This window comes from Liolophura sinensis, chromosome 8 (assembly GCF_032854445.1).
Source record: "Liolophura sinensis isolate JHLJ2023 chromosome 8, CUHK_Ljap_v2, whole genome shotgun sequence".
NCBI lineage: Eukaryota > Metazoa > Mollusca > Polyplacophora > Chitonida > Chitonidae > Liolophura > Liolophura sinensis.
In genome coordinates, this window is record NC_088302.1 from 34,408,857 (window position 1) to 34,480,945 (window position 72,089).

The 72,089-nt window shown below is 40.0% G+C and overlaps 2 protein-coding genes and 1 pseudogene across 2 annotated transcripts in view; 2 read left to right on the top strand and 1 right to left on the bottom strand.

The window, feature by feature from the left end:
- Positions 1–13,501: 13,501 nt before the first annotated feature.
- On the top strand, positions 13,502–18,443 carry LOC135474077 (collagen alpha-1(XII) chain-like). Its single transcript, XM_064754080.1, has 7 exons — positions 13,502–13,556; positions 13,913–13,943; positions 14,288–14,866; positions 15,261–15,491; positions 15,853–16,416; positions 16,829–16,876; positions 17,222–18,443. The coding sequence occupies exons 1-7, from the start codon at positions 13,524–13,526 to the stop codon at positions 17,791–17,793; spliced, it is 2,058 nt and encodes a 685-aa protein (XP_064610150.1). The 5' UTR covers positions 13,502–13,523; the 3' UTR covers positions 17,794–18,443.
- Positions 18,444–22,148: 3,705 nt separating this feature from the next.
- On the bottom strand, positions 22,149–45,810 carry LOC135473450 (collagen alpha-4(VI) chain-like; annotated as a pseudogene).
- Positions 45,811–65,309: 19,499 nt separating this feature from the next.
- LOC135473451 (cartilage matrix protein-like) overlaps positions 65,310–72,089 on the top strand; it is an 11,020-nt gene continuing 4,240 nt past the window's right edge. The window contains exons 1-5 of the mRNA XM_064753301.1: positions 65,310–65,357; positions 67,417–67,441; positions 68,760–69,335; positions 70,489–70,575; positions 71,567–72,089. The exon at positions 71,567–72,089 is cut by the window's right edge and continues 41 nt beyond it. Of these exons, the coding sequence (XP_064609371.1) occupies positions 65,310–65,357; positions 67,417–67,441; positions 68,760–69,335; positions 70,489–70,575; positions 71,567–72,089 (1,259 nt within the window). The remainder of the gene's footprint in view (positions 65,358–67,416; positions 67,442–68,759; positions 69,336–70,488; positions 70,576–71,566) is intronic.

Sequence of the window (72,089 nt, forward strand, 5' to 3'; positions counted from 1 at the left end):
GGGTTTGCAGGGCCTGATCAGGGCCAATTTAAGAACCACATACAAAATTTGAGCACCCTTATAAGGAAAATGTAAAGCCCATAAGAAAATGATGTCTTGTCCAAAATTCTAGGTTTTCTACCTTGGTTTGTATGAAAGGCTTCTTAGGCTTGTCTTTGTAACCATTCTGTTTTATATTGCCTCTAACAGACTTATCAAATTCTCTTGTGAAACCAGCTTAGAACTAGAACATCTGGTACAGCCGTCCAAACTTTTGTCTTTGATCAGGCCTTGGTTTGTAAACCTCTATAAAATAAGTATGTAAATCAGCAGTGGTGGTTGTGGGCAAGGGGAGTGGTGTGAAGATAAGACAGGGATTGAGGATTATCATATTGTTCCAAAACTGGACAGCTGTCGTCACAGATACATGTTTGTACAGATTTGCATTACCACAATATATACATGTTCAGATAATGATGAAGTATAGCGTGACAGATCAGCAGGTTATTTGGATATATCTGTGTTCTATGTTGCTGTTGCCACTTTACCACAAAGTGAACAGATAAATCACCACAAATGTTCCTGTTGCATCAACAACTGTGATAGGAGGACATACACATGAATCTTGTTTGGAATTTTAAGCAATCTTGACTCAGTGTTATGCAGAGTTATGCCCCTTCTCAAAGTTGTTCTTCCACCAAGGCTCAGTAACCTTATTTCATGGTGAGGGAAAAGAAATTGTGGGGATGTGGTTGTTGTTGGTGTGGCATTTTTACAGTATGTATTATAATTTATTCTCACCCTGTCCTCGTGCCATATGTCAGTGGGATTCATGTTACACAGTATGTTGTCTTGATGCCTGTTTGCCCATAAAGTTTCTGTCCATATGAACAGTGTGATTAAAGTCAAACGGCTTCAGATAAGGATATCATACATGTATAATTGCTATGCAGGGTTATGCTGAAGTGACATACACCTAGGTACCAATTCAGATGTAGGCTGTTCAAGTTTACGATTTGGTTTCTATGCTAGATGGAAATAGCCAACTTCAGTAAGTTAACATGACCACAGTAAAATTCATACAGGGACTGTAAAGACACACGCACAGTCAGTGTCACACTGAATTATGGATAAAACTTCCATTCAGTGTAATAAAAGTCATCTGACCTGGAAACACTGATAGGCGAATATGGGCATCTGAAAGATATTAATGAAGAAATGTAGTTATATTTGTGAAGAAACATAAAATTGACCTTTTTTGTGCCTTATGTGCACTATTGTTAAATAAAGTGTAATCATTCTCATCAGAGAAAGCAACAGTTTAGGAGATACACTGCTACAAAAATTAAGTTCAGACTTATGGAAGTCCACAGTTTGTAGCTGGATCAAAACACGACCTTTTTTCTTTTCTTGCAGATTCCTTATTTTTAAACATTATGTCACCAGATGGAGATCTTGGAACAGCTGTATCTGAAGACCTGTATTTGAGTGTGGATCAGACAACATGTCAGTCGTGATCAAAAGACTTTCTTTTTCATTCACTGAATTTGTGTGACAGTGAAGAGAATCTGTTGAGCACTTAGCATGCATGGTAATAAATTATTACGAATGGATATTTAGACTGGTGTTTTCATGTTTAGTATTGATTTACACAGAGTGAGACCTAATCTTACCACGGTTACAGCCCAAGGTCAACCTTATACCTGTACATATCTTAAACCCTAACTCCTGAACCATTTCACATGTGAAACAGCAACTTTGAGTACAATTTGTGGATATTTATAATTTGTTTTTGGTGACAAACTACATTGGTTGAATGGGCCATTTCCAGGAAAAATATAATTTTACCAGTCAACACAAAATAATACCTTCAGAATATGCTTGAATAAACACCTTGCAAACATGTGAAAAGATGGAAAAACTACAGTACATATCGAGTCGTAAAAGCAATTAAAATACAACTAAAAAAAAGCTTCATGAATTTTCTTGAATCATCAAGCTTTTAACAAATATGCCTTATTATGGGCCATCTGGTGAAGTTTAGAACAAAAGACTTCAGATACTCACGAATTTTTCATTTACACTTACACAAATGACTGTCAGTTTTATGTCTGGAGGAAACGGAGCAATGCAAAATGGAAGTCTGGTAACAATAATATCTAAAGTACTAACTGACACTGTAAACAAGAAATACCCAAATGTATGCATAGATGTGACAGATTTAAATCTTGAACCATGAGTCTCCTACCATAACTGCAGTGGGACTGATTTAAATGTACTGTACCCGTGTCAGTCTCATAGCGATCGTTCTGACATTTCTCATGCTGCCTCAATGGAATGGCATGTCCAAGACAGCCCACAGGACACCCAGTCACAGTAACGATTTTGTCCACAACCCGGCTCTGCTTTAAAGGAATATGGTCATTTCTGATTGGCTGGTGTGAGAGATTGGCAAGCCTGGGTCATGCCAAGACTAAGCTGAATTGTAGGTATGGCAGATTTATTCAAATATGATTGAGGCTGCAGAGATCAACTCGACTGTCAAGCATTCGATGTCAATTCTGTATCCTGTTTAAAGGAAGACACTTGAACCACTCACTCACTGATGTGTGGTCAGATGACCATTTTATAAGATCTTAAAGGCATTTGATTTTAGCCACGCAATAACAAACATGCAGTTTTAGTTTATATCAATAGCAAGAAGCATCCAATTAACCACAACCCAGACAACTAGGTGAACTGTATGGACCAAGGATAATACTTCAGGATCATAACCTGCATTGAATGTCAAATAGAAATCTTAAAGATGTTTATTTATTGATTGAAGGTTTATGCTGTACTCAAGAATATTTGACTTATATGACGATGGCCAGAACGGGCAAAACCACAACCATCTGAAGGTTACTGCCAGTCCTTCTCAAGTACATGTACAACTGGAGAAAAGACGGCCAGCATGCTTGATATGCCACAGGCTAGCTAACCGGTGTGCGCTCCTTCTCACTTCGCCGTGGCAAAATCGCTTTTTACGGAAAGTAATGTAAAACTTGAGCGGATGGCACATGCCAAATCTGCCGCTTAACATTACTTGTTTCATGGCAGGTGGTCACCTGACTGGTGCATCAGACCCGAGAAAAATCAAGCAGACCCGCTCAGCTAGACCTGAACTCGGCGATCGCACTGGTGAAAGGACCCTGGTGATTCCTAACCACTAGACCAAGGAGGCCACTCAAATCTTGCAGATATGCTTGAAAACTAATGCTGCATATTATGCACAGTTAAATGGAAATTCAAGGTGTGATAAATGAACAACTTTTATTTATAAAAGAGAATGATTCATGGGACCAAGGTACATAACTCTTCAGATTACCTCCCCTTCTACAGCAGCGGGGAAAGTGGAAATTTTTCAACTGGAAACTCATATACTCACTCCAAAAACATGTTACCCTAATTACTGATCCTTTCTCCTGATGAAAGATCAACTTTCAGTGCAATTTATGCACATTTTTAATTTGATTTTGGAGACAAAACTACATTAAATGGATTGGTCAGTTTCAGGGCTTCACAAAAAGTAGTTTTATCAAAAAAGAATAATGCCTTCAGAACATGCATCAATACACACCTTGCAAACATGTGAAAAGGCCAAAGGATTGCAGTACTTAATACTTAATGACTATAATTGTAAAAGTCATAATCATTGTCCATGAAATAGTTCCACTATATTAACCAAATTTTAAGGTCATTAGTATTACCCAAGTCCATTACCTAGAGGTATGCAACTTCCCTATAGCTAGTCTCCACGGCACATTACACTTGTTACATCATCTGTAAAAGCTCACGCCAACTGATAGAGAAATATGCCAACCGCTTGGGTTGAAATTGTGAACTGAATCGGGGGAAATCTAATGTAAATGGCTCTTAAATGAACTGTAATATCTCTGATCATTGTTGCTATGCAGTTAAGAACCCATTGACCATGTTTATATTTCCATGCAACTCTAAAACAATTACTATCAAAGACATTGTGGTCCTGTGACAAACCTCTGTTGTCGTAATGTCTTTTACGTCTATTTCAACACGAACACATTTGGAACTGTTTTTCCCACCAAGCATCAGCTGTTCCTCAAACGTTTGCTGCACAATAGAGAGAAAAAAGTAAATGGCTGTGCAGATACATCACAATGTGTTGGAGATGGAAGAGTGGCATGGAGACTATAGGAAATGGGCACACTTCTCAGTAATGGACTTCTGGTATTACTGATTACAAATAAACATGCCTTTTCTTGCATTGTCATTACACACTTTTCAGAAAGGTATTTTTAGTTATCATCGTTAAACGTCACTAACCAGTACTTTTGTAAAATGCATATTCACATATGATTGCATGGAAATCATTAACACAAGATTAGGCTGTGTTTACTCTGCGCAACAAAAAATAAATATTAAGAATCAATTGATTCAACTCATGGATTCTCATGATTTGCTTAATTCAATGAAAACAGGTTCAGAAAAACCAACAAGTCACTTGTGAGGAGAATTCTTTTTGTAGTCAAAGTCATCAGTTTGGTTTGCTTTATGCTCTTTCTCCGCCCTAAGCTGTATCAACCTCATTGCTTCCTTTTCCTGTATGCGCATTTGACGACTTTGGAGATAGTCACGGCCATAGAGCATGAAGCTTGCAGCACTAATCACTGAGACCAAGATAGCACCCAACACTTTGCCGTCAACCATTTTCTTTCTGTCTTCCTTTCCTTTCCTTTCCCTGACAACAGTTGAGAGATACCCTTTTGATTAATGTCTGTGTAACTATTTAGCGCCTTATTAGTATTTGATTCGATCATGAATCTGATAACACCGGCTCTAAAAACTTGCTTTTACAGTATGTAGGCACTTGACTATCCAATATTTCTTCGACTTTGGACTTGTCTTGGTGTTAGGACTGGCTTGTTGGAGTGTTGGTGAGGGATGCTTTCTCAAGGTTATCAATCTTGCTTTCGGCGGCCTGTTTCTCGCGCAGCTGATCAAAGAACGGTTTCCAAATGTAGATACCACCTAAAACACCAACAACCGACACAACAAGAAGGTGCTGGGTTGGCATTCGCTTTCTCAACAACTTTCGCATTTTCTGACAGCAGCTGAACACATGAACTCTATGTCACTCCATGTGCTTTGGCTTAGTTGCAGTTGTTGTTGTTGCGTAAAGCGCCCCCTCGAGGACACTGGTGGTCCGTCCGAGATATATTGATAGTCCTATATAATGTATAAATTATGTGAACTGTTGGTTTATTCCTGCTCGTAAAACGTTATAAAAAATATAAATACACAAAATCGCATCCAAACGTTTGATAGCGTATATATCTTAGTGGACTAAGAAGGACCACTCTAGACACAACAAAATGAAAGACAGAGGCATAATGCCACACTCTGTGACGTACCTGGACCAATGTTACCTCACCTGATCTAACACATAGGCCAACATATTAACCTTCATGATAATCGCGCAAAACGCCTGGAATGTTACTGTTGAACGTGTAGGCTATATGTTACACCAGCGCATTGATTTTCCTTAGTATTTATGTAGTAAATTTGTCAACTTCAACCTCAAAAATATATATCCCCTAACTTTTGCTTGGTAACCATGCCATACCTACACGCGCAGCTTGCACTTTTCTCTACAACATATAGGAAAACCTATCAGTATGTAGAATGACCTTTTTTTTTTAGCTGTGCTTGCTGGAAGTGAAGTCATTACATTTTGTTACCGTAATAACCTCCAGGAGGTGGGTGATAACACTAAGCAAAAAGTTTTCAGTTCTTTGCAAAACAAACAAAATTCTGATATATTTCAATTTAGATGCCAGATAATAGTGTATCAACAACCTAAAATGTCCCTGTGGCAGTATTATCTAATCAGTGCTCCTTCACATTTCGGAGGCAAACCTTGCGAGAGTTGCGCATGTATAACCTACAGACCAGTGACCAAAAGGTTGAGAAATGTTTGGATACCAGGGTCAACCGCCATTATCATGGCTGCTCAAGCTCAAGAGGTTGCCCATAGGCCCCCTACTCCTTACAGCACATGCGTCGCCCTCTGCCTTTCGCTTTACATCACTGCCATCAGTAGACGCACTTGACACCTGGAGCCTGTGAGATGCAAGTAGGCTTGTTTAGGCATAGCCTGGTCATTTGTCTCCTCCCGCGGAACTCTTTAATCAGCATATATTAATAAAATCTACAATTTCCTCTCAAAGACTGCTTTTGAACCCGAGCCTCGTGCTTTTCGGCTGTGATTAATATAGACCTAGGTCATATGCGAACCATTTCAATAAACACTATGTAAGTACGATTTTATTATACTTTTATTTATTCTCTATGAGAAAGAGCGAGTGAGGGCGGTTGGGTAGTAATGGATGGGTGGATAAAGTAATTTCGAATGTACTAGTATTAGTTAAAAATCATAATTATGTTGCAGTACCCGTTGCATAAGAAGCTTTCCTGTGATAAGTCAACATTTAAATTTGTGACAATATTGTCGCTCTGGGGTTTTCTTTATAACCACTAGACTGCATGCACATATAAATACGTAACATCTTTCTTAGCACTGCTGACGATTTTTATGTTTAATGTAACCGGGAAAACAATATAGGCCTAATCCATTAGACATGCATGTTGTATCAACACTTAAGAAAATAATTTCAGTACAGAAAGAAATCTATTAATTTCAGCAGACTGTATATTGGCGCCAATTAAGGATGCAGCGAGTTTATTTGTATCGTTGATCTAAGGTTACCTGGTGCAGCATTAGTGCATATGCAGGCTACCTGTGCAACTCTCTGTCTGCAGTAGAATGACCGAAGCAATTACCGGTCGTGTTTCAGATCAAAGATACAATATGAACATTCAAGAGCCCTCGCCCTCGTACATCCTGGACGAGGAAACTGTGACGTATAAACTCAGTGGACAGGGATAAGCTCCTCAGAACACCACATGTAGTTAATATCACCGTGTACTCTTTAACACGGGGGTCGCCTTCCGGAGAACGTTCGAAGCGACGACACCCGGATACCCATAGCGCCAAGTAAATGTGTGCGTCCTTGGACGAGTAAGCATAGCTGTATTTGACCTGTGAGAATTTTGGCCTATGTTTATGCGTAATAGAAATGAAAATTTATACTGTATGCTAATTTATTTATTTACTCATTGATGTATCGCTTGGTGTTTTATTTACACCCGGCGATGATATTTTGTCATTTATTCTTTTCTTAATACGCTAACTGGTTCATTTCAAATCATTAATTCACGTAGGCTTCAGCCCTCTATATTGGAAATCCACAGATATACATATAACTGAAAAAATTTATATTCCGTGTTTGTCTCCGGGGGAGGTGTCTCCACTGTTAGCATTGTATGCCTGTCACAGAATTGCTCCTATGTACACTCAAAAATTATACTAAAAAAAGTCTGTTGTCTGGGTGATGTTAGAATGTATTCTGGTATTATGAGATAATACCATTACATATTCAACATAATATCATGTTAGTCCAATAGAACCTTTGTGTTGAATTAATAGAATATGTGTGTTATATTGAACAGAATAATCTGCTGCAATAACAGAATACATTCTGGCATCACTCAGACAACAGATTTTCTGTGAAACCTAACAGATTCATTTTTTGAGTGTACCATGTACAGCTTGCAGCAGAACCTAATGCCGTGGAAAGCATACATGATATAAATAATTAAAGCTTCTTGTAACATGCACAAAACGCGTATGTTAAACACGCTGATCTTGTCCGGTTTATTTTATCATCACCACACTACGGTCTACGCGGTCTATATACGGTGACCAAGTATTAAGGACATCTTGAATCGCGTGTGAGCTACTAGGCATTAATGAGCCCTCAATTGCGACATGCTCGAGACATTAAAATTTATGAGCTATACCACTATAACTGATTTAGCGTTTCAAATGAATCTGCTATACATGTCCCAAATGTAATCCCCCGTTATGTCTACTTTAATTCTGTATTAATCCTCAATCAGGTTATGCTCAAGAGGTTAAAGTTGATGAGGGATACCACTGTACAAATTGATGAGTTGTCCTACATGTACTATAAATTGATTGCTATACCGCTACGACTTTATGAGCTATCCACCTCAGCAAGTCGATGAGCTATATACTACTACAGCTGATGAGCTATGCCATTACAAATTGATGAGCAAGTCACTTCAAATTTGTAAACTGTGTCACTACAAATTGATTAACAGTGTCACTACAAATTGGTGAACTGCACCACCGCAGATTAATTAAGAATGTCCCCGCAAACTGGTGAATTGCACCTCCACAAATTGATTAAGAATGTCCCCGCAAACTGGTGAATTGCACCTCCACAAATTGATTAAGAATGTCCCCGCAAACTGGTGAATTGCACCTCCACAAATTGATTAAGAATGTCCCCGAAAATTGCTGAACTGCACCTCCATAAATTGATTAAGAATGTCCCCGCAAATTGCTGAACTGCACCACCTCAAATTGATGAGCAATTTCTTTGCAAAGTGGTGAACTGGACCACCACAAATTGATGAATTGCACCCCCACAAATTGATGAGCAATTTCTCTGTAAATTTGTGAACTGCACCGCCACAAATTGTTGAACTGTACCACTACTAATCGACGAGTAATGTCGCTGCAAATTGATGAGCTGTGTCACTAAAAATTGATGACCTATACAACTGCATCCTGGTACATGGGCTGTACAACCACAAATTGACGAGCCATGCTACTACAAATTGATAAGTTATACCACTGTATACCACAGGTTGTGCTCGCCCACAAATGTCATTCCTTGCCATTATGCTTTATATCCACTGTGTTGGCCGTGGAAGCAAGCAGGTAAATTATGTATGTAAACAATTTACCTGTAGAAAATTTATACTATAGCTATATCTTTAGATGAATCTTCTTGTCCGACACTGGGCATGTCAGTTTGTCCGTCCGTCATAGCTTTCTTTCGTCTGCCACACTTCGTTTTTACGTGCAGTAACGGGTGGAAAAGTTAACTGATACGGCGCTTAGCTGCTAATACACTTTTAAACAACTGGGCGTAGTCTGCAGGTTCACCTTGTGGAACCTCAGATGAAGTTTGAAAACCAGCCTACCGTGTATAAGTTTGCATGTTTAATGTACTACGGGATATCCATTCCTCATTTGATTCTGTGCAATATATCTGCTTCAAATATTGTGTGATTTTGGTAAACACCGTGTGCACGTTCATTTCGTAGTCTATCAGATCAAGCTTTTGAATATTTACTCCGGAATATTAATTATCTGAATTTCATCGTTTCTATCTATTTGGTACTTAACGTTGAACTCAAGGATATTTTACTATGAGACGACGGTCCCGGTTCTGCGCACTGTCCCAGGTTTTTCTGGGTATTAAGTGAACCTGCTTACGGCCAAATGAAGCCCCGGGAAAAAACCCTTAATATATATATATACATGTATAGTGCTTCAAGTACTTAATCAGAAGCAGAATCCAAGGCTTTTATCGCCATCATCATAGTATATTCTCCATACTCCACAGGTCAACCGAATGCATCCAATCAAAGTTGTATGACGGTATAGGCTATATATATATATATGTACATGTATATAGGCTCGCTTTTCTTCTTCTGGAAGACTGGTAAAATTTTATTTATGGGGCAGTGGGGGTGGGCCGGGAGGAGGTATAGAATGTAGGAGGGGGTAAACATTTTTTGACTATACCAACTATAGTGTTTGAAATATTTATCTAAGTCGAGAATGTTCCATTAAATAAAAAACCTCACACGCCCACACCGCCAGGTGACCGCATACATGTATATGTCTGCTTTGTCTCTAGGGAAACGGATATGGGAATCCGCTTCCTTCCTGAAAGTGGTCATCCCAAACATCCTGCTACACCGATACATGCGTGGTTGGTATATTTCTGTATCTTTATTATCATCCTGACTGATTAAATAACATTTTTCATAACTCTGCGCATAACTTGTAGAATCTTAAGAATGCAAACAAAAATGTTCACATGCGTGGACTGCGGTTTTCGGCATATTTTAATTCAGTTCAGCTCATAACTTAAGCATTCACCACTGATTTATTATTAAGGTTGTAGAAAGCCTTATCAGGCAGTAGGCTAACTGTTACTCAGGTAAGCCTGGCTGTCGAAGTAAGGTGGTTTTATACAACTGGATTCCTCCTAGCACAAACCCGAATGCTTCGTATCTCAGCTCCCATCACCAACCCCTGAAATAATGGTAATTTTTTTTCTTATTCGGAAAATAAAGTCAGCAGAATAGCTTAGCAAACCTGGATCAGCTGTCTGACTTACCAGGTACTCACCAGACATTTATGTAACCCAAAACAACTAGAATGAATATTATTACAACAGTGTCAGGGCCCCTCCACCCTTTATTATGGCGGGTACATTAATAATCTACCGCTGCTTTAGCAACTCATGATGCTTCGCCGAAAGAATATAGTTTATCCTGGTTTAATTCCTATCATTATTTTAGTTAACTTAAGAAAAATCGCCTAAAACTCGTCCCCGGTCGGCTAAGGACGTAGGCGGCCAATGGACCCTCGGCATTATCCCCGGAATATTATGCAGTTCCACTACTTAAGCACCCAAAAACTGCATGACGCTCGGCCGAAATGGTCCTTTTTCCGTCCTTTTAGTTAACAGAACTGTTTATCGTGGATTAATTTCTGTAGTATATAGTTCCATTGCTTCAGAACCTGAAAATTATTTGAGGCTAATTTTAGCATCTCCGGCTTTCTACAGGACGAGAGCTTCCGCGACCTAGGCGACCCCTTGACCCTGGCCTGTTGAGTCAGGAGAGTAATCCCCCCCCCCCCCCCTCCATCACCACCACCAAAGAAAAAAGAAGTCCATGTCTTTCAACTGGCCCTAAAGGAAAGTTTACTAGCCGTCAAACATCCACGTACAAATATATTCGTTCTTTAGAATGTTGGCAAACAAAACAATATTTTCTAGAACCACGCCTATTTAATACACCGATTCATCATGGCATAATGTATGCACAGATTTTCTGATCATTTAATCGTTAAAGTAAAAGAAAACTAAAATATGAAGTAAGGTTCAATATAGACAACTGAAAACTATGCGTAAAAATACTTTCGTTTATTTTTTAAAGAGTTTTTTTAAAGAGTGTTAAAAGGCATTCAAATATTTGAATACTATGTTGGGCTTTATGTGCCATACTGACGGTGTCTAGGAACTATGAGGTCACATCACCTTTTTTCCTTATGGTCAGCAGAAGGAAGGAATTTTTGGGAACATTATTTCAGTCTTTTACTCACAGGTAAAAAGAGTTATCCCAACATTCAGTGTCGTGATTAGAGTGGGATAAACTTCCTGTGACGTCAGCCCTAACTATCAGTTCCTAACCTCTGATAGTATGGTCTATAAAGTCCACCTTAGAATTCAAAAGTTTGAACGCCTTTGACTCTTTTCAAAAAAATCTGAAAAAAATAAATGAAACTATATTTGTGCATAGTTTGAAGTGGTCTATTTAGTGATTTTTAGAAGACTTTTCCTTCAAGGATATTTGCTTTCTTTGAAGGTGTATATCTTTTTTATTTATTTATTTGATTGGTGTTTTACGCCGTACTCAGGAATATTTCACTTATACGACGGCGGCCAGCATTATGGTGGGAGGAAACCGGGCAGAGCCAGGGGGAAACCCGGCGACCATCCGCAGGTTGCTGGTAGACCTTCCCACGTACGGCCGGAGAGGAAGCCAGCATGAGCTGGACTTGAACTCACAGCGACCGCATTGGTGAGTTGTATATCTCTATAAACTGTCAGGAAGCTCGATTCATATATATATCGTACAGTTAGCCGCTTTCTCATTAACAGATGTATATTTGATCATCTCTGCATGTCATCTCACATGGTATATTAGCCAAATTATATCCCGAGAGCCAGATTTTTTGGTTAGAACAAAACTACCATATTCGCTATAACTGAGTTAATGCAATGCGGAAGACGCAAACCATCGGGGTTGGGTGATTGGGGCGGGGAGGGGGGTATGTAGGGGCAGCGTTTCTAGATATTAGCGTGCTAGGACAGAAGAATGGCCCAGGAGCTCCGAACCAATATGCGATCGCCCTGAGTTCAAATCCAGCTCACGATGGCTCCCTCTCCGGAAGTTTCCTCTATGGAAGGTTTTCCAGGAAACTGCGGATAGTCGAGGGTTACGCCCAAGTTTTGACAGTTTCCATCATAATGCTGGAAATCAACACAAAGAAATAAATCAAATAATTGATTAAATAAACATCTGAGCTGGTTATAAATACTTGACATCAATGGCCAATGGCTAAAATGTTCTCTCGGAGAATTATTTATATTACTCATGTAACCAGAAACAATATAAGCCATACATGCACAACATGCACAAGCTATTGTTTCACAAAATAATAACTTGCAACCTCGATGGCTAATTCCTGCTCCTTATCGCACTTGTAACAGTGAAATATTTTTCACAATGCATGTAAACTTCGATGATATACATAGATACAGTATTTGGAAAATGAAATTTATATTTGCGAGTGAAATATACCCATACACAACTATCCCGAGAGTCATTTTCAAGGAGTGAACAAGGGCATCTGGATAAGCATCTTGTGTTTTGGAGTCGTGTATTTTTTTTTTTAATCAATCCAGTATTTTTTTTTTATTTATTACATTGGTGTTTTAAGCCGTACTCAAGAATACCCAGTATGTTTGGTGACAAAGTTTATTAGTTGTACACGAATTAAAACCTCTGTGCGCTATATTTACGTTCTGCTTGATCATGGGGGAGTGACAGGGCTCGCCGACTATAGGCGTTGCACTGGCTGTGACCCGTGAGTAACGTATATACACACATAAACAAATCAACGCTTTTGGAACGTAGTATATAATTAAAGACAAATGGGCAACATGCAGTAGTAAATATACGCTTGCTACACTTGTCGCATATTTTCACTTTAGGGCCCTGGACAAATTTCATTGATGTATTGGGGTCAAACAGCTGTGGAGTGGGAGCAGAGAGTACATCTCATCGCTCAGTCTCTTGCCGCCATCACAATTTCCGAGAGCAAGGAGCCTGGGCATAACTGTGGTGACGGCAATTGATACAGTACGGAAGTTGGGGGAGGACTCATTCATACAATTGTCCCTCGCAGAAGTACCTCGAAACTGGTCCTTGCATTAGATACAGGAACTGATCACGTGATAGTAGGAGGGGCTTTGCGCCCACAATCGTGAAGCGCTGCTACTACAACTTCCGAAATAAATCTACAACTATGTCTGTGGCCAGGAGTTAAGTTTGACACTCGGAAACAATCCCTAACATGAGTCAGATGGTTTATAAAGGTATAAAAGCGGGAGAGAGATGTACTGTGGATGTCATACATCTCCTCTGGGATCTCCAAGCTCACGTCGTAGAGCAAGAGGGAAAGAACTCATCTCTGAGTATTTTTGATTTTCGAAAACTGAACGACGATGGCGTTGCCGAGAGTGATGTGGATGGTTTTGGTGAGTATTTCGCTTCATTAACTATGCTTTGCTTTAGGTTAGACTGAAAAGTGTTTTCTAACACATGCCTCTACTAAATTTGTTCACCTAGAATTAAAGTAGAAACTGAAACGAATGAATAAATGAGTGATTATGGCTTAAAGACAGTTTGGCAATATTGCAACCATATTGTCGCGAGAACATGGGTTGGAGACTGGAGCGGAGTGATATGTTTAATTAACTTAAATCGTTCGCTGCGTGTTTTAAATTGGATCAGTCATTACGGGATGAGCGTACATTGTTTAGTTGCTGTTGAAAAACATGTATTTAATACGCGGAAATTCCTCAGCAGATTTTCTTTAATGTTTTGTTTATAGGTGCTGTTTGCCACAGTTCAAGCTAAGCCTCGTAAGTCATTCTTTTTCTGTTAACACTGTATATTTAAGTCAAATATGAATTTGCGAAAAGCGATCCTATCTTTCAATGGGAGCCATAACCCGTCAAGGAAATGTCGGTCCAGGCAATTCCTAATTGTTGCTGTGTATAGTTGATTAGTCTCGTTTTAGTTTATACACACGTAGTACAAATATTTTCTTTTCAAGTCCAGCTCATGCTGGCTTCCTCTGCGGTCGCACACCATAATGCTGGCCGGCGTAGAATAAGTGATATTTTTCTTGAGTACGGCGTAAAACACCAGTCAGTTAAATAAAAAAAATAAATAAATGATAAAATGTTCTCATTTCGTGTCCCAGAACAAAGGTGTTACGTGAAGCACGCGGATTTCGTCTTCGTCCTCGACTCTTCCAGCAGTATATGGCGTCCAGACTACGACAGGCAGCTGGAGTTCGTGAAGGATGTGGTGGAAGAGTTCAACGTCGGCTACAATGATGACGAGAGTCGGGTAGGCATCGTCACTTTCAGCGACAAGGTCCATGTTAAATTCTACCTGAACCAATACGGAGAGAAAAAGGCGATGAAGGACGCGATATCCAGGATAGGCTACCTCACGGGTGGTACGAACACTGCGGCCGCCATCCGTAAGGTGCACACAACGATGTTCAAAGAGCACTACGGTGCCAGATCTAATGTAGACCATGTCGCCGTGGTTATCACCGACGGGAAATCCAAGAATTCCAAAGAGACTCTGAAGGAGGCGGAGCTAGCGAGAGAGGCGGGGATCCAAATCTTCGCCATTGGCGTTGGTAACCAGGTGTCCATCGACGAGTTGGCCGGAATTGCCTCCTCTCCGTCTTCCAAGTTCATGTACAGAGTTGGCAACTACAGGGCACTGAACTCAATTATATCCAATCTTGCCACCCAGACATGCGAAGGTAAGGAATTTTACTCACATTAGGTAACGGTTATGTTAAACGTTCTTGTTTCTTGTTGCGCACCACTAAATTGTTTCCTTTTTCAACTATGAATAGCTTATAGCAGATTTATAATTTTTTTTATATAAATAATGAAAAGAGAGATCATCTACATGCACTTTTGCGACTTACTTAATTCTTTACTTCATTGATTGATTCATTGATGTCTGTAACTCGTCCGGCCATACCTTATCATATAACTGGCAATCCCCTTGAACCAAACTCAGGGGTGTAAATATAAGGAAGTCTAAACATCTCTACCAGCACGGACCCTCCTAACTCCTTATTTATTAATATACATGCATTGCTAAAATACCTTGTCCAGAATTATCATATATGCTCTACGTAACTGCAGATATTGAAGAGACAACAACCACCACCTCAACAACCACAACAATGCCCATCACGACGCCAACCACTACCAGCACAACAACAACCACAACAACACCGACCCCAACAACAACGACTTCCACAACAACGGAGAGCACAACCACTTCCACGACACAACTACCAACAACAACGACGACGACGATGGCAACAACAACGACAGAACGCCCACAAGGAGACGAAGGAGAAATCGTTCCATGTAAGAATATAATTCTGTTATACGTCAGTTATATAATGAGAAGGTTTACCTGCATCTTCCAAGTACTAGACTACTTCATCACGCCTTGTAAACAGATGTACAGGGTTTTTGACTGCAAGGTTCCTGTAAACTGATTCCCCTTCAAAACAGAATTTATAAGAACGGGAAAAAGTCCATTTTAGTATGGGCTACAAATACTCATCGTGAGAGGAGTGTTTGTAAGAGTTAATCCTTGACGAAGTCTAGAAACATCAAAAGCCTTTAAGCATTGTTCATAAATTGAAGGAATAATACGTATGATTTGAACACTGACAATGTTTTATACATGGCAATTGCTGACTGGGTGTTGTATCGTCTTTAGTGTGCGGAGGAAAACCGGCTGATGTCTTCTTCATCTTGGACTCATCCACGAGCATCTGGACTGTTGACTTCAAGAAGCAGCTAGAGTTTGTCAAGAATGTTATCCGGACCTTCGATGTAGGACCGAACAAAACCAGAGTGGGACTGTCCACGTTCAGCGACACCGTCCATCCCATGATTAACTTCGATCAGTACACAAGCAAAGACCAGCTGTTCCGCGCAGTGGACGCCGTTAAGTACCAGGGTGGGCTAACATTCACCGGAGACGCCATAGAAGACATGTTAAACCGCGCTTTCGCCCCAGGGTACACCCGTCCTGGCGTCGCCCACATCGCCGTGGTAATCACGGACGGTGAGTCCAGAGAGCAACAGAAGACTGCTGAGCAAGCCCTACTCGCACAGAACTCCGGTATCTACATGTTTGCCATCGGAGTTGGAAAGGCTGTCAACGAGGATGAATTGAAAGCCATAGCCAGTAATCCAGACAGTAACTACGTATACACCGTGAACAGCTACGACGCCTTGGATACCTTAAAGCATATTCTGGCCCAGAAGGCTTGTGAAGGTAATACCCGCTCCGTTTTTAAAACACGCCATTCCTTTTGGTCCTGGATCCCTTAAGTTGTTTTTCAAAATATTTCACAATATGTTGACCTTGAAATAGATTAATGTATTTATTTATTTATTTATTTATTTATTTATTTATTTATGTGGGATTTAACGCCATATTAAAAAACTTTTTACTGAATTGAGTGGGGAGGGGGGGTGGTGGGCATTTTATGACAAAAGGTCGGCGGGAGAAAATACCTGCCCCTCAGACTTACGTTACATACTAAAGGATCGGCAGTATCAATGACTAGGAATCATAAAGATTCATGAAAACATTTTAAGGTAAACTCATATATATTGTATCATGAATTGTGCAATTCTGAAGGAGTTTTGTCATGGCTGACCATAAATTTTGTTTCTTTTTACAGTGGAAGTGACTCCAACACCTGAACCGGTTTTGATTAAAGATGAGCCGAGTAAGTAGATAATAAATCTAGTCACTTTATTTGAAAGTACGGATAATGACGATTTCAACAGCAGCTGTTCAGTAATATATGGCGCGAAAAACGGTTTGTACAGAAATATAATATAAAAGACCACAGCATCGTGAGTAAAACCACAGCATCCATGATAGTGTAAGGTGGCAAATGGTCACACGTAACCGATGAAATCCGGCCTTTTGTATTCAAGCTGTTCATGCAAGTACTTAAAAAGCAGCTTACGCGTCCTGTTGCACAGTGGCCTAACGTTTCAGGTTGTTGTTTTTTTTTAATTCAATCTCGAAAGTTTATATATTTTTATGTTTTGCCTTTGCTTGACAGAGTGTACTCGGGGAAATGCCGATCTGATGTTCACCATCGACTCACGCCGCTCTTCACCTTATGCCTCTCGGAGTATCATCACTCTGATTGACAACGTGATCCGGGACCTAGAATTGTCCATGCTTCGCCTCAAGGTTGGCCTGTTACAAGACGTTTGCGTGGCAAACAGTGGAGACATTGCACTCTCTTCTCACGTCGATGCCTTCCGGAAGCAACTGAACGCCATCCAATACGCCAACTTGGCTGCTCTCATTCACCGTCTGCGCACTGAAAGGTTTTACATGCAAGACCCCAGTGAAAAAATAGCCGTCCTTTTCGTGGACGACAAACTCGACCAACCAAAGGACACGGTGAAGGAAGCGTATCTTGCTCGACGACAAGGCATTGAGATTTTCGTCGTTGCTGTTGGCAATAGTTACGTGAACAGTGAAGTTAACTCCCTTTGCTCAGCTCCAGCTAGGTCACATGTCATCCGGGTACCAGACTATTCCAAGCTTCTTGCAGTACGGCAGCAGTTAGGTCAACAGATCTGTATTCCTAGTTTACTCAGAAATGCCGGTCTCTATTATTAAAACCACCCTCATCATGAAGCGACTCTAGGAAATACGGCAAAAGGTCTCTGTGCTTAGCGCATATAGAGGAATGACAGTTACTGATGTATTATCAAAGCCGTTGCGACATTTGCCCTACATAAGGTTGTCTTTTCCTGTAGAGCTCCAACGCTTTGATAGTGTCCCTTGATTATGATCTCTAATCGATGATGTACCAAAGATTTTTGATTATTGATCTCCCAGTATATGCTACTCGAAGTGACAAATGATCTCAAAATATTAACATAAATATACACACGTATAGTGTATAAACATATGCCCATGTTCTCATAATGTATACTTTGGTTGCAAACCTAGGTCCTACGCCCTGTAAGCCCGATGAGGACATCTCGCCTCAGGAGGGTGGGCCTTCTTCTTTCTGTATATAACAGGATTGGGGAACACTTGAATACAACTCAAACCTTCCAGAGTGTGTGTTCTATGTGCCTCACGTCGCTTAAAAGAAATATTTGACAAAACATATGGTTGTGCATGCATGTGACGTATTTGTATATACATAAAACGATATCATAAGCTGATAAATGACTTGGTTTGAATTATCCCCAAAACCCCAATTAAGACAGTGTGATGTATTTATTTCTAAATCGCAGTGTGTGACAATAAAACATTTATGAGAAATCGAACATATGCCTTTGTATTTGTTATATACTGACACGATATTATATACTGAAATCCCGTATACCTGTAGGATGTCCAGTTCAAGGGGAAACAAATCACTCTAACTATACTTGAATAACAATGCAGGATTTCAATAACAATGTACATGTGTACAGCCAAGTGATTACGTATAAGCGAAATAATATTGTGGATGGTATTTTTATTCAAATGGGTAGAGTACATTTACGCACTAGTTTAATGTGTTACAAGATTTGCTTGATGTAGAAAACCTGGTGAACCCAAATACCTGAGTGACGTCACCTACCGGTAATGAATTTGTGACAATGATAGTTTTCACGAACCCCCGCCCCCATCTCACTTGCAATTGTTCATCGTTTCCTTTGTGCCAATAAGCCGTCCACAGGACCTCATAGGTGCTTTTACAAGAAGAACACATTAAATCATGACGATGTCCCATCGTTTTACGACAGCCTTAACGTTATATTTGTAATGTGCTGACTCAGTGGATCGCTATGTCGAAGACAGCATAGATGACATCCATCCCAGTCAATATTTACTGAAATGGACTATTGCGTATGTTGCAAGCAACGGGTACTCGACATTTGTGGTCGCATGGACTGATGGCTACTACCAGAAAATCTCTAGACAGTTACGGACGTGTAAATACATGCAGTACGCATAGGGTCGGCTGAGGTGCTTAGTCAGGAGGTTTGGCAGGTACATGGTTCGGCGCAGTGGTTTCTCTGGGATCTGTCTGGTTTTCCCCATCTGTAGATCTTTCTCTTCGTTACATCAGTAAAATATTACTTTGTTTGGGATAAACCACTAATAAAAACAAAGGGTTAAATCGAAGCCCATGGAGGGCCCCCCCCCCCACTACACTATATGCAGACTGCCTTTTATCAAGAGCGTCTCATGTGCTTTACCACTGCACACTGTCTTCTGTTCACTACTTGCAATATGGTGAGCTACAAGTTACATGGACGATTCATGCAGATGGATGAATCGTCCCAAAGTTGAAGAAAGAAGAGACACTGATAGCATACATTTTGAGGATGTACTATACATTCCTTTACTTGTATGTTGCTCCTTTCAGAATTATGTGCGTTTTTTGCGTTAAAAAAGAAAACCTTAAAACTTGTTGCCAAGGAGACTACTCACCTTTCTTGTGGTTACCATGGTTACAAAATGCTGTGCTTCCTGTTGCAATCGTCACTTCAGGAGACTTCGAGGCATTAGGTGAGGTTCAGAAATTGTCTCCAGTCATTTCAATGGCTACCCCGGTATAACCGAAATATTCTTTAGTACAACGTAAAACACCAAATAAATCAAATATATTAATAAGGTATAATGTAGGAAAGCTGTCGTGTACCATATGAGGGACCAAATTAACATTCAGTCGGGAGTTATTGTTATTAGTAAACGGTTTACTGCTACTTTTTACATGAAGCCGTCCTATAATTTCGTACTTCATATACTTTCTTAGTTTTTTGGTGGTTTGTGTTGAACGTTGATTTGAACATTGGTCTCGCATGCAAAGATTGATATGGAACGTCCATTGTGCTTTGCGTTTTGTATGCTATCGTCTGTTTTCAAGCCTAGATCTCACTGGAAGTTCACAAGATCATGACCAATGACGTAGTCGACCCCTGACTATAGACAACCTGTAGACGTCATCTGTTCACATTCCATGGTGACATTTCAAAACACCTGTACTCTGTGGACTGCCTTTTTTTCCCGCACTTTAGTTTAGAACAGCTTTACGGACTACATTTTAGTGTATCCAGATTGACTAACTGAAGAAAGTACGAAGCCCACTCCTGAATAATGAATTATCAGGTTCGGCTGCGGCCCTAAGTCGGGAAATTTGTAAGGTACTTCCTAAAGGCAGGGATTTCGAATACCTCCACCTACATCAGTAACCTCGTCGCTTTCGTGTAAGTAAATGTTTTTTATCTTGAATACACCCCAAATTTTACGCCATACTTAAGAATACAGAGGTTAAGATACCCGTGAACGACCTACCAGTAACGATTGACATCATCGTTATCTGTGTATGACGTCAGGAGTGGCAAATATAGGTCGCACAGTCTGCTCGTATTTTACAAGTTGAACGATAGTTACTAATACATTTACGAGTTATTATTTGGGGGTTTTTATGTGTCTGCGGTGTGAAAGTGAAAACGACCTAGTAATAAGTGAGTGCTTGAGGTTTAACGTCGTGCGACCTACTAATGAAGCATTAGTCTATAGTAAGTATCGAATTTTACTTGCAAAAATGTCGAAAATAAGACGAGAAAATGAAATTCCATGAATTTATGCATATTACACACGGCGATAACGACATAGGCTTCGTACTGCAGTTTTCCAGCTCAGCCCATGCTGTAAACATGTAAACAGCCTTCTGTTGTGCGTCATTCTTAATATGTATCACCATTAACAGTTTTCCATCGTAACGACTCACGCGCACAATTCGTACTCGTACCTTGTTCAGTACCTAACCTCTCTAATACCTCAAATCTGCGACGCCGGCCAGAATTCTGATGTGAGAAAAGGGGAGCACAGCCCATGGGAATCCAACGACACGATAGCTATGCTTATTGATATAAATCAAGTTCCTATGGTTCATTAGAGAGGAGATAAATTAATCAAAACCGTTAGATTATTCCAATTCACTTTATTATATACAATCTATGATATACTACCATAAAAATAAACACAATAAACATCATTCCTTGCCATAAGGGAGCTGTTTAAACGATTTAAAATATTATGTAGGGATATTCATCTCGCGTGCATTTATAGGCATACTTTCCCAAAACAAATGAAAAAATTTCAAACTTTAGGGTGTAAAATGGGATCAAAACCGATCAAAATCGTTTTACTTAAAACATCACATTGAACAAAAAGAAACAGTCAAACATACAGCTATAAACAGTTACACATCTGATTCTCTCACTATCAACAAATCCATTACATTAAACTTGCGTTCTCGTCTATAAATAAATAAAACTTACACCTCATATATATATAAAGAGATCAGTGAAAATCTTAAACTCTAGTACAGAGAAGGCCTTCGACCAGTACATCTGCTTTGATAAACAGCAGGACCAATCTACATGTATAACTCTAAGGTCATCTCAAGTAGAATGCACTCGCCTATTTTCTACGACTAATCTTCACACAACATATTTGGACTTTTTCCACTGTAGAATAATAGCTGTTCATAGCTTGGCGCGTGGATATAATGGCTTGAGAGTGGCCCGCTGACGAGAGATCTGACGTCACGTAGACTCACGTCACCGCCAATACCCACGACGAACACCTCAATTCCTCGTGATTTTGTTCTCTTTGCCTGAGTAATAATTTTTTCAAGGTCTTCAAGCTCACCGTCTAAAAACACTAGCGCCACCTGGCGAGCGTCTGTACGACCCCCATTTTCTGATGAAAACGCACCCATCCTCAGTTCTTGGAACAAAGAAGACAAGTCCCGTCTTTCTGTTCCCTCTGTCACCGTGGTTAAGGTTTTCCTGTCTGATGTCACAGGAACACGGAGATTGTCAGATGGACACGTGTTTGCAAGAAGCCCAAACTTAAACGCCGCTCCCGACATAGGAAGCCGACTTACAACATTGTCTATAAGAGGTAAGATGGCGGCTGTTTTCTGTGCTCCCATTTTCCCGAATCGTACACAAACATCACATCAGTGGCTCTTTTGGGCACATTCCAATGCGTTTCTTCTCGTCAGAAGGTTGAACTGTAAATATTGAATGTATAAAAAATTACCACAGTAAAATATAGGCATATTTATTTCTAACAGTAAGGAAACGTCTTCAAACCGTATTCTGGTAATATTAAAAACGCTTTTCTCCGGAATTGTGAATATCTCTAGCTATGCTACAGTACGCATCAATTCCATCGAGATGAAATTTGTAGAAAAATAAAATTCACCGATATGCGTTCAAAAAGTGCGCATTTCAGACATACATTAGAGGATAAGGACAAAACTAACAACAAATACAACGACGTCATCTAATAAAGCTGCTCATCGCAGCAAAGAGAAGTGTAGGAGATAATCGCATTTTATAACCTGACAATACATACCTTCACAAGTTCGAATGGCCAAAATTTCTTTGATGGACTCCAAGGCGTCGTAATTGCTGACATGGAAGACAAATCTCTTGGAAGGCTCACTGGCGATGTCAGTCAATTCCTGCATATCTACATCTTCTCCGATACCGATGGCAAACAGATAAATCCCCTGATTTTTGGCCAGCTTGGCTTGTTCGACTGTCAGTTCAGGGTCACGCGATTGTCCATCCGTCAAGACAATAGCAATATGAGCAATTTCCTGTCGAATAACTTCCGGTGCCATTGCTCTTGTGCGCATGTCACGTATAGCCTCTCCTGTGCTTGTTCCACCACCTAGGTAAGGTATGTTTTTGATAGCGTTTAATAAATCAAGTTTCGACACATAGCTGTCCAAGTCAAAAACTGGATATACAGAATGACTAAAGGTAGAGGCTCCAACACGCGTTTTCTTTGGTCCGATGTCAAAGATGTTGACCACATTCTGAACAAAGCTCGTCTGTTTCTCAAAGTCCTCCAGGAGAATGCTGCTAGAAGAGTCAAGAAGGAAAAACACCTCTGCTGGCTTTCCTTGGCAGACTGAAAGTAGAAAATAAGAAAATTAAAGATTAAAGTCATATATCCATGCTATCATTATGACAATTATATGTCCAGATAAGTCTAACATTGGTTTATGACTTTTGAATATCTTTCTTGAAATGGCCAATTACAAATTAAAATTAGTTACCAACTAAAGTAGCATTTTGTTTATTGCCTTTAGCCACTGATACAAAGGTATATGGTAATCTGAACTAAACGTACCTTTACTAGGGTCTTGATGGCCTGGTTGATCACCCAATATTCCGTGCGGATTGGGTTGAGTGGTTGTAGTAGGCTTGATGGTTGTAGTAGGCTTGGTGGTTGTAGTGCGTTCGGTGGTTGTAGTGGGTTCGGTGGTTGTAGTGGGCTCGGCGGTAGTAGTGGGCTCGGTGGTTGTACTGCGTTGGGTTATTGTAGCAGGTTCGGTGGTCGTAGTAGACTCTGTGGTTGTAGCAGGTTCGGTGGTTGTAGTAGGCTCGGTCGTTGTAGTAGGCTCGGAGGTTGTTGTTGGTGTAGTCATCTTTCTAGTGACTGAAAAGTGAGGGATATATTTACAGCCAAAATATCAATCAGAATGTAAATATTGAGATATAGGTATAGAGGTCAGATTACAAAGGATTTTAGAAAACGCGCATGAAATTTATATAAAAGTAGCCGCTACAGAAAGTACTTTGATTTGATGCTAACAATCCAAACGTTACAAGTCTATGCCCAAATAAATGTGGGCTCTATATGAGAGACTTAGGATCCAGGGTCAAAATTGGTAGGGACGTATTGTAGAAAACCTTTCTTCGCATTTCGAGAACAATCAAGAACTATGGACATTTAGGCCAACACCTTGCACGATAGAAGTCCTTAACACTTCAGTGTTTAATCTAAGCGTTCAATGCGTGTATTGCTGTAGGCCGTATCTTTACAGTCCTCTGTACACGTTCATATGCTTAGAACCATCCCACTGTTCAGGTCGGCTCCCTTCCTCTCCATAGAATGATGTCACTGAAATACACTTACCTTCACATGTTCTGATGGCCAGTTTGTCTTTGATCGAGTTCAAGGCCTCGTAATCGTCCACTGTAAAAACAAACTCTGTGGATGGAGAACTTGCAATCACCTCCAGTTCTCTGTTCTCTTTCATCAATGCCGAACCCCACACCGACGGCAAACACCTGGATACCGGCAGACTTCAAAGCCATGGCCTCATTGTAAGTAGCGATAGTATCTTCTGACTGTCCATCTGTTATAACAACGGCGATTCTAACAATGTCTTGACGAGGACTGTGATCCGAGGAGAACATCTTCACCCGGGCTGTTCTCAGAGCATCAGACGTGTTTGTCTCTCCAGTCAGATAGGCCACTGATTTCACATCTTCTTTTGCCGACTCTTTCTCGATATGATCGCCGAGGTGAAACTGTACCGACGAGTAGTCGCTGAACGTCACAACGCCGACCTGTGTTTGCTGAACCCTGGGACCGACATCGAAAACGTCAATGACGTTGCTGACGAAGTCCACTGTTTATGGAAGTTAGGTTCCCAGATGCTACTGGATGCGTCCAATATAAACACGACATCAGCAGCCTTTCCTCCACACAAATTTCCAGCTGTAATATACAAGGTAGACTTGATGTGTTAATTCGTGTATTATCCTTTCTCCATTTTTTTAGACGCTAAACAGATACAAAAAACATTCAATATGCATCGAAAACGGCTTTCCTGCATTTTATATGTACAAGGTAACAGACGGGGTACAGACAAATCCATTTGCTTCTGGTATGAAAGGCAATGCTTTGCAAAAATACTGCCATATACTTGAAAATGTCAAATCAATAACAATTCATGAAGTATTTCATTATGTGCCGAATATAGCCTGGTGAGATAATTGTGGCTCCACGCCGACAGAGTTTCTTGAGCGTGTGCCTCAATGGACCTAAAAAGGCTTAAATTTTTTGTCCAAGATATGATGTGAATTGCAAATATCTGCTTTGATAAGATTCTATTAGCAACGTATGCATATTAGCGACCAACATTTTGATACATGGTTAAATATTTAAAACAATGAGAACGAAGGTATAAAAGTCTTCGGTGCTGTACAGAACTCTTCGATATCTGTGATGTGGAGCGATGACATTGTTGTTGGTTAGAACATGTGGTGAGTGAGTGCATGCTACACAACAACAACAACACTGAAGCACAGACAATAACAAGCAGGGTATGTAATTTATCTTAATAACATACCTGGCTTACTGTTCGCCACGGTCAGCATGACCTGTAAAAGCAGAAAGGACATTAAAGTTAGGCACTGTCTACGTTTAGATTTTAACAGAGGCATTATTAAAAAGTGTCTGTAATAGAAGCGTAACACGAGGACAATGTTGTAATACGTCGCCAATGACCTTAAAGGTTACTTTAACAACTGGATTTGTCTCAGAAAAAAGGCATCTTCTTATCCAAATTTCCATGGGTTATATAGAATGGCAAAATAAGTATGCGAACTTACAACATTATAAAGCTCAGAATTAGTCGTCCCATTTTCTCTGTCTTTGATCTGCTGAGTTTGCTTGGTGTGCAAAGAATATCTGTCCTGCGCCTCGGCAAGAATTTATACGCGATCAGATTTCCGGATTGTGCTGATATTCGGAAGCAGGATTGATACCACACATTCCTACCTCTCCCGTTCGTGGGAAAAAAAAACGACACTTTGGTGGTTAGGCCACCGGTGCACTCTCTATATATGGCCAGAATATCCATACAAGGATATAGAAAACACGCCCTCGTCATGTGACTATCCTTATTGGGATTACGCACTTCACACCATAAGAGAGGCAGATCGTGGGAAGTGGCTGAAGACGCACATGACCGTCTCTCCCAAGCTTCGTATTTCCGACTACACTCAGAGTTCAGGAAACGTCCCCTTCACAGACGTCTAAATTTAGGACCTTGATAAATTCTACCAGGCATTCTTCAAAGTATTTACTCTCAAAAAGTGATGCTAACAAATGAAGAGTTTATATGCATTTTTACCACAAAATAAAAATATCGACGATGCCGACATCCAGAGCTGAATAAACATTTGGGAGTTGTTTTTAGCTGAAAAATATGCAAATGACACATCGCATAATCTCCAATTATGGTTTGAATGGTTGTGTATATAGGGGTTTTCTGAGCTAAATGTGTTATATGAAAGCGGGTCCTGACTTTTCAAAGTCATAGTCAAGAATACCAATTCCAAACAAGACACATGCGAATAAGGCAAAGAATATTAGCGTCAAAGATAACTAGAGAAGCAGTCACCAGTTTTTACTTTGTCATTGCATCTGAGTGGCGAGTGTTCAAGTGTTCACAGAACATTTGTTAAAAATACTCCAGAAGTACAGAAATGGCTGAATTTATGTCACTCTGTTTCATAGTTGAGTTTAGTTTCGCTTGACCAATGGAATGGCTTGGTTCAGCATCCTGGATTATACATCATAACATTTTATGTGTATACAAACAAACAACAGCCTTACTAGAAAACATCTATTTCATGTTTTACACCATATCTTTGTACTTCCTGCTGCATATCTCCTTCGTTCAATTGGAGTTTGGGTTTGGTTGTCCTCATATATCTTACTGACCCAGAGCTACTTTCGTGCTGCACCACTGCCGTACAATAGTCTATTTCTTATCCAATCGCCTATAATCAGCTCTCTGTAAATTCAGTTAAACTATAGCTACCAACATTTTCCATTAGTCAGTGACACGTAACAACAGAATTGTACATGTGGACATACTGGAAGCTCATATTCTTGCAAAGAAAAATGAAGTTAGAACACTTTTTCTAATTCATAATGCTAAAGTACAGGAGCTTGGTTTCAGCGACAAGAACCCATTGGTTCGGTGACGGTCACAATTTATTCAAAAACAAGTGGCATGCTTTATATTGAGCAGAGTTCAACATGCCTGGAGGGAGGGCGACACCAGTTACCTAAGCCGCTATCGACTTAACTGTAAGCCATATTACTGACATTGCCATATTTGATATTGGTTTTTCGTATTAGTTTACTATAACCTTAATAAATGAATTATTAATTAATAAAGCGATGTAGTCTGTTTGCAGAGACAATAGTGTATGCTGTGTTACTGCATGGAGTTTCTTCTAACTCGTGTTGGTTTAGCCATTGTAAAACAAATTGCTCTCCACGCTCACTGACCAGCATTCAACTTGCTATTGAACAATGATGACGTTATAGGGGACAATGAGTTTTTGGTGTCGAAACTAAACTCTTGGAGTTTAACATTATGAATTAGAAAAAGTATTCAAACTGCGTTTTCTGTGTATAATGTGGAAATTCAACATATCAGTGTATAGAGCTTGTGTTGTTACGTGTCGCTGACTAAGGGCAACTTTGGTAGGGAGTATGACTGATTGTACAGACAGCTGAATATAGGCGATTCCCTAAAAGAAATAGCCTATAATGTAAGTTCACGTAAACTGAAAATGACGCTCATCTATAACTGTTATTAGGTATTTCTAAACTTGTTATTAATGTGGACGTTCAACGTATCAGTGTGTAGAGCTTGTGAATGGTACGTGTCGCTGACTAAAGCGAATTTTGGTAGCGAGTATAACTGGTTTTACAGACAGCTGAATATAGGCGATTCCTAAAAGAAATAGCCTATAATGTACATTCACGTAAACTGAAAAGGGATGACGCCCATCTATAACTATTTTCTTTTCACTATAAATCCACAGCAACGTTTACAGTGGTTAAAGCCTCGAGTGCCTCGTCGACTAGCCTGCCAGACACCAAAGCATCATACCATGGTCTGCATTGTTTAGGTAGAGGATAGACGAAAATCTGTGAAAGTGCGTATAGAGTGCAAGACTCTTGTGATGTTAGTTGTCTGTGCAAACAACAGGTCGACGATCATTTTAGGTATCGCATTAGTTTGGTAACATATTAGAGTTACTTTTTTTGTATCTGCCAGTTATTCTGTGGATTTACAGTGAATGAATGATTATATCTTAAAGGACGGTGTTCAGTTTTACATGTGAAAAAACCGGAATGACCTTCGGCAAATTACTGACCAAATTTCCCATGTGCTCACCATATTGGTCAAATTCTCTCCACAGAACGTTACACCCGGCGAAATCGGCCACACGAGCGTTGTCGACCGCTTAATGTCATCAAGGCTCCACGGGACAGTGGCAGCGAAGGAATTTCCTTTTTAGGACTGGGCTTGATCCTTCACTGAGTTGCACCGTGTCAGTATAATATGTCTGGGTGGGGTATCATGGTCTGGTGCCTTCGGCATGATACTTCAATCGATGCTCCATTTTAGCAGCATTTAATCGCCATGTCACAAGAAGGACACATAAATTGTTAAGTAAGATGTAAACCCGAAGTATACGTTTATATCTTTATTATGCGCCCGTCCAGAATAACTCATAACTCATGTTGTGCTATGGAAGTGTCGCGTGCAGGTTTATTTTAACTCATAATACATGTTCTAATAATACACTCCGAATGTGCGTTCTTAAAAACTCAAATTGCCATAGGGGCCTATATAACTGCCGTGTGCACGCTCACATTTTACTCATGTCTTATGACATGATGTGTCACAGCTGTGTGCAGGCACACATTGACTCATTACTCATGATGACCTACATAAATGTAGTGCGCACTATCACGCTAACACACACGGCATACAGTCCTACGTGCATGTGACTGTCGCGTGCACACTCACAATAACAAATAACTCACGTTGCCTCATGTTACTGCTGTATGGTACTCTCATATTGACCAAAAAAAATCATAGAATGTAAATGTACCTGTCGTATTCTCTGATTTACTGTCGTGTAGTTTGCAGTCAGTTATGTCAAACATATTGTACTGTACCACTCTCGTGCGAGCCTACATATACATATAGGGGCCGTCAGTCACTCGTAAAGTCGGAGTCGGGTCATACCAAAGACTTTAAAATGATAGTTCTTGCTTGGCAGCTCAGCACTGATAGGTTAGAGCAAGGAATCAGAACTGAATGGCCCGGTGTCAGTATAATGTGAGTTGGCGGGGTGTCCACGTCTGGTGTCCTTGGGCATAATACTGCAGCAGCGGCAGCACTTCGGCGGCATGGATTCGCCGTGCCTCAAGAAGATAGCATATATATCTTCCATGGCATTCCCTGTGAAAACACACCTAATGATTCTCCTCGTCGTTATATGAGTGAAAAATTGTAATGTACGACATTAAATCTCAAGCATACTTACATACATAGTTACTCGTAAAGCATACTGCACCATGCCTTGTAATAATTACTCGTAAAACTTATATTGTACTATTTCATTGTCGTGTAGTCGCCATGTGGCACAGTGGCCGTCAGTTATACACCTAAAATATATAGTACTGTATTACTGTCCATTATCCGGCTGTAGGTGAGAAAGTCTATCACTCAACGCGACGATGATCGTGGGTTTTCCCCAGTTCCTCCCACCATAATCCTTCTTATCAGTGAAATATTCTTGAGTACTGTGGTACAATACCAATCAAATCAATAAATAAATAAATTACTGCCAGTTAGAGGCTCCCGTTTACCACTGACGTGTGAGACCATACTCACACCGCAAGCATAGTAATTAAACAATTAACCAAATGTTATTTTGGATTTGAAAAACAGGCTTTTGTACAATAGGTTTTAATAGGTCCCAAAAGTCAAATATGAAAAATACAACTACGGTAAAAACAACACACTTTTGGTTAAAACATCACAATAAAATAGATATTCTACAAAGTAATACAATGAAATGTTTACTATTTTTTCTTCCAAAGAAATAAAAATTATCCACAAGTAAAAATCAAGTTTCTTCAAAAGGAAGCAAAAGCGGCATTTATGCAAACATCTGAATCTGGGATCGTAGGAAGAAAAGTTACAACAGAAGCCTGTTATAGGTCAAATTTTTACACCGTTTTCGACATTGAAGGTAATCTTACAATATTTTCTATCACAAGTAAGATGACGATCCATTTTTCCAGCCTCCCAATTTCCTCGAATCGCACAAAAACTTTAAAGAACTCACTTAACAATTTTTAGAAAGTCATGAAAGCTGTCGCTTATAAAACTGTACAAAAATGTATTTATAAAATTTTGCAGAACCCTTAAACATTTTAGGGAAATGAACAAGACTAGGATAAGTTCAAATTCCCAGCCGCCGTCATACTATTTTCTAGTTGTGTCCTATTACTGGCTTCTGTCACCGACGTCATTTCTTTCTATATTAGGGGTTTATATATGTACCTATGTATCTATGTATTTATGTATTGCAATGGAAGTGGAGTATTTTCAAGAATTGTTGGCGGATAAAGCAGTTGTTAGGTTAATGGAAATGGTAATTGGGTTTTTTTCCAGTAAATCACAGCTTTCTCCAGCAATTCCAATAATCCATGGCCATTCCCTGTGAAAACAAAAAAAAATGGGGAAGGGCCTCTCGGTTGTGACCTCACCGCCAAATTGTCTCCCAGTGATAATTTTGTCTGTTAAAGTCCTCTGCGTCGTGACCTCATAGAAGATGGACATCTCAACAGTTCCAGACAAAAGTCTTAACCAAATAAGCGCCACTCATTTCCACACCTGTATAACCGAAATATTATTTAGCACAACGTAAAACACCAAATAAATGAAATAAATTCATACAGTATAATGCAGGAAAGACGTCGTGTGAAGGACCAAATTATTATTTGGTCGGAACTATCGTTATTAATAAACAGTTGACTGCTACTTTTTACACGTATCCGTCCTATAATTTCGTACTTCTTATATTTTCTTAGTTTTCTGGTGGTTTGTGTTGAACGTTGATCTGGAAATTGGTCTGGCATGCAAGAATTGACCTGGAACGTCCATTGTGGTTTGCGTTTTGTATGCTAACGCCTATTTTGATGCCTAGATCCAACTGGGTGTTCATCTGTTCACATTCCATGGTGAGATTTCATTACAGCTGTAGTGTATTAGTGTATCCAGAGTGACTGACGGAAGAAAGTACGACGCAAACCCCTGACTAATGAATTACCAAATTCGGTTGCGGTCTGAAGTCGGGGGTTTCTAATGCTTCCCACAAACACGCATAATAAATACTTACAAGTGGTCTTCTATTAAAGCATAGGCTGAGTTTTACCAGTATACACTACATCACATGACGTAGTGAGCTTTACCAGTGTACAGTATGCAGACCAGCTGCTGGTCACAACACATGGGGAGTTATATTATTGTACCGTATGCAGGTCGACTTACACTCACAAGACATAATTCCTGTCCCCTGAATTAGAAATTCTTGTCAAACACCAATCAAATGAATGCATATACGGTATTTTGTTACCTGTGCATATCACTGTGCATTTAATATTGCAAAATTTGTGCTTAGATAAAAAACAACTGACAAATTATTTTTGCAATATTTTACAACCATCCCACCCCAAAAGCATAATTCTAATCATAAATCTAATTCTGTTGAATTGTTTTTTTACGCTGTATATTCCACCTTACTGTAAAATGTGGACGTGGCATGTCAAGGGAGACGTCATTTTGTTGTCGTCATTTCTATATTTATTTATTTACCTCGTTAAGTTTTACGCCGTACTCAGGAATAGAGAGGATAAGATACTGGTGAACGACCTGTGAGTAACGAGTGACGTCATCGTTATCTGTGTATGATGTCAGGCAAATCTAGGTCGTACCTTCTGCTCGTTTTTACGAGTTGAACGATATTTAATACGTAATACATTTACGAGTCAATATTTGGCGGTTTCATGTGTTTAGGTGTGAAATAAGAGTGAAAAACGACGTACTAATGAAGCATTAGTCTATCGTAAGTATCGAATTTTACTAGCAAATTGTGGCAGTTAAGCCGAGAAAATCTTTCAACTCCATGTATTTTATGCATATGACTCTGTGCGATAACGATGCAGCGTTCGTGCTGCAGATTTCCAGCTCAGCCCATGCTGTAAACATGTAAACAGCCTTATGTTGTGCATCATTCTTAATATGTATCACCAGTGACTTCATGAAATTACAGTATTGGTCTAATTTATTGGAAGACACAACTCTTGGAGTAGCTTAAAAGTTATCCATCGTAACGAGTTGGTCTGGTTCACACGCACAGTTCGTACTCGTATCTTGTTGAATGTCTTAACCACTCTAAACACATCACCTCTGCGACAGCGGCCAGAATTATGATGTGAGAAAAAGGGGAGCACAGCCCATGGGAATCCCACGACACGGTAGTTATGCTTATAGTTATCAATCCCATAAGCCACTGTGGTTCATTAGAGAGGAGAAAAATCAAACAAAACCGTTAGATTATTCCAATTCACTTTATTATATACATTCAATCATACGCTACCAGTATAATAAACACAATAAACATCATTCCTTGCCATAAGGGAGCTGTTTAACGATTTAAAATATTATGTAAATATATTCATCTCGCGTGCTTTTATAGGCATAACACAAAGGAATAAATTTCAAACTTTCAAACGAGTGTAAACGTGGGGATCAAAACCGACCAACATCGTTTTACTTAAAAACATCACATTGAACAAAAAGAAACAGTCAAACATACAGCTATAAACAGATACACACCTGATCTCTCACTATCAACAAACCCATTACATTAAACTTGCGTTCTCGCCTATAAATAAATACAACCTACACTCATATAAATATAAAGAGATCACCGAAAATCTAGTACAGAGAAGGCCTTCGACCAGTACATCTGCTTTGATATACAGCAGAATCAATCTACATGTATAACTAAGGTCATCTCAAGTAGAATGCACTCGCCTATTTTCTACGACAAATCTTCACACAACATATTTTGGACTTTTCCACTGTAGAATAATAGCTGTTCATAGCTTGGCGAGTGGATATAATGGCTTGAGAGTGGCCCGCTCACGAGAGCTCTGACGTCACGTAGACTCACGTCACCGCCAATACCCACGACGAAAACCTCAATTCCTCGTGATTTTGTTCTCTTTGCCTGAGTAATAATTTTGTCCAAGTTTTCAAGCTCACCGTCTAAAAACACTAGCGCCACCTGGCGAGCGTCTGTACGACCCCCATTTTCTGATGAAAACGCACCCATCCTCAGTTCTTGCAATAAAGAAGACAAGTCCCGTCTTTCTGTTCCCTCTGTCACCGTGCTTAAGGTTTTCCTGTCTGATGTCACAGGAACACGGAGAATGTCAGATGGACACGTGTTTGCAAGAAGCCCAAACTTAAACGCCGCTTCCGACATAGGAAGCCGACTTACAACATTGTCTATAAGAGGTAAGATGGCGGCTGTTTTCTGTGCTCCCATTTTCCCCGAATCGTACACAAACATCACATCAGTGGGCTCTTCTGGGCACATTCCAATGCGTTTCTTCTCGTCAGACGGTTGAACTGTAAATATTGAATGTGTACAAATTTACCACTTAAACAAATATAAGTATATCTATTTCTAACTGTAAGGAAACGTCTTCAAACCGTATTCTGGTAACATTAAAAACGCTTTTCCCCGGAATTGTGAATATCTGTAGCGTTGGTGCAATACGCATCAATTCCAATCGAGATGAAATTTGTAGAAAAATATAATTCACCGATATGCGTTCAAAAAGTGCGCATTTCAGACAAACATTACAGGATAAAGGACAAAACTAACAACAATAACAATGACTTCATCAAATAAAGCTGCTCATCGCAGCAAAGAGAAGTGTAGGAGATAATCCCATTTTATAACCTGACAATACATACCTTCACAAGCTCGAATGGCCAGAATTTCTTTGATGGACTCCAAGGCGTCGTAATTGCTGACATGGAAGACAAATCTCTTGGAAGGCTCACTGGCCATGTCATTCAATTCCTGCATATCTACATCTTCTCCGATACCGATGGCAAACAGATAAATTCCTTGCTTTTTGGCCAACTTGGCTTGTTCGACTGTCAGTTCAGGGTCACGCGATTGTCCATACCGTCAAGATAATAGCAATATGAGCAATTTCCTGTCGAATAACTTCCGGTGCCATTGCTCTTGTGCGCATATCACGTATAGCCTCTCCTGTGCTTGTTCCACCACCTAGGTAAGGTATGTTTTTGATAGCGTTTAATAAATCAAGTTTCGACACATAGCTGTCCAAGTCAAAAACTGGATATACAGAATGACTAAAGGTAGAGGCTCCAACACGCGTTTTCTTTGGTCCGATGTCAAAGATGTTGACCACATTCTGGACAAAGCTCGTCTGTTTCTCAAAATCCTCCAGGAGAATGCTGCTAGAAGAGTCAAGAAGGAAAAACACCTCGGCTGGCTTTCCTGGCAGACTGAAAGTAGAAAATAAGAAAATTAAAGATTAAAGTCATATGTCCATGATATCATTATGACAATTTATATATCCAGATAAGTCTAACATTGGTTTATGACTTTTGAATATCTTTCTTGAAATGGCCAATTACAAATTAAAATTAGTTACCAACTAAAGTAGCATTTGGTTTATTGCCTTTAGCCACTGATACAAAGGTGTATGGTAATCTGAAATAAACGTACCTTTACTAGGGTCTTGATGGCCTGGTTGATCACCTAATATTCCGTGCGGATTGGGTTGAGTGGTTGTAGTAGGCTTGATGGTTGTAGTAGGCTTGGTGGTTGTAGTGCGTTCGGTGGTTGTAGTGCGTTCGGTGGTTGTAGCGGGCTGGGCGGTAGTAGTGGGCTCGGTGGTTGTACTGCGTTGGGTTATTGTAGCAGGTTCGGTGGTCGTAGTAGACTCTGTGGTTGTAGCAGGTTCGGTGGTTGTAGTAGGCTCGGTCGTTGTAGTAGGCTCGGAGGTTGTTGTTGGTGTAGTCATCTTTCTAGTGACTGAAAAGTGAGGGATATATTTTACAGCCAAAATATCATTCAGAATGTAAATATTGAGATATAGGTATAGAGCTCAGATTGCAAAGGACTTTAAGAAAACGCGCATGAAATTTATATAAAAGTAGCCGCTACAGAAAGTACTTTGATCTGATGCTAACAATCCAAACGTTACAAGTCTATGCCCAAATAAATCTGGGCTGTATATGGGAGACTTAGGATCCAGGGTCAAAATTGTTAGGGACGTATTGTAGAAAACCTTTCTTCGCATTTCGAGAACAATCAAGAACTATGGACATTTAGGCCAACACCTTGCACGATAGAAGTCTTTAACACTTCAGTGTTTAATCTAAGCGTTCAATGCGTGTATTGCCGTAGGCCGTATCTTTACAGTCCTCTGTACACGTTCATATGCTTAGAACCATCCCACTGTTCAGGTCGGCTCCAATCCTCTCCATAGAAATGATGTCACTGAAATACACTTACCTTCACATGTTCTGATGGCCAGTTTGTCTTTGATCGAGTTCAAGGCCTCGTAATCGTCCACTGTAAAAACAAACTCCGTGGATGGAGAACTTGCAATCACCTCCAGTTCTCTTTCATCAATCCCGAACCCCACACCGACGGCAAACACCTGGATACCGGCAGACTTCAAAGCCATGGCCTCATTGTAAGTAGCGATAGTATCTTCTGACTGTCCATCTGTTATAACAACGGCGATTCTAACAATGTCTTGACGAGGACTGTGATCCGAGGAGAACATCTTCACCCGGGCTGTTCTCAGAGCATCAGACGTGTTTGTCCCTCCAGTCAGATAGGCCACTGATTTCACATCTTCTTTTGCCGACTCTTTCTCCATATGATCGCCGAGGTGAAACTGTATTGCTGAGTAGTCGCTGAACGTCACAACGCCGACCTGTGTTTGCTGAACCCTGGGACCGACATCGAAAACGTCAATGACGTTGCTGACGAAGTCCAACTGTTTATGGAAGTTAGGTTCCCAGATGCTACTGGATGCGTCCAATATAAACACGACATCAGCAGCCTTTCCTCCACACAAATTACCAGCTGTAATATACAAGGTAGACTTGATGTGTTAACTCATGTATCATTCTTTTCTCTATTTTTTTAGACGCTAAACAAATACAAAAGAACATTCATTATGCATAGAAAACGGCTTTCCTGCATTTTATATGTACAAGGTAACAGAAGGGGTACAAACAAATCGATTTGCTTCTGGTGTGAAAATCTTGAAAATGTCAAATCAATAACAATTCATGAAGCATTTCATTTTGTGTCGAATATAGCCTGGTGAGATAATTGGTGGCTCCACGCCGACAGAGTTTCTTGAGCGTGTGCCTCGATGGACCTAAAAAGGCTTACATTTTTTGTCCAAGATATGACGTGAAAATAAAAATACCTGCTTTGATAAGTATTTTTTGATAAAAATACAAATATCTGCTTTGATAAATACCTTAGTACCATGGCAACGTATGCATATTAGCTGCCAACATTTTGATACATGGTTTAAATGTTTAAAACAGTGGAGCGATGGACATTGTTGTTGGTTAGAACGTGTGGTGAGTGAGTGCATGCTACACAACAACAACAACACTGAAGCACAGACAATAACAAGCAGGGTATGTAATTTATCTTAATAACATACCTGGCTTACTGTTCGCCACGGTCAGCATGACCTGTAAAACCAGAAAGGACATTATAGTTAGGCACTGTCTACGTTTAGATTTTAACAGAGGCATTATTAAAAAGTGTCTGTAATAGAAGCGTAACAAGAGGACAATGTTGTAATACGTCGCCAATGACCTTAAAAGTTACTTTAACAACTGGGATTTGTCTCAGAAAAAAGGCATCTTTATATCCAAATTTCCATGGGTTATTTAGAATGGCAAAATAAGTATGCGAACTTACCAACATTATAAAGCTCAGAATCAGTCGTCCCATTTTCTCTGTCTTTGATCTGCTGAGTTTGCTTGGTGTGCAAAGAATATCTGTCCTGCGCCTCGGGCAAGAATTTATACGCGATCAGATTTCCGGATTGTGCTGATATTCGGAAGCAGGATTGATACCACACATTCCTACCTCTCCCGTCCGTGGGGGAAAAAAACGACACTTTGGTGGTTAGGCCACCGGTACACTCTCTATATATGGCCAGAATATCCATACAAGGATATAGAAAACACGCCCTCGTCATGTGACTATCCTTATTGGGCTTAAGCACTTCACACCATAAGAGCGGCAGATCGTGGGAAGTGGCTGAAGACGCACATGGCCGTCTCTCCCAAGCTTCGTTTTTCCGACTACACTCAGAGTTCAGGAAACGCCCCCTTCACAGACGTCTAAATTTAGGACCTTGATAAATTCTACCAGGCATTCTTCAAAGTATTTACCCACAAAAAGTGATGCTAACAAATGAAAAGTTAATATTCATTTTTGCCACAAAATAAAGATATCGACGATGCCTACAGCCAGAGCTGAATAAACATTTATAGAGTTATTTTTAGCTGAAAAATATTCAAATGACACGTCGCATAATCTCCAATTGTCTCCAATCTCCAATTATGGTTTGAATGGTTGTGTATATGGTAGAATACGTCTGAAGGCAAACGGTCGAACCATTGTAGAAGGGCAATTGTATTTGGTGTAGACTTTTAGGCCTATTAAGTTGACATGCGTCTGATTCCAACCTGTTTAATGGCAGTTCAAATCGTGTTTGCAAGATGTGAATAACTTGGCATCGGCAACTAGTGAAATTGCCATGGTACTAAGGGCTTACTTAGCTAAATGTGTTATATGAAAGCGGGCCCAGACTTTCCAAAATCATAGACAAGAACACCAATTCCAAGAAAGACGCATGCGAATAAGGCAAAAAATGTAAGTGTTAAAGAGAACTACAAAAGTAGTCACCAGTTTCTACTTTGTCAATGCATTTGAGTGGCGAGTGTTCAAGTGTTCACAGAACGTTTATTAAAAATACTCCAGAAGTACAGAAATGGCTGAATTTATGTCACTATGTTCAACATTTCAGTGAGATCAACATTTATGTGTATACAACCAAACAACAGCCTTACTAAGAAACATCTATTTCATGTTTTACACCATATCTTTGTTCTTCCTACCGCAAATCTCCTTTGTTTAATTGGAATTTGGGTTTGGATTGTCCTCATATATCTTACTTACCCAGAGCTACATTCGTGCGTCACCACTGCCGTACTATAGTCTATTTCTTTTAGCGAGTCGCTTATATTGAGCTCTCTGTAACTCAGTTAAACATGCAAGGAAAATGGAGTTAGGACACTTTTTCTAATTCATGATGCTAAAGTACATGAGCTTGGTTTGAAGGACAAGAACCCATTGGTTCGGGTGACGTCACAATTATTCAAAAACAAGTGGCATGCTGGATATTGAGCAGAGTTCAACATGTCTGGACGGAGGGCGACACCATTTACCTAAACTGCTAGCGAATTAACTGTAAGCCCTGTTACTGACACGCTCTTATTGGATATTGTTTACACGTTTTAGTTCATTATAACCTTAATACATGAATTTTATTTTATCTCTTGTAGTATATGATCTCACGGCAATATAGATTTGGAGATGAGTGCTAGGAAATTAAAGCGATGTAGTCTATTTGCAGAGACAATAGTGTATGCTGTGTTACTGCATGGAGTTTGTCTGAACCGCTGGTTGGTGTCGCCATTGTAAAACAAATTGCTCTCTACGCTCATTGACCAACTTGCTTTTGAACAATTGTGACGTTATAAGGGACAATGGGTTTTAGCGTCGAAACTAAACTCTTTGAGTTTAACATTATGAATTAGAAAAAGTATTCAAACTACTTTTTCTTTGTAATAATGTGGAAATTCAACATATCAGTGTATAGAGCTTGTGTTGTTACGTGTCGCTGACTAAGGGCAACTTTGGTAGGGAGTATGACTGATTGTAAAGACAGGTGAATATAGGCGATTCGCTAAACGAAATAGCCTATAATGTAAGTTCACGTAAACTGAAAATGACGCCCATCTATAACTGTTATTAGGTATTTCTAAACTTGTTTCATTTCTACTATAAATCCATTGTGTGTCTACAGCAACGTTTACTGAATTCACAGTAACCTACTTTGGTAGGGAGTATATCTGGTTTTACAGACAGGTGAATATAGGCGACTCGCTAAAAGAAATAGACTATAATGTAAGTTCAACTGAAAACATATCACGCTCATCTATAACTGTTATTAGGTATTTCTAAACTTGTTTCATTTCTACTATAAATCCATTGTGTGTCTACAGCAACGTTTACAGAATTCACAGTGGTTAAAGCCTCGAGTGCTTACTCTCGTCGACTGGCCTGCCAGACACCCAAAACATCCTACCATGGTCTGCATTGTTTAGGTACAGGATAGACGAAAATATGTGAAAGTGCGTATAGAGTGCAAGACCCGTGTGATGTTAGTTGCTTGTGCAAACAACAGGTCGACGATCATTTTAGGTATAGCATTAGTCTGGTAACATTTTAGAATTAATTGTGTTTGGTATCTGCCTGTTATTCTGTGGATTTACATTGGATTGAATGATGCAATGGATTCATGCACGGCGGCGTTCAGTTTTACATGTGAAAGAAACCGAACTGACCTTCGACAAATTACTGACGAACTTTCCCCAATGCTCACCATATTGGTCAAGTTCACTCCAGAGAACGTTACACACGGCGCAAATGGCCACACGAGCGTTGTCGACCGCTTAATGTCATCAAGGCTCCACGAATAGTGGGAGCGAAGGAATTCCTTTACAAAACAGGGCTCGAACATGCACTCCGTGTGTTATAGTAATTAAAAGGTATGCACCTTAACTACTCGTCCACGGCTCGTTTCCATGTCTTGTTACAGCTTTGTGACGATACTGGCAAATCAGTAATGTTTTCCTGTATAACTATAGACCGATTCGGTGTTCAGCAGCATTCAGCAACATTCAGCAGCATGGATTCGCCCTTCCACAAGTAGACACATACATTTTTAAGTATGGTGAAAAACCCAAGTCATACATTTATATATTTGTGATTGTGCGCGTCCAGAATAACTCATAACTCATGTTGTGCTAAGGAAGTGTCGCGTGCAGGTTTATTTTAATTCATAATACATGTTCTAATATATACACTCCGAGTGCGCGTTCTTAAAAACTCAAATTGCCATAGGGGCTTATATAACTGCCGTGTGCACGCTCACATTTAGTCATGTCTTATGACATGATGTGTCACAGCTGTGTGCAGGCACACATTGACTCATTACTCATGATGACCTATATAAATGTAGTGCGCACTATCACGTCATACAGTCCTACGTTCATGTGACTGTCGCGTGCACACTCACAATAACAAATAACTCACGTTGCCTCATGTTACTGCTGTATGGTACTCTCATCATGACCAAAAAAATCATAGAATGTAAATGTACCTTGTCGTATTCTTCTGATTTACTGTCGTGTAGTTTGCAGTCAGTTATGTCAAACATATTGTACTGTACCACTCTCGTGTAGCCTACATATACATATAGAGGCCGTCAGTCACTCGTAAAGTCGGGAGTCGGGTCATACCAAAGACTTTAAAAATGACAGTTCTTGCTTGGCGCTCAGCACTGATAGGTTAGAGCAAGGAATCAGAACTGATTGGCCCAGTGTCAGTATAATGTGAGTTGGCGGGGTGTCACGTCTGGTGTCTTGGGCATAATACTGCAGCAGCGGCAGCACTTCGGCGGCATGGATTTGCCGTACCTCAAGAAGACAGTATATATATACACACCTAATGATTCCTCGTCGTTATATGAGTGAAAAATTGCCATGTACGACGTTAAATCTCAAGCATACACACATACATAGTAACCGGCAAAACATACTGCACCATGCCTTGTAATAGTTACTCGTAAAATATATTGTACTATATCACAGTGGCCGTCAGTTATACTCCTAAAATATACAGTACTGTATTACCGCCAATTATCCGGTCGTAGGTGGGAAAGTCTGCCTTCAACGCGAGGATGGTCGTAGGTTTCTCCGTTCTCTAATAGATTTCCTCCCACCACAATCCTTCTTATCAGTGAAATATTCTTGAGTACGGCGTAAAACACCAATCAAATCAATAAATAAATGAATTACTGCCAATTAGAGGCTCCCATTTACCACTGACGTGTGAAGATCATCAGTTACTCACCCCGCAAGCATAGTAATAAGGCAATTAACCAATTGTTATTTTGGATTTGAAAAATAGGCTTTTATACAATAGGTTTTAATAGGTCCCAAAACTCAAATATGAAAATACAAATATGGTTAAAAACAGCATACAGATGGTAAAAGCGTCACAATAAATTAGATATTCTACAAAGTAATACAATGAAATGTTTATGTTTTTATAAAGAAATAAAAATTATTCACAAGTAACAATCAAGCTTCTGCAAAAGGAAGCAAAAGAGGCATTTAAGCAAACGCCCGAACCTGGGATCGTAAGATGAAAAGTTTTAACAGAAGCCTGTTATAGGTAAAATTTTAACACCGCTGAAAGTATTCCTACAATATCTCCTATCAGAGGCAAAATGACGACTGTTTTCCCGAGCTCCCATTTCCTCGAATCGCACAAAAACATCAAAAAACTCACATAGTAATTTTTAGAAAGTCACACCGTCGTTAGTAAAAGTTAGTAAAAAATATATTAATGTATTTATAAAATTTTGCCGAACGCTTATACATTTTAGGGAAATGAAGAAGACTAGGACAAATTCATATTCCCAACCGCCGTTATACCATTTTCTAGTTGTTTCATATTACTGGCTTCTGTCACCGACGTCATTTCTTTCTATAATAGGAGTTTATGTATGTACTTATGTATCTATGTATTTATATATCTCACTGGAATTTGAGTATTTTCAAGAAGTTCTTGCTGATAAACCAGTTGTTATGTTAATGGATATGGTAATTGGGTTGTTTCTAGTAAATCACAGCCCTTCTCCAGCAATTCAAATAATCCATGGCCATTCCCTGTGAAAACTGGGAAAAAAATTGGGGAAGGGCCTCTCGGTTGTGACCTCACCGCCGAAGTGCCTCCCAGTGATAATTTTGTCTGCTAAGGGCCTCTATGTCGTGATCGGACGGACATCTCAGCAGTTTAAAAGTCTTCATCGAATAAGCGCGGACATTACTTATAATCTAAAACATTTAATTATCTTTCACAATTTTACACATTTAAAACTGAGAAATATGAGATCAATGAAGATTTCTTCTGTCTATACCCTACAGGAGGACGGAGAGAGACACTGCTGTATGCAGATAAGCCGCCTCGAGAACTACCAATGTGGCCTTATAATGCATAAAAATACTGAAAAATATCAATTCAGATCTAGTACACAGGGCCATCCTCTAAAACAAATTGATCATCATCGCACAACATACTTTGAATGTCATCGCTAAAGGATAATAATTCTTTGTAACTTGGTACGTGTACATAATGACTTGAAAGTGGTCCGCTGACGAGAGCTCTGACGTCACGTAAACTGACATCATCACCAATTCCAACAACCAAAATCTCAATACCTCGAGACTTGCTCCTCTTTGCCTGATTAATGATTCCATCATGGTCTTCAAGCTCACTGTCTAATAACACCAGTGCCATCTGGCGCACGTTTGTACGACCCCCATTTTCTGGCGGAAACGCACCCATCCTCAGTTCTTGGAGTAAAGAAGACAAGTCCCGACTTACTGTTCCCTGTGTCGCCGTGTTTAAAGTTTTCCTGTCTGATGTCACAGGAACTCGGAGATTATCAGATGGACAGGTGTTTGCCAGAAGTCCAAATTGAAACGCCGTTTCTGACATAGGAAGTCGACTTACAACATTGTCTATAAGAGGTAAAATGCTGGCAGCTTTCTGGGTGCCCATTTTCCCCGAATCGTACACAAACATCACATCAGTGGGCTCTTCTGGGCACACACCGGTGCGTTTCTTCTCGTCAGACGGATGTACTACAAAAGAAAAAATTTAACCGGTGACAAATTGACATGCAAGGAGGCCAGTCTATGATTGGAAGTCTTACCATTTTCGTATCACCCAATTCTATAAAACAGAACTTGACATTTTTGTTTCTGCCTATAACACTGACATCCAACTAAAAGTGAAAAAGTTCACTATAGTCTCCAACTTTCTTATTGCTGTGTAATCTTTGAAACAGGCTTTATTTGCTTAACAATACATACCTTCACAAGTTCGAATGGCCAAAATTTCTTTGATGGACTCTAAAGCGTCGTAGTTGTTGACATGGAAGACAAATCTCTTGGAAGGCTCACTGGCCATGTCAGCCAATTCTTGCATGTCTACATCTTCTCCGATACCAATGGCAAACAGATAAATCCCCTGATTTTTGGCCAGCTTGGCTTGTTCGACTGTCAGTTTAGGGTCACGCGATTGTCCATCCGTCAGTACTATACCAATATGAGCTGCATCACGTCGAATAACTTCCGGTGCCATTGCTCTTGTGCGCATGTCACGTATAGCCTCTCCTGTGCTTGTTCCACCACCTAGGTAAGGTATGTTTTTGATAGCGTTTAATAAATCAAGTTTCGACACATAGCTGTCCAAGTCAAAAACTGGATATACAGAATGACTGAAGGTAGAGGCTCCAACACGCGTTTTCTTTGGTCCGATGTCAAAGATGTTGACCACATTCTGGACAAAGCTCGTCTGTTTCTCAAAGTCCTCCAGGAGAATGCTGCTAGAAGAGTCAAGAAGGAAAAACACTTCTGCTGGCTTTCCTTGGCAGACTGAAAGTAGAAAATAAGTATGTAAAGATTTCTCTTTTTCTACTGCACAGCTCCAGGTGAAAGAACTTCTGGATGGTTTTTATGTATTTACGTGATTCATCGCAGTAATTATATATAGTATCCTACCCTTTGTCAAGTTGTATTGCTTAACAGACAAGTCCTCCTCATCTCCCAAGATTCCCTGTGGCTCTGTGGAAATCTTCGCTGTTGGCCTGGTGTTGGTGATACTGTCATGACCTGTAGTGGTAGGCTGGTCAGTAATGGTTGCTGTGCGGGTAGCTGTGGTGGTACTGGCGATAGTTGTTGTGGTAGATTTAGTAGTACTGGCGACAGTTGTAGTGGTAGCCTGGCTAGTACTGGCTGCTGTAGTCGGTGAAGTCATCTGTTCGGTTACTACAAGGTTGCAAAATATTTTTGTTAACAATACTGCATGAATAACTTCATATTTTATGACCACACTTAAAAAGTGCTATACTTATACATAAGGGCAAAGAAGTTACATGAAGACAGCATCCACAGAGGTTGTTTTGATTGATCCTTAATCACTTCCTATATTTAAGCTCGCTTTTGTAAACTGTCTAGAGCAATACAGAAGACTTTTCTGCGTCTTTTTATGTTCTTGTAAGACTTACTGTTAATTGAAGATACACTGTCACAATTCACTGACTAAACAAGTCATCCTAGATGTCTTGAATGCATATCACTGTAAGTCTGTACACAAAAAGCGATTCCATCCACTTACCTTCACAGGTTCTAATAGCCAGTTTGTCTTCGATCGAATCTAAGGCCTCGTAATCGTCCACAGTAAAAACAAACTCCGTGGATGGAGAACTTGCAATCACCTCCAGTTCTCGTTCATCAATACCAAACCCCACACCAACGGCAAACACCTGGATACCGGCAGACTTCAAAGCCATGGCCTCTGTTTTCGTAGCATAAGTATCTTGTGACTGTCCATCTGTGATAACAACGGCGATTCTAACAATGCCTTGACGAGGGCTGTGATCAGCCGAAAACATCTTCACCCTGGCGGTCCTCAGAGCGTCAGATGTGTTTGTTACTCCAGTCAGATAGGTCGCTGATTTCACATCTTCTTTTGCCGACTCTTTCTCCATATGATCGCCGAGGTGAAACTGTATTGCTGAGTAGTCGCTGAACGTCATAACGCCGACCTGTGTTTGCTGAATGTTGGGACCGACATCGAAAACGTCAATGACGTTGCTGACGAAGTTCAGCTGTTTATGGAAGTTAGGTTCCCAGATGCTAGTAGATGCGTCCAATATAAACACGACATCAGCAGGCTTTTCTCCACACAAACGCCCTGCTGTGATATGCAACATACATATGGCCTATTAATAAAATTCTCGATCTTTTAATTTACACACTTTGGGCTATGCTTACAGATGCTTGAAGGTCATATTTCTGCAACTTTATCGCAAAAGACGTTGTATACGTCATAGCGCCAGAAGACCATGTTATTTCGGAGAAAAGTTACGAAAAATTGATTTACAAAGATTTAGAAATGAGATCTTAAGGGGTTAAAGAATGCCTGACCATCTAGTATTTCACAACCCAATATTCAGTATATCCGTAGTCTACTTTCCGTACTTTGTAGGATATTTTGGCTCATTCAGTGTCAAGATTATAGAACATATCAGAAGTACTTACCTGGTTTACAGCTTGAAGCGGACATAACAATCTGTTAAACAAAAAGAAAGAAATAAGTTCATTTATTGGAAAGATTTTCATGATATAGTCTATGGGTTTTACTGATATCCGGCTAATATATCGGAATAACTATATACGGCCTTTTAAATCAATTGGATATAGAACTATACGGGCTTCGGATTCCTCTCCCTCCGAGCAAAACATTGATTTGAAACGGGAGAAGACCACGTATTAAAGTGTTGCTTTTCTCCTTCACTGAGTATTAAAAGCGCTTACCAACAGCAGGAAAATTCGTGTCAAGCGCGCCATTTCCTCTGCTTTGGATGTCGTCGATCAGTTGCTTTTGTCCCTCTGTGTGCTCAGTTCAATCCTGAATATCAGATGGCTGTAACATACCAGCTTTTATACATCTATACTTCCCGGCTCATGCAAATTTGGTTTCAAAGAAATCATAGTAGATATTTCTAGTTTTTCGTGGGAATACACCTTCATCTTCCGGGTCAGGGCAGTTGCACATTTTCCGTTTATAACCAGAATGTCCATATACGTATCCGGAAACGCCACCCCCAATAACTTACCTACCCTTAGGCTTATGTCGTACACAGTGTACACCTTACTCTACAGATTGACATGCTATTGGGAAGTAGCTCCAGACGCACAAGGCCGACTCTCCCACGTTTTTATTTCCGACTATCGTATGCAATCAGGAAACGCTCTCTTCAAAGAGCTCTAAATTTAGAAGCATAACAGTCACGCCGTGCAGTGAATGCAGCGAGGCTCACATCAGAAATAAGGTGCGAATGCGTACAGAAAAGACAATGAAGTTATTGTATTATCAGCTTACAGACTTTACGGTTCCGTTTTGAATTAAATATATTATAAATGTGTTCGAGAACGTTCCCTGGTGGTGATAAGTTTCGACATTTACAATCTTTTCTACCAGCGTAGGCTATGTTCACCTAACGTTATTCTGTCCGCAAGAAAATACAGAATCGTTCTATGTATGTTGAGAGTGTTGAGATGTGACCATAAAAGCTGTTTTTAAGTACGCCCATAAATAATTTATTTAGGCACGACTTTGAATGCTGTTTTGATTTGATTTAATTTGACTGATAGGTGGTTTACGCCTTACAGATATATGACGGTGGTCAGCGTTATGGTAAGAGGCAACTGAGCAGAGCCCTGGGGAAACATGACCATGCGCAGGTTACTAACATACCTTCCCACGTACGACTGGAGAGGGAGCCAGCATTAGCTGCGCTGGCGTGATAACCACTTCGGCCATGGAGGCCCCAATGCTGTTCTAAGGTACGACCGTAAATGCTGTTCTGAGGTACGACCGTAAATGCTGTTCTGAGGTACGATCGTAAAAGTTGCTCTGAAGACCTCAGAATCATAACAGTATATCTCTTACAATCATGTTCCAGTCTTGAAAGTCGCATTCTTTTGACTCAGGCATGTTTAATCACGAACAAATTTCTTGTGGTATGGTACATTTTCCAAAATTGTATTATGAGTCACCACAGAATAGTTTTCTATGATAATGAATTGGTTAGCGTTCTGATTGGTTGGAGTTTAAGACTATACTCATTAATATTTCATTTACACACTCAGGACCGAAACTGAAACCCCTACAGTAAACCATGCTGTCACTCAAGTTTCCTTTGCACGTGAGATAGTGACTGATGGACATTCCCGGATGTCGCTGTCAATATTCTGGGTGAATTGTTGGTGCTCATTTACTTTACAAATCACAACATTCATGTTGGGTAAAATAAATGTCATCGTGTTTTAAAATCTATTACTCTGTATAAGCGATGATGGTGGTAATGAAGATAATCCTTAAACAAGCACTCAGTCATGTTATGTTTACCTGTTTTATTTTTTCATTGTTGTTTATTCAAGAATTTATCACCTTCAGTTTTTAAAGGTGAGGAAACCGGAATGTTTGTGATTAACAATCGGCCTTTAGCACCCTACTGACGAACTGTCCCACGTATGGAGTACAGACGTGGTTGAATCTAGAAAGTCTAGAAATGACCCAAGCCTCGTCGTTTGAACTCGTCACGCAATAAAGGTACAACTGATTGACACTGATGACTTGATTGACTGACTGATGCTTAACGCCGTATTTAACACCATTTCACTCATAATACGGTGGTCAGCCTCTGAGGTGTAGGAATGCAGTGAGTGAGCTATATTGACAAGTTACTGAGGACCTTTTCCACGTGTGAAATACACAGTTTCACCCGTTCAACGAGATCAGTTTGGGTGCCAGATTGGGGGAAGGCAAGTGACCTTGCCGAAACTCGATATCACCAGCCAACCCGACCAAGGCTCGAAAACAATGTTGGCAGGACAGTATGGAGGTTTCTTTGTCCAAGGCGTCCTGTGACTGAGCGTTTGAATGACAAAAGAGTTGCATTACCGTAAAATGACGACCCATCCAAACACATCATGGACGCCAGTCCCATTCTCACTCTCACTCTGTTCTAAAGAGGACAAAGACGCTTGTATGTATTACTCAAGGCGCCATATTCCAGAATATTGTATTTGCACGCTGGAAATTATTTTCTAGAGTAGAGGAAGCCACCACAGTTTAACAAGGAGCTGTCTAGTTTTCACATCTATTTGACACACATACCGTTTACCTAAAGATCGAGCTCAAGGCGTGTGCCATATATTAGTGGAAGGTAACTGACCTTCAACCAAAAACATGAAGATCATTACCCCAGATCATTAGATGACACACCCATGCAGCTATTGGACAGCCTGGCTGACAAGAACATGCTAATTCAGGTTGTTGTTTAGTCATAGTGCTAAAACAAATATAGTGCTATAAATGTGAGTTTTTAAAGAATAAAGACCAACCTTTCAAATTAAACTGAACGAGATTAATAAGTCACAAAAGCCAAATATACAAAATGTAGATATTGTGAAAATTATTCTATTTTACCAAGACATTCTGTTGAACAGTGCAAAGTAGTGTGTTCCCCTCTTCCATCAAAATACACTATTTTCAGAGTTCTTTATGTTCTGTCAAAAAAAGAAGCACGGGAAGTACTGTACGAGGTATAAACACAACATACAGTATAAGAATAGAAGTTTACAAGTTTCTTAGACAAAAGATAATTTCGAAATTTGACAGATTAAACCCTCAGTTACTTAACCTCCAACAAATACCTGAATATTTTATTGTTCTTTCATTTTCCACCACCAGTTTTTGCAAGAATACAAAACAAAAAACATTTTTGCTACGAGTCTTTGCTCACATGTAGTGTTCTGTGCATTAGATTAAAATAAAGCAGAAATACGCTATCATCAGAATGCCCTTAACAACTCAAGAGCTGATGCCTAGTCCGACACAGCTTTGTCGAAAACGATTATCTGTTCCTAGAATCTTCAGTGATCGTCTCAAAAGTTAATTCATATTTAATGGACGATGCCATTTTCTAACACAAATCTGACATCTTTGCACAAAACATTTTGGATTCGTTTTCTGCATAATGACAATTGTGTGTAAATTGTCACAAATACCAGATGACTTGACATCAGGTTCGCTGGCTAGAGCTCTGACGTCACGTTGATTGACGTGATCGCCAACAGCTACAACAAAGATCTCAATATCTCGAGATTTTGCTCTCTTTGACAAAGCATTCGTTTTAACATGGTCTTCAAGCCCTCCGTCTAAAAACACCAGCGCCAAATGGCGAGCGTTTGGGCGACCTCCATTTTCTAGGAAAAACGCACCCATATTGAGTTCTTTACAACATGAATGCAAGTTTCCCTTTTGTGCCCCACCTGTTGCCATGGTAGAAAGGGTCTTACCTGACGTCACGAGAGAGCAGAGGTCAATACCTAAAACGACGAATTTAAAAGCGGTATCTGACAGTGGGGGTCGACTTCGTTCATTGTTGATGAAAGTCGAAATGGCTGCTGTTTTGGGGGCTCCCCTTCTCCCTGAATCGTACACAAACATCTCATCAGTGGGTATGTCATCATAAAGCGGTATGTTCCTCTTGGGTTGAATCGACTGTAAAAATGGAGAACGGTTAAACATGGATTCAATAAAGCAAGTGATATACATACGCATATAGTTACATGAAACTTTAAAGCTCTCATTTTTGTGCCAAAAAAACTGCTTCTTCAACTGCTTGGAGATTAATACCAGAGCTGCGACGACAGTGTTGTAGCCACACGTGATTGTCACACGTAACCGGTGAAATCCTACCGGAACTAGATTACATGACATACACTCTAAACGTTGTGATACATGTATAAAAAGTGTGTACTGTGGGTAATATCTTATATTTTGCCATCTTGTAATGGACATCATCACATGCTCGCAAAGACAGGATTTCTTTGATTGACTCAGGCTTGGTAGTTGCTGATATGAAAGACGAATCTTTTGGAAGGCTCACTGGCGATATCATCTAACTCTTGTGTGTCTGCGTGGTCCTCTATACAAATGGCAAACAGATAAATTCCCTGTTCTTTTACTACGTGGGCTTGTTTGGCTGTTAGTATAGGTTCGTGTGATCGCTCGTCCGTAAGCGCAATACCAATATGATCCGCGTCACGTCGAATAACTTCCGGTGCCATTGCTCTAGTGCGCATGTCACCGATTGCGCCAACTGTTACACCGGTCAAGAAAGGTATCTCGTTGATACCGACAGATAAGTCAGACTTCGATGTTTAGCAGTCCAGGTCAAAGACCGAATCAACGGGGTGATTAAATGTAGAGGCTCTAACACGCGTTTTCTTTGGTCCAGTGTCAAAGATGTTTGTCCACATTCTGGACAAACTTGATCTGTTTCTCAAAGTCCTCTAGAAAAATGCTGCTAGAAGAGTCGAGAAGAAAAAACACCTCTGCTGACTTCTCTTTGTAGACTGAAAGTAATCAATTTGATTTGCGATTCTTCAAACATAAGATTCTAAGACAAAATTTGTGCTGATATATAGGCGTAATCAAGCCGATAGTGACCTTCCAGAAAGGCCGTACAAATGCGTAACTAAGCAATGAAGCCATTTTGAATCAGTCACACAGAATTCAGATTTCACAGCGATAGCCTGTCACAATGTTTAATTACTACATTCCCTTTCTCCGAAAACAAAATATGCCTTACTTATGAAATTACATAGAAGCCAAACTACCGTTTTTAACTGTTTTGAAAATTAAAGTACTGTGTTTCGACATAGCAGGTTGCACCAGCAGGATGCTTTTCTCTCAGACATGGGTTGACCTACCTTCAGTAGCGTTAGTGTGCCACATATGGTCTGCAATCCCGTAGGGATTGGTTGTACTGATCACTGTACTTGTTACCAGCATATAGCTTGTGGTTGAGGCGCTGGATGCAGTAGTTAGAGTTGGATTGATACTACTGGGCGTATTGCCTTGGTAGTGGTAATGGCTATCGTCTGTTTTGTGACTGAAAGATTATCAGAAAAAGACAATGTGCCCCAAAAATCAAACAATGTTGATCTGCAATGTACGGAACCGAGGAAGGGACATAGTTTTATAATTTATATTGTTTTCTAACCATCGAAAAAAAGAGAACCAAAAAAATCATCCTGTTTACGCGGAAATCACTTTCTCCCGACATAGTGGCCAATGAGGAACTGAAATTCAAATATCAGCATTTCCATTGGTTGGTTAGGTCGGGGCAAATTAATTTTCCGCGCATTAGCAGAATGATGTTTTAATTCTCCTGTAAAACTATGTCCTTACCGCAGTTCGGTAGCAGTACGACAATCCTGTTATCATTTTTTAAAGTGTAGGAGGTTACAAATACGCGGCAATTCAATGACACTTCCCGTTGTATAAATTGTTTACTTGATCTTGCAATGCTAATATCCCAGTGTTTTGCTTGGTCTTATTTCTCCTAGAGATGGCATAACTCAAAGGAAAATATTTTGATAAATGCATTCCTTTGAATTAATGGACTTGTCCTTGTGTACTCACCATCACATGTTCTCATGTCTAGTTTTCTTTGACCATGGCTGACATTGAAATCGTTCACTGTCCTCTAGCAATATACTAGTATTTCAGTTCTTCTGTGTCAACTTCGACCCCCTACACTGACGGCGAACGCACGAGACCAAAGTATTGGCCTCTTTTTTGGTAGCATCTGAGTCGTCTCCCTCTCCGTCTGTGATCACCACAGCGATTCTAACAACACCGTGACGAGGACTGATCAGCGGAGAACATCTTCCACCTGGCGGTCCTCAGAGCGTCAGCAGTGTTTCTGTTTCCTTTCAAGTAGGCCACAGATTTCACTGCTTCTTTTGCCGACTCTTTCTCCGTATGAACACTGAGGTGAAACTGAACGTCTCAACGCCGACCTGCGTTTGCTGAATGCTGGGACCGACTTCGAAAACGTCAGTGACGTTGTTGACGAGGTCCTTTTGTGTATAGCAGTTAGGTTCCCACTTGGTACTGGATGCCTCCCAATATAAACACCAGCAGCCAGTATAAACATATATATCAGCAGCCTTTCAGACAATCGTTATAAAAATACTCCATCAATTAAACTTACATTACCGCATTATAGCTAGCGTAATTTTATAGAGGTATACTGGGATTACACTCGAGCCGGTTAATAAATAATATGGAAACAACGCATAGGTCCCAGGATCCAATTGTTTAAAGGTGTATAACGTAATATCGGTAGTAAATCATATATTTAAACATATCGCGAAACTGAGCAGCTAATACAGTTGTGCAAAGGCAAGCTGTAAAAGCAGCAGATTTAGTTTATCTTAAATATACTTTTACATCACTAATTTTAGACAAAGTACATAATCGAAAAGTTGGCCTTAAGTTTAATCTGGTATTAAGTCTTAAGGCACTTTTGTGTAGTCTGGCAAAGGGCTCAGAGAACTCTGGTTTATGCAGGCATGAAATATATAACTACACCAGGACGTATGTGGAGTACGGCATGCTACTTCTTAGAATCATGTCTCGCGTCGAATGAATGCATCATCACAGTAGGCTTTTCGTCACTTCCGGACGAGTTATGTGTCGTTTGAAATATTGAGGCTTACTGGGAAAGTCATGGAGATTCAAGTTTCTCACGAACTGTACAAACATGTGACAGCTAATACATGAGAGCGGATTTAACTAAAGCCAAATTATGCCTCATACTACGGATGTTGCCTTTTAGTAAATATCAATGAAATGATGCTGGAGTTTGAAAAATAAATTATAGGAACTTTACTATCGATTATGAACAGTAACTCGTAGAAATACATGGCTGATATGTTGTGAAAAGTAATTATTAGGGCTATTTTCGGGTACGCTTATTTAAGTTGAAGGAAGATCGAACGTGTGGCAATTTAGGCCGTATACATGTTGTTTAAACCATAGCTGGTCATCTGACAAACCAAATATTGTCCCAGTAGACATTCAGATTTCCACTGCTCTCGGAAAAATTACACAATCGATCTATTAACATGCAGTTATTAACTCTGTCAAATTGGTATCGGAGTAATACCATGATACGTTCATGTGTGTGAGTGCCTTGGCTGGCTTACAGCTGGAAACAGACAGCATAACCTGGTCAATGAAAAGAAATAGTTTGACGCATCTATCTGAAAGACAAGTTTCTGCATTTACACCGATTTCATTGATTTAATTATAGCTTTACATGAAAATCAGGTTGAACATAGATATCGTCCTTTTGTAAATCATTGCTTTCTTTCCGATTAAAACGAACGAATTAAATTGCATGATCAAAATATACTATCCAAAAAAAGAAACGCATAACCCGGTTTTTTGCGGAGGTGATGCAGTCTTTTCAATTATGCATAACTAAATAAGAATTGCTATTCTGCAAATATTTTTTACACAGATTAAGGAAGGGTCCATATCTAGACAACAAGGCCATCAACTTGAGGTAAGACACTCACAATGAGTCTCCCACTTGAGTGGAATGTCAGTATCTGTTGTGACCACCACGGGCACGAATAACAGTTCTGACACGCCTTGTCATGGACTGGATGAGACGCTGGATAGAGGCCTGGGGAATGTTCTGCCACTCCTCCTGCAAACATGCAACTTGCTCTTGAAGCGTTTGGGGTTGAGGTTGACGTTGGCGTAGACGTCGATCAAGTTCATCCCACAGATGCTCAATTGGGTTAAGATCCGGGGAACGGGACGGCCAGGGTAGCACATTTACATTGTTTTCGGCGAGGAAGTCCCTTGTGACACGTGCCGTGTGCGGTCTGGCGTTGTCCTGCTGGAACAACTCCCGCTGAACGTCAATGACAGGTAAGAGGTGTGGCTGCAGGATGGTGTCTCGGTAGCGTACGGCCGTAAGATTTCCCTGAACGTGGACAAGATTTGTACGACCAGTATACGATATTGCTGCCCACATCATCACACTCCCTCCACCAAATCTGTCCACTTGGCGTACGCAGTTAGGGGCATAACGTTCGTGAGCACGTCTGTAAACCCGGTTTCTACCATCACGTCTCTGCAATAGGAATCTGGACTCATCACTGAACCAAATGCGTCGCCAGTTGCGTAGATTCCATGCAGTCACGTTGTTACACCATCGGAGGCGATTGGCGCGATGGTGAGGACGCAGCACGATCCCAACATAGGGCCTCCTGGCTCTCAGTCCATGTTCCCTCAGCCTGTTCCGCACTGTCTGACCTGATATCCTCCTCAGTCCCGGTATGCTGGCTGCTGTGCTTTCAGCTGTAGCACAACGGTCACGCAAATGGAGGACCCTTATGTAGCGATTTTGGGCTGCTGTAGTGACACGTGGTCGACCTGAACGCCGACGGTCATTTGTTGTCCCAGTATTGTTGTAGCGGGCAGCAAGCCGTGAAATCGTGCTCTGGCTGACGTGTAGACGCCTAGAAATGGACGACTGGGACTCTCCAGCTTGAAGTCTTCCAATGGCAATATTTCTTGTCACAGTGTCAAGACGTGGCATGTTTAATCAGCTTGAAAACACCACTTGAAAGACGCCGATTTCCGGCCAGAAGTTGCGGTTTTATAGTCACACACTGCATGCTTTCCATGCGTAAGTTCGGCGTGAAAGACTGCACATGATGTAGTGTGGTGCTGTATTTTTACTTCTTCCAAAAACGGCCTCCAAACTCAACATTTTCAACCAAGAAATGTTTTGAGGAATAAAATGTGTGCTAACTGTGACTATTAACAATATTAAAACACATTTTGCTCATGAAATAAAGACAAAATGTATTTATTTCATTTTAAAATAAAACAAAACACCTATTCGTTTCTTTTTTTGGATAGTTTATAATGGAACCCCTAACAAAAGCTGGGTTTCCTGCACCGAGGGAATTTTACAATGTGAATGGATGGGTAGTTGTCTAGGACAACTTATCAACATCACGAAGCTTTGCATCAAGTGCCCCACTCTCCTTGTAGATATGTATCGTTAATCCACGCGGTTGCTTGTCCTCCTCTCTGTTGAGGTGAATGATGAATTTGAGTCAACCTGGTCTACGACCAGAATTTAAACACAGCATACGTCATTGGCATACATCCGGGCAGAATGTCCATACATACGAATATGGGGCAATTTTTAGGACACAGTATGGGACAATTCTTTAATAGTCAAGTTATCATACAGTGTGAATGAGTGAGTGAGTGAGTGAGTGAGTGAGTGAGTGCCTGGGGTTTAACGTCGTACATAACAATTTTTCAGTCATGTGACGATGAGTGCATGGATTTCCACCGCTCTTTTACCTAGTGCTGCTTCACTGAGACGCCTTACCCCAACACAAGTAAGCCGCCCCGCCCGAGCCATTATACTGGCGGTCAACCAGTCGTTGCACTATCCCCTGCTATACAGTGTGAACCCGGAACTGATCGCAAGTACACATATTACACGATAGGTTCATTTACGTTTGTATTTTTGATGCTAGCGCCGAGGAAACATTTATTTAAGTTAATGGCCATAACGGTCGTTATATTTTGCGGAAATGCCATGGTTGATGTCGGAACACGTGCACAAGTGCGTTGAGAACAAACCATGGTACTGTTATGTGATGACTTAAGCGCAGATTTTAATCACTTAGACCCGATTAGTTTATGAGAAGTAACACATTTACCCGTCATGGACGAGTACAGAGTGTTCTCTGAAGGCGAGAAGGTGTTACATCAGTGGTTGTTTCCTATAGATAAACTTATTTCGACCTGTCAGCTATCGCTGCGGTGGGGATTCACGGGAACACCGGTGTGCAACAAAAATAGCATTCTTCCAACGTCATTACATAATCATGCTTTCTGGCGAGGCTGTCGCTGGCTGTTATCTCGTTTTTAGAGGCCCTTGCCTTTCAGTTGCAAAGACAAATGACGTTCGGGTTCAAAGCTGGACTTGGGCAGAGAGCTCTTTGATTCTCTGGGAAATGAAGTTGCCTCTATCCATAAAAATGACAGACGTTGTAAATTTAAAAAGATTTTGAGTATGACAAGAGGAAACAATTAAATAAATTCACTAATAGTCAAATTCAGATTCGGTAAATGTAGTCGTTCTTTGCGCTTTTGCGTAATAATAAAATTATCGTCCGTAATTCGCTTGTCTGTATCAAGTCCAGTTTTACTGAGTCAATTAATTGAATGTAAGGATTTAGTATGTTCTAACATGTTATTTGTAAAATGAATAGTTAAGGCTTGGCTGGTTTAAAAAGAGGAGTAGCATTTACTATCATAAGTAAGATGTTACTACATTTGCAAAAGTTAATGTGCGGCGCTGGGTAGTTTCACAACTGTCTGTTTAACACAGGTCTCCTTCTGAATGTCACAAGGTGAAATTATTTCATTTCACTACAATATCCAATCCCTTGGTAATTCGAGGAACAAAGCTCAAATGTCTATAACTTCTGCTATCTCGCAGAATGTCTGATTATCCTGTGGACAAGACATCAGGTACGTTAAGCTACAAGAGTGGAGTGAAAAAATGGCATGTGCATCGCATACAACCCTTCTAATGTTCGTAACACTCCAATCAGTAGAAATTCCAATCAGATATTTGTGAAACCAAGATTTATTACCTTCGCAGCCTGTGCCATGAATGGTTTTATTGCTACCAAACTTTGATTTATTGAATACTGAGGCTTTATGGTTGGATCAGTCGCCTTGAAGGATACTTGAAACGCTTGGGATTTTCTTCTTAATACGAAGTATATGATGTGGATTAACATAACAGTACAAAAAAAATTCTCAGCTTTCTTCTTGGGGTTTAAAATTGACCTTAAATTACACTTTTCGTAATGCCTTCAATGAAGTTGCCTACTGAAGCCCGTTCCACAAAACTTCTGTAGCCGTCTACAGGCTGTTAGTCGGCTAAGTGTCATTTAGCCGTCTACCATAAGTAGGTTACAAAAAAAACTGGTTAGTCCGTTTCACAAAATCAAAAATGTCTAAGCCTAGCAAGCTTACAATAGCTGGCTATATGTTCGCTCTGCATCAGTCTGTTTGGCTAAATCAATGTTGATAATTGTTAAATTATGTCCAAAACATAAATATATTAAATTAATATACATAAATAACAGAAAAGGCTGATAATTTCTTTTCAGTTTCGTTTTTCACACAGTGTGTTAACAAAGGGCCATAACTCTCACAACAGATGGTCGAAGCGAATCTGGCTAGGGATTTTGGGCCAACTTTCAAAATCTGGAATGAAAAGCTATAGCCGATAGTGAAATATTCCTTATGTGAAACGGGTTAGACAAACTGGCCAGTCGGTTAGCCGTTTAAGCTTAACCTTTGGACTTTCTGTGAAACGGTCCCGAGTGGTGACGTCAAGGTTGATAGCTGTCAAAATAACTTTTTGCAGGGAGGGGAGGCCCAAATTGGGGGCCCTAAGCTGTTCCCGCGATCCCAGTATGTTCATCGATATCGTCATTTTCGAATATTTCAGAACACTGACGGAATCGTTGTCGTATAAGTGAAAAGGCTGGTATAAAACACCAAGTTGTAAATACATAACAACTCACGACCGGCCTGTCTACAAGCAGGTTACGATTTAGCTATTATTGCATGCACTGTTATTGGTAAACGACCGTGAGTGCCCAAATCTGCCAAAATGATAAACAGTAACACCCATATTCACAAGAATGTTATTAATGAAAAACTCTTTCAACCTGGAGAACTGTACCAGACCCGATTTTCAATTAGTTTTGTATAGGACTATTAGGTATAGAAATGAACAAATGTTTGATGTCCCGACGTGAACGTGAACGGAATAATGATTTCCCTCCCCAGGGTGATTGTCCGGAAGTTTGTCGAGTAACTGGAAATTTACTTATCAGTTGGAAGCAGAGCAATTATTAAAGCTGCATAACCACACAAGCGAAGACAGTTAATCTAGAGTTAGATCAGAAGAGTAAAAGAAATCAAAGAAAATAAAGAATATTCCACCTATACAACCGCAGACTTCATTGTGGTGGCAGGAAACTGGGCAGAGCCCGAAGAAAACCCATGACCATCAACAGGTACCTGTCAGATCGGAGAGGAAGCCAGCATGAGCTGGGCTTGAAAGCGATCACACTGGTGAGAGGCTCCTGGGCTCATGGAGAGTATCCTTCAAACCTTTTATTTATATTTAACAGAGCCTACACAGAAGCCCCCTTTTCGGTAAGGTGATCACCCATTTGCTGTTCAGTGACAACCTATTGAAGGTTCCCGAATCTGCTTTTCACTCAACACTTTCTTAATGCCCATAAAGCCAAAACTTAAGACAATTTCCGTATCGGGTTTCTTATCAACATGAATCTGACGAAGCATTTGTGTCAGTGGTTGAGTTTGGTGTTTTGCTATTATTCCATGGAAAATGGGCGCCCGTGATCTAAACTTTTTCTGACATTATCTTATCCCATTGGCAAGTGGAGTTCCACGCATTCCTGTCCAGAACTGAATAAATTTGTCGACTTTTCCATTTAGTTCTGGCTATTTAGTGTTTAGTTCTGACCACACATACATCACTAAGTTTTATAAATATAATTAAAGACGTACAGCATGGAGAGTAAAACCAGAGCAGTGTGATAGGTGGCTAATGGTCACACGTAACCGGTGAAATACGGCCTCCTTTTAGTTTAACCTCAGTCAGGGTTCATTCTAACTGTTCATGTAAATGCATAAATAGTAGCAATTTACACGTCCCCTGACATCATGGCAGGAAACAAAAAGATTGTAGTGATGTTATTTGCAATTTATTAGACATCAGAGGTCTAGAATTGCTCAAAATGCTGTGTTGTCATCACATTTAACATACAATCACATTAAAACAATGAAAAGGGACCAGGCCTAGGCGATGCTTAGTCCACTAGCTGAATACTGGTTTACACAGGAATACAATATAGTTAAAGAGTAAAATCAGAGCATAAACACATCAGTTACCAAACCCGAAGATCCACGTCCAATACCACAAACATCACATACCTTAATTTGTTTTTAGTGGCATGCTTACTATAAGTGTTCAACTTCCGCACTGTTTCCTGCAGTTGAATCAAATCAAAACCCTAACTGAGGCCGTATTTCACAGGTTATATATGACCATTTGCTTAAGCGGTTAGAATAAACCCCTAACTGAACTTGTGATCATTCGCTTGAACAGTTAGAATGAAATCCAATAACTGAGGTAACCTGACAAGAAGCCATATTTCATCGGTTACTTGTGACCATTTGCTGGAAGAGTTAGAATAAAACCATTACTGACGTAAACTGATGAAAGGCCGTATTTCGCCGGTTGCGTGTGACCATTTGCTTGAACAGTAAGAATGAAACACTAACTGAGGTAAACTGACAAGAAGCCATATTTCACCGGTTACGTGTGACCATTTGCTTGAACAGTTAGAATGAAACCTTAACTGAAGTAAACTGACAAGAGGCTGTCTTTCAAATTGAACACACTTAAAACAGTACAGAAAAAGAGGGTGATGTTATAAAGACTAGGAACTAAATAAAATTAAATATCAAACCAACGGAAGAACATTGAGCTCATTTGAACATTCAGATCTGGATTATGTTTAGCAATATAAGGGATTCTAAGTAGGCAAGCTTCAGAGTGTTGTTGGATGATTTGAAATATCAGAGAATTTGGGTTGTGATTGTGATTGTAAGAATGGTGAACCACATCTGGCATTTTGGCGTAATATGTGATGTTCGGCAAACCAGTGTGACGTTTCGTCGATCCTGTGTAATTTATGTGACAATCACCGCACTTAACTTTATAGATATCATTTATGCGTAAAACGTCGTTCTCTCTGTCTGAAATTTGAAATTTCTGCCTATAGGAAAGGTCTGATGTAACACAACAAATTATACTGCAGGCAGCTTTTTTTGTAGCGAGGAGAGTTGTCGAATAAGTTTGGTAGACCCTCATCCTAAGTAAGGGAATCTGGTGTAGATTTTGTGTTTTTCAGGGCCATATACTTTGCTAACCGGGCATAAAAGCTCTTTGTTGAAGAATTACTTGATGAGAGAATCTATTACACTGGGTGGATACATATTTTTGGACAGCATAATTTTAATATTTTCGACCTCAACGGTGAGATTGGTATAAGAACTGGAAATGTTCCAAGCGCGGCTTAGTAATGTATAAATTAGATTAATTTTGTATTTGGGGGTCCATTTAGTGAAGAACCCTGTGTGAGTAGGCTTCCGTTACACTGTTGTGTGGATTTTGTCTGGTGTCCTAGAAATGAATTCATCAAAGAATGGGACAGACACATTAACTTTATATTCGAAGGTGAAGTTCAGCTGAGTATGACAGTTGTTAATATAATCCAGAAAAGGCTGGACATCAGCTGTTTCACTAAAAACTAAGAATAAGTCGTCCACGTAACGTTTGCAAGCGTTTTGTCTACCCCCTGGGTAATTTCGGACAAACTTGTTTTCAACATGTTTCCTAAAGACATCAGCAAGCGGAGACGCCAGCGGGCGGAGAAGCCACGGAAACACCGCCCACTTGCTCAAAACACTTGTTCTTAAATTTGAAGGTGACATTTGTTGCTGCAAGTGTCAGGGCAAGCTTGAGTTTTAAATGGTTCATTCCATGAAATTTAGTTTTTATGTCTGGTATAACCTGGTCAAGAATGACTAGTCTGGTGACATCACAAGTGACAAAATGGTCATCAATTAATTTAGGATGCTGTCTTATCTAAGCGGCAAAAGAAAAACTGTCTTTGATTATAAGGTCAGTGAACCTGATATCCTTGTTGTTGTTGTTTTGATTTGTTGGTTTGTTTGTTTTTTGTTTGTTTTTTTTGTTTTTTTTGTTTGCTTTTTTTTTTGTTTTTGTTTTTCGAAATTTGGTGATACCCTCAATTATGACAAACATTTTGGACAAATAATCGGCTGTCCAAGATTACCACACCATTGCCTTTGTCCGGTTTGGTAGTATTAATGGAATCATCCTTAGATAGATTTCGCACATAAAAACTACAGAACTTCATGGTCGTCTTTATTAAAAAAATTGATCTCGTTGTTTGTGCCATGAGAAAGAATTCCCAAATCCATCATAAAGGGAAATAAGTTTTGTCCAAGTGTCTTGGTTGGATCACATACATGAGGATCTAAACTTTTAAAAAGCGTTTCAAACTCTGCTTGAACGTCTGTCTCTTTCAGGTAGTGAGGAAATATCCATGGCGTACGCCTTTGTTTAATACACTCTGTTCAGCTTCAGTCAGTTTGCGGTTGGATAATTTGGTTATCAAATTTGGACTACCTTGCCTATTTGCGTAGAGTTCTAGAGCAGTAATTTTTCTTCGGTGTGTTTCTTTGATATCAATGGCAATTGAGGTACTCACTTTCTCGATCGCGATTCCTAGCAGGTTCCTGTTGAGGTAGGATATGAAGTCTCGTAAACTGTATTCCAGGATATCAGAGTTGCTTAAAGCATTTCGACGAGTTCTCTTCTCTTGAGTCTTTTGTAAAACAGATCTCTATAGAATTCTTGGTAGCGTCTTGTCTTGTTGGTCCTGTTTCTTGTACAGCCGGAATTTGACGAAATTTGGATTGAACACGATACAGGTTTTCAAGAATTCAATATCAAGCCTGGCTTTGATCAACTTCTTGTTTAGAGCTTTAAATCGTCTTGCTGTGCGTGTGACATCTTCTCCGTAATGTTTCCTTTAGTCTTGAATATCTTCCGCTATGGAGAGGTTTAACTAACACCAAAACACATAGGACTATTTTGACAACACTGCACATGGTGGTATATTATGAACTTTCGGCCGCAAATGCTACAATCATCAAATAAAAACACCACTTTGGTTCAATTACCAGCCTACCACTGCTCACCTGCCAAGGCTGTGTGAACCGGCCCCGAAAGCACAGTTGGTAGAGCGTCCGCGTCAGGAGGCGGTCGATCCAGGGTCACACCTAATACCTTAAATGAGGAGTTTACATTTGGCCTTCAGCATTAAGGGGACAGTGCAACAACTGGTAGACCCGTATTAGTATACTTACCTTCGGTAAAAGAGCGGTGGAAGTCCGTCCCGTAACAAGGAGACACATTACATGCACTCTAAGGATTCCTTTGTCCTCATGAGACTGAAAAATTGCTAAGTATGACGTTAAACCCCAAACTCGGTCACTCACTCAAACTGTGAACTGTGTTGTTAACTTTCCTCGTTAAGTATAAGTGGCTGGTTAGAAAACCAAACTGTTTTTTTTTTATCTGCTGATGGCAGCAATTGCGCCCGAAAGCTCATAATGTACCAGCATGTACAACGTTGTCAAAATAGTCCCATGTGTTTTGGTTTTAATTATATTGTATTTTCCTGCACTGTTCCACAGACAAGCTTTAAAGATGGTGTACTTAAGATTGTGGCTATAACCGAATATCCGATTAAAGGAATGTTTCGCAGCCGAGATCCGGTCTAAAATAGCTGCCAAGGCCAGTTATCTTTTATGAGGTGATAACTTGGGATATACAGAAATTTAAAAGCCAGAACTGCATCCGCAAGTACCATTCAATACTTTTTGCTCTGTTATGGCAATGCTGTCTAAAGCTGTCGATCCTGTAAGATGCCTCGTATCTGGAATATTAACTTCCGTTTTACAAATTCCTGGGCTCAGTTTTATGATACGAGTGTCCAAACCATATTCTTTTCTTCCAATCATCGACATCGATTCACGAGCCTCTCCAGAAAAGCACAGGGGCAGAGCAAGGACACTTTTCTTTTGGTAAATCTGTCACTCCACTGAAAATGTCCATCAAAATTAATATTCATCTTCTAAGTATGAAAACCCATCTGTTTGCTAAAATTACGGGCGGCTCCTTGAAATTAGTACTTGCGATAGTGCCACATCATACTCGCTCTACTACAACTCTTACTCATTTACTCTTACTGATCTACTGTATTAGCATAACTACCTCTAGTATACATATCTGTATTCACTCATACCTTGCACTGCAACTGTACAGTATTCACCATCTTCTGTCTCGATAACGATTTACGAAGTAAACTAAGTAGGCTACCCACGACAACAACAACAACATCACTTCGTAACACCCGTACCTTTTGCCAGTTAATCTATATTAAATAACGGTATAATGTGGATGAAAGGTAACTGGGTATAACTTGTTACATTTGTATTCATTTCTATTTATTGCTAATTCGGTAATCTACAACATTCAATCAATAGTAAATACTGCCATGTAAACAGGGTGAGAACAAAACTTCATTGAGGTCGAAAAATTTATTATCATTTGCGATTTGTCGTATTTTGGATTTGTTTTGTTCTGATTTTATTCATTACTGTATCGGTATTTGTTGTTGTTATTTTAGGGTGTTGTTGTTGAGTATTTTCACACACATTCTACTTTCAGTCCACGAAGATTTTGAGGATATCGCAGGTGACACGTTCAATGGCTGGTGTTGGGGCTCATTGACAACATCAATCAAAAACAAGCGCTAGTTCAGAATAGGGGAGTTTCGAGTTCGAACTCTTTTATCGTTGAAGGTAGAAGTCCAGCTGTATCATGTGACCTCTCAAAAATGTCAGGCAACTTTTTTGATCAAATTCACAATAACATAGGCGCCTGAAAAAGCGTCATTAAAAGAAATTTACAGTGGAGGAATGACAGAGAAAATCGAAAATCTGAATGTTTGTGAACTTGAGGAAAGATATGTCATTTGTGCCTCTTGAAAAGCGTGAGACAGGTGATGAGTAAATTAATGTCAACAAAGGTTGACAATATTTTTCACCATTCACATGACACAGTATGACTGTTTTAACTTTGATGACAAAAGAGTTCCAACTCGAAACTCCAACTATTCCGGCAATATCCCACTAGACGTCAGTGTCAGACAGAGACAGGCTTTGCGACATACGGAGCGGCTTAAATGTTGCAGCTAAAACAAAGGCACTGGATAAGCTCAGTTCTGGTGACAAACCCGTGACTCAATCTAGATATATAATTAACCATCAGTATCTGAATTCAGTCACTGGCAGTAGAGCTCTCTAGATGTTCTTCATACAGAAAAATCCGTAACTCAGATAAGAAAAACGTAATTAGCAAAGAAAGGTGTTGAAATCTCCATGTATCCGTTTTTCAGCTGAACTGTATGAGGCTGCTTTACCAAAACAATTTTCTTTTTCTTACGTGGATGACTTCATACAGTAGCGTTTTCCACGGAAGAAAACACCACAGCGTCAAATTGTGTTAGTGAAAATGGTCATTGAAAAATATTCATTTACACCTTGAACGACTGATTTTAAACCTAAAATCATCTTTAAGTGTATAGTGTATTGCCTATATAATACATACTGCTGTCCTACACAGTTAATTATATCGCCGTTCTTTCCACTCCTATGCTCCCCTCATGAATCATGCTTGCAACACTACGCTGGTAATATATTGTCCCGTTTCAGGTCGGAGGTCAGCCTATTGTTTATTTACGGCGGTTGTGATATCTATTTTCTACGCCAGACTTCCGGTCCGCCTTCCGCGTGACTCAGGAAATCAACCAATAGCATTTCCTGACTTATCTGTCCCTCACTTAATCCGATTTCGATGTGTTTCAATCCAAGTTACTATGCACCCATGAACACTTTTTTTCTTGAGCTAAAGGTATAAAGCCCTATTTAAAGTACAAACGTTATACTAACACGGCAGATGTTACGAAATACGTGTATACGTTTCATTTGTGATCGAATATGAGATCTGTGTGTTCTCTTCTTTCATTCACGTAGATACCTCAAACCTACTATAATACTACGACGCCTGTGTGTTGCCTAAATAACCGCATGCTGACAGGTGCTTGGTTATAGGAATTTACCTAGGCCTAACGCTTGGCTGCATTCCCAGGATAGGTTACCATTTACGCCAATAATACCGATTCATTCAAGGTATTACTGCTTCCAGAAAAATGTCAGTCGGTGAGCGTGCATACACCGAGTCACAACCCAGCAGGGATCATATTCAGATTTGATAACCTACCCTATCTACATGTTAACAGTGGCTGAATAAGTTCCGCTAACCTCATTCCTGTTGTATCAGTCAATGTTATTTTTTTCTCTTATCTCCGCGATATTTGTATTTATGTGTGTCGAGACGTGTAAAGCATTCCGAGTTTAGCCATATATGGGCGGGGAGAGTACGGAAATTGCCGATCGTGTTTCCCACGGTCGTCCGAGTTATCGAAGGCGTGTGTGGTGTATAGAGTGGTGACTGGATAGGCATGACCCACCTTAATCATGCGCAATCACACATATAAACCGACAGGTGTTCTTCACTTCAGTTAAACAACAGTTATCCCTACCCAGCAGCGTTAAAACCTTATACACACAGGATTAGGAGTTACATAAGAGATTCGGATATACCGAATACCCAATCACTTTGCTAACCATCAAAAAGAGCGCAACATGAGAGAAACTGGGGGGATTTTAGCGGTGCTAATTGTCATCATAGTGGTGAGTAATCTGTTTAGTTTTTTCACTCAAGGTTAGGGTTCATTTAAATGTAGACTGGTAATGTATAGCTTGTACTGTAACAGTTCTCTTGTCCTGGGGTAATGACATAACACATGCCTAGAATGACTTATTTATTTATTTATTTATTTTATTTGTTTATTCATTCATTTTTGTTTGTTTGTTTGTTTATTTGTTGTTTGTGTTACGCCGTTAGTCCAGAATATTTCCTTTACACGAGAAAAGGGGACCTCTTGAAGACCCCGGAAGTCTAGCCACCGTATCTCAATCGACATTTGCCTGACAAACTTCCTGGCTTAATGCTACAGCCTAACCAAACCTGGGTTTGATCTGGCGACTATATTGGCGAAATGGCGTTGTGCATTTCCGGCTGTGGTACGGTCAACTCGAGGATACTCAAAAATAATTAAGCTTGCCTCACATGAATAAATGTCAGTCTCTTAGCGGTCTAGGTGAAAAGAGAAATATGTATTAGGTGATAGCTTGAGTCTATGGAACATGACGGAGTTTCAGCTGCTTAATGGTCTGCGTGTATTGAGTGACATGTATGAGGTGAAAAAAAAACAGCTTCTGTCTCTATGATATAGGAGGGAGTTTCATTTATTAATAATATTGATTTATTAATTTTATTTATAAGTGACACAGAACTCAATTTAAGCGATATAAATAATTCTTATTTGTATCACATGAATGAATTTCAGTTGTTTGTGGTCTATATATTTTGCCACGAATAACTGATACGCGGTGATATACTGCAGTCTGTGTGGCGGGAATGAATTTCAGTTGTTAGTGGTCTATATGTTTTGACATGAATAACTGATACGCGGTGATATACTGCAGTCTGTGTGTCGGGAATGAATTTCAGTTGTTTGTGGTCTATATATTTTGCCATGAATAACTGATACGCGGTGATATACTGCAGTCTGTGTGGCGGGAATGAATTTCAGTTGTTTGTGGTCTATATATTTTGCCATGAATAACTGATACGCGGTGATATACTGCAGTCTGTGTGTCGGGAATGAATTTCAGTTGTTAGTGGTCTATATGTTTTGACATGAATAACTGATACGCGGTGATATACTGCAGTCTGTGTGGCGGGAATGAATTTCAGTTGTTTGTGGTCTATATATTTTGCCATGAATAACTGATACGCGGTGATATACTGCAGTCTGTGTGTCGGGAATGAATTTCAGTTGTTTGTGGTCTATATATTTTGCCACGAATAACTGATACGCGGTGATATACTGCAGTCTGTTTGACAGTAATGGATTTTAGTTACTTTTGACCTACATCCATTGACCCAAGTAACTGATAAAAGGTGATAACTGCAGTTTATGTGACGGGAATGAATTTCAAATGCGAGTGGTCTACGCGTAAGGGGCTTACATAACATGTGATACCTTCAGTTTATGTGACATTGGCCTACAACATTCGTTTTGTCTTTACCTCAGCACTGAAAAACTGGTAACAGTTCTCTTTGAATGAATTCAGCCATACTGCTTACTTCATATACATTTTAGTTGTTTGATGGTTTGGGTGGGACGTTTTTTTTGGAAATTGGGCTGGAGATTAATCTTTGAATCTTTTAATCCAACCCAGAACGTCCACTACATTCAAAAAATTAATCTGTTAATTTTAACAGAAAGTCTGATGTATGAGTGATGCTAGAATGTATTCTGTTATTATAACACAATATTGTCATGTTCAGCAGAATCTTTATGCTTACTTAATAGAATATGAGTGTTATATTTAACAGAACAATCTGCTACAATAACAGAATACAGTCTAGCTTCATCAGAAACAGATTTTCTGTTAAAATTAACAGATTATTTTTGTGAATATATGGTTAACGGTTGGTACACACAAATATCTTTTTCCATGCCTAGATACCGAAATGAATTTCAGTTGCTGTATATTGGTCTATTGTCACGAATAGCTTACGCGATGTGATAACTTCAGTCCATTTAACAGGAATGACTTTCATATCTGATCTAAAAAGCCCTTTACATATTGTTCCAATGGTGTCTTGTTTCTTCTACAGGCAAGCACGGGCCAGCGCCACCATGGTATGTATACTCCCCACGGCGATAAAATAGCTAATACAAGAAATATACCTAATAAACAAGGTGAAGAGCACATGTGTTCGAGTTAACAAATCAGCCTATGTATAAATCAGACACGATTTCATCTTTGATTTGACTGATTTATTTGATTGGTTGTTTTACGCCGTACTCAAGAATATTTCGCTTATACGACGGCGGCCAGCATTATGTTGGGAGGAAACATTTAATCTTTGAGTCCAAATCACTTAGACATAGGGTTGGTTTGGGCACCATGTATTATTATCGTCGGGAGAAAGAAGTTTTACTGTATTCTCATAAATTTGCATACCAGTACAAGCACTTCAGACAGAACAGAAAAAAGCGACACGAGGATATGCACACATGTTTTGAGCTCACATGATATTTAATAGCCCCATATCGAACCATATATACATCCGCTATATGTTATAAGTCATAAACTATATATTAGCATTTTAGCCCGAAAAGCCACACATACCGTACAGGAAATGGTTATTTGCGTCACTAACCCTATAGGTACATGGTTAAAACAAGCTAAAACCATGACGAACGTTTACGGATGCGTTTCATTTAGAAAAAATATCAGCCATGGTGTCCCCTTAAACCTGGAGTCATGGGACGATTGTATCAGTTGGTACCAGGTAACTAAATACATTTAGCGCATGATGACAGCAATAATTCGAACGGGAAATGACTAGTTCAAAATCCTTTTGTACCACAGAGAATATTATTGTTTGTAAGCTTCGCGGGCTTCCTGTCTCCATTTGATTGGTCAAGACAAGCAGCCATGGAGAAAAAGAGCATGAAAACTTTTGGTCTCAGTGTTTCTACCACTGTTTGCTCAATAAAGTATTGCTCGAAAAAATGAATGAATGATTATGGCTTAACGTCACATCGGCAACTTTTCAGCACTATCGTTGCGACCGAAAAAATGAAGGCAAAATAAAAAGTTAGGAGCTACATACTTTCAAGTAATTTTCGATGCAATTTAAATATATGGTCAAGTCACCTATTCGAATCCAGCTCTCGCTGCTTCGACGGCTTCCTGGAGGCTAGAGAGTTTGCAAGATACCTAAAGAAGGGAGCTGGTTGACCTCTTTAAATCCTAAACGCTTCCATAGCTAAAAATTCTCTGCACGATGCTAAACATCAGTGAAATGAATCAAAGGAAGAAGTCAAAATTTAAAATTATGAAGGCACGATTCGATTGGGTTGGGTGGAACAAATTTCTTGTAAAAATAACGTTGTTCCATGAAATGAGCTAAACTTTCCATTAATTACATTGTTTACACCACAATTATAGGCCTCTGTCGTCCCGGTGACATCGTCTTCGTTCTCGACTCCTCTAACAGCATCTGGCACTCAGATTTCGACCTGCAGCTCGAGTTTGTGCGCGATGTTATGAGCAAGCTACCCATAAGGTCGGGGGGACGAGGGTTCCGGGTGGGGCTGGTAACCTTCAGTCACAAGGTCAGACTACAGTTCCATCTGAACTACCACACGGAGAGGGCCGCCCTGAATAGGGCCATTATGAGGGTACCATACCTGGGCGGAGGCACCTACACGGGCGACGCGATACGCTACGTCTACACCCAGATGTTCCAGGAAGCCAGGGGGTCCCGAGCCACAGCTAGTCACTTCATAGTGGTTGTCACGGATGGACTTTCACAGAACACGACGGCCACGGCAGTAGAGGCATCCCTGGCAAGATACCGTGGGGTGGAGATGTTCGTGGTTGGGGTGGGGCCTGGGGTGGACCAGGACGAACTAGAGAGCATCGCCAGTAATCCTGACCGTCGCTACCTCTTCAAAGTTGACGATTTTAACGGGTTGAGCAGCATCAAGGATAAACTGGCGCTTCGAATATGTGAACGTACATGTAAGTATTAAGCCCACTAATGAACTGATTAGCTTTTTTAACTAATGTATACTAGCTCCGCAAAATAAATAACTCAACATTTGAATCTAATGGGTTTTTTTCAGTACCGACATCGTTTTGGGGATAATCGGACATTATATTGTATGCTTTTAAATTAATGCATTAATCCACGTGTCTTCATCTGTATATATACCGGGACGATAGCGGCATAATAAATATATATTGTGATAATTATGCACAAAATATGTCCAGCTTGAAATTCACATAAACAAGTGTCAAATTATTTCCTTAATTATATTTATTCATTTAGTTTTTCAATTCATTTACTCCACATACTGTTTAATCCATTAATCCGTTGATTTCTTGATCGATTCACTCACAGAGCAATCAGTTCGCTGATTTATTCATTTGACTGATTCAATGTTGCTCAATAGATTTAAATGCATATATGTACCCTGATTTGAAGAGAAAAAAGGCCTTGTTTGCTTTTAACACATTCTGTGTCAAATATATAACTTTAGCTATCAATTAACGTTCGATTATCGGGGTAAATATATTGGACAACCCACCAGACCTGTGGTTTATAGTTTAGCCATCGTGACTGTTACACAACCTCATTGTTACCCAGGGTAGCTGACATCCACGATGTTGGGGAGTCAGCCCCCTCACGGTGGTCATTATGGTGGCCACGTGCTGGACCACCCACGCGCGGAACAGTACATGTAGGCTAATTAATGATGCATCACTGCCCTTTGATAAGAAAATAATGAGAGGCATATTACTAAAGTTAGTTCATCATGCCAATTATATATCTCAATAATTGTTTATAGTGTCCGTATCATATTCTACCTAAAAAATACATATAGGCCTACATGACACAACTATCCAGTGCAGCCGCACTCGGTATTCTTAGATGGTTTATATATGCATGCAGTTTGACAAAAGCCAGAACGATCATGGCAAAAAACCAGAACGACGGTGGTAAAAGCAACATACGATATGCCATGATTTATTTCCTGAACAGATTACACGCAGTGTGGTCTGGTATTTAAGATTAGTTCCGCCATGCATAAAATGTTATGGGCTGGCGGTGTGTATAATATATGCAGCATATATAACAGTAAATGAAGAATCCAGGACGTTTCCGTTTCAGCCACTCCAAAACGGGATTTCGCCAATCCTGACTCCAACAAAGATGACACTGGGCCAGATATCGTTTTACCACCAAAACCCCCGCAAAGTAAGTGTTCTCATCAATACATTTAATACAAACATTTGAGTCAGTGGATTGATTGCCATGACGATTTAAAAAGAAACATTTGGCAAAGAGATTTACAACTTGTCCCTCCCCGCGAATTCAAAGTAGAAGAAAGACTTTTGAATGTTGCTATCCGTCTGTTGGTCCGTCCTTCTGTCCGCCCTCCCATCCGTCCATGCCATCTACAATGTGAATGTGATATCTAAACAGCAATCCAAGGCATCACTTTCAAACATGAGTATTTTGTGATTAATGAAACGATAGTTTGCACTGCGTTTTGCTGCACTCTGTGACACAAGACGGCTAGCGTCAGCCACCTTAGCTATTTTGCATCTGTCTATCACTTATGCATGCTGTGAACGCCAGATATTAAACAAAATCAGCCAATCAAACTGAGGTAATTGAGATATAAGCTTTGAATTTCACCAGCAAAACACTTTCAGTAAATTAATTCGACTTTTTCATGAATATGTATGCTTGGGGTTTTACGTCGTAATTAACATTTTTGTATCTGTGAATATGGAGTCTGTCCTGAAATCAGCCTGTCCCAGGTACAGATTTGTTTTATTTACATATTAGATTGGTTGGTGTTTATGCCAGAACTTTTCAGTTATCGTATACAAAGGTGGTCAGGTTTATACGGATAGAGGAAACCTTCGACATTCGCATGTACCTAACAAACCCCCCTGACTTAAACCCTCAACCGATGAAGTGACAGCTCGAAGCACGACCTCACTGGTCACTGACCTTATAATCCCATCGAGTCAGCGGTCGTATTATTTGGGCCAGCGAGATCTATATTTTAATAGATATATTTTTTAAATATTGCACTATAAAAGTTTTCAGTCTTTAACCATCCTAGGATCTTCGCGCTGCATTTTTCTTCGAGCACTTCAGATAAATATAACATGTGTACGGCGAGTCAAGCCTTTACTCATTGAATTCACTGTGAACTTGACTTTAATATTTCCAGACTGTGGTGGCAAACCAGCGGAAGTTTTCTTCCTTGTGGACGCCTCCAGCAGTATTTGGCATCCAGACTTTGAAAAACAACAGTTCTTCATGGAGCACATTATTAAGGTATTTGATATTGGGCCGACACGTACAAGAGTAGGTGTTATCGTCTTCAGCGACAGAGTTCATCCAGTAATTATGCTGAACACCTACGAGAGACAGAGGGATTTATTGCGTGCCATCCCCGGTGTGCCGTACCTAACTGGTGGTACGGACACTGCCGGAGCCATTCGGTACATGAGGGAAAAAGGATTCGCCAAGTCGGTAGCACGCAGAGATGTCGCCCATATCGGTATAATACTAACTGACGGGCAATCCCAGGACGTAGATGCCACAAGAGAACAAGCCCGCCTGGCGCATAAGGAGAGCGTGCACCTGTTCGCCATTGGAATCGGGAGTAATGTGGATAAAATGGAGCTTCGAGACATTGCGAGTGACCCGGATGAGAACTTTGTGTTCATGTTGGATAACTACGATGCTCT

Bases quoted from the DNA above. Each gene is read 5' to 3' on its own strand.
- LOC135474077 (XM_064754080.1), top strand. From the start codon at position 13,524: ATGGCGTTGCCGAGAGTGATGTGGATGGTTTTG. The intron at 14,867-15,260 runs GTAAGGAATTTT...ACGTAACTGCAG, and splicing joins TGCCACCCAGACATGCGAAG to ATATTGAAGAGACAACAACC. The intron at 15,492-15,852 runs GTAAGAATATAA...TATCGTCTTTAG, and splicing joins CGAAGGAGAAATCGTTCCAT to TGTGCGGAGGAAAACCGGCT.